Here is a 72,089-nt window from a genome sequence, read left to right on the forward strand (position 1 = left end):
ACCTTTTAAGATTCTTTATCTAGGCAGATCAATATAAAAGGAATGGTTTTGATTTATTTTATACATATTAAAACAAAACTCATAACATACATTCCATAATCTCAAATACAATTACATATTGCCCTAAACGGGTCTTTTAAATAGTACATACCTCCATAGAGGTTTAAAATAAGTGACAAGTCCACGCAGGGACTAATACAAGATAGGTGTCCATGTAAGGACTAAAAGATAAGTTCACGTAGGGACTGAAATACGATAAGTGTCCACGCATGGACTTATTTCAAAATAGAAATTATATTAGTACAACTATTAAGGGCTAGTGGTCACGTTTTTTGCCCTTTAGTAGGTTCGCCAAGCCTTTGAGAAATCCTCGGTGGCTCTTTTTCTCTTCCTCGAACTCTCTCTCCACACGATCTAGTCGATGGAGTATCTCTTCCTGTTCAGGAGGAGAGAATCGTGGTTGTGGCGCTTGTTGCGGAACTGGAGGTCTGGGAGGTATTGGATACCCATGAGCTGAGTAGTCCGGTGGTCCCATGTTTCCATGTGCTCCGTCAGGGTAGCGCGCATTATATCTTGCCGACACCACATATGGGTCGCGCTCATAGCCGTAGTTGTATTGTGCTTGTGACGGTTCGAACGGGTTGTAAGCCGTTGGACCCGTGTAAGCAGGTATGGGTTGGTCATACCCAAATGGTGGCGAATTTTGTGCAGCTGGTGCGGAGTTCGCTTCCTGTATAGGACTTGAAGGTCCTTCTTCTTGTAGTGGCGGATAGTGGCTACTACTAGAATGTCGAGGAGTGCTGAAGTGGATACCCCCTCCTCCTCGTGTAGACATACGAGCATCTGTCCTCCTATGCCACAAAGCGTGAATCCTCAGAGGGATCATGTGGATGTCGCGGTTGTTGTGATGTCTGTTGAGGTGGCGTGTAGTACCACTCATGTCGGTCGAACAACGCTTGGAAACTGTCTGGTCCCTGGTAGGGTGTGCCATGGAAGGATGACCCATCAGAGACTTCTATCGGATGCGTGGGCGTACCACGCGCAGGTTCAGTTGGATCAGTATCTTCATCCATATGGTCCTCGGAGAAATGATCTTGTGGCCCTAGTGGAACAAAACCTGAAGGTTCCTGTATGTAGTCAGCCGGATAAAACTGACCTATGAAGTATGGGGTAGGGTCGTCGTAATTCCGGTGCGATACCGAACGTTGTAGAGGTATGAAGGAAGGTTGTGGGTTGTTGGGATCATTCTCTGAATTTGGCCCACAGGAGTGCCGATAAGATGGCGTCGAGCTGTGTGAGGTGGAATGCCTCGCGGGTTCGTAGAGGTCTCTTCGTCGTTGTGGTTCTTCGCTCCTTGTCATTGAAGGATGTCTTGTACCTGATGGTCCAGCTTCGTTATCGTGATGTGTCACGATATCTCCTCTGCCTCTTCTTCCCCTTCCTCTTCCTCGGAATATAACAGGTGGCATTTTCCTGCTTTATAAAACTTTAAATTCCAATAATAAAAGAAAAAGACAAAATTGGAATAACAATTCGAATTTGTCCTAAGTTCTTGTCTAGACTCAAGTATGTGCAATTGTGTCATTGAGATTAAACACATTAGGATAGTGTTTAATTCACTCAATGCTGGCTCTGATACCAACCTGTCACACCCCGATTTCCACGTATCTCACCGGTGGGCCCGGTGGGGGATTACCGTGACGATGTTGGCAATAATATAGTCAAACCACACAATTATATAATGCACAGCGGAAGCTTAAGATAAATATATAAACTTCAACCTCTGGTTGTAATATCAAATGTATTACAGAAGTTGAATATATCCACAGCGGATCAAAATAATAAATATTGTTCATTCAGATGCAGCATCGAGTTTGCGAGACTATGTACGATGCTTAGGACGCCTATACCAGCCCATTTCGTATAGTACTTGCACTTAATCTTTTTGGGGAAAATACGTCAGTTTACACTGGTAAATACATTCAACTGACACATTTGAAAATGTTTATTAAAATTGATTTGAATGCACAAGGCACAAACTCTTTTATAACTTGGGAAAATTATTAAAATCTTGTGAACGTTTTACATGTTCTTTTATGCGTTCAGTAGCCCGGGTCGTGCCGGGTTAAAGATTTATAGACACACCACATTGCGTAAAACCGTAGTATAAAAACCAACGGCTACGTCTTTTAATTTAATGTCGACAATATATACCGGGTGTACGCCTACACCGGGATGTCGATGGTCGTGGCCATTTCGTAAAATGATGCCAAGGATATCCGGGACAACGGTCATTAAACCCCCCAAAGGCTTTTAAGAAACAAAACTGTTTAAATGAGCCGATCATATTATTTAATAACCACCTAAGCGATGGAAAAATATAATGCTCAATCAAGCGGTATTAACATACCGTAACCCAAGCCCATATAGGGGAAATAAGTTAAAGTATTTACCTTTGCAAGTATATTTCCTTAATTTGGATTAAATCACCGATAGCTTTTACTGGGGCTCCTAATCTGGAACGAAGGTTTTAATTAACCTCTTAGAATCCTAACGAGTCGTTATAATGGCCGTAGCCTAGACTGGTTGGTTCCGATATGTGAATATGGTTTAATCGCGTGAAAAGGCGAAAACCGAGAATGGAATGTGATTCTGCCCCAAACAAGTCCAGAGACTTGTTTTATATGGGTTCAAGGTTCACACTCTGGATTTTGGGGTTCAAAATAATATAATTTGACCCGTATCGGCTAATTTATGAAAACTAGTTTCATAAGCCGAACCGTGCGCGCAATAGGCGAAACGGTTAACCATGAGAGTCCTACGCTTATTTCCTAAGTCAATATACCTTAAAGAGGTTGTGGTATCAATAGGATACCTTCCGTGATGCCCGTAACGAGTTTAAGTTAATATTATGCCCCGTAGGGGCTTTTTGGTCATTTTAAAGACTAAAAAAAAAAACTTTTCGAGTTCTACAGGAAATCTGAGTTTCCCGAACAGCTTATAAAGCTTAAAATACTTTATTTATTATTTGGAACCAGTAGCAACTGGAATCGGGTCAAAAGACCTTGTAGAACTCAAGTTTTGGCCGAAAAGGGCATATTCGGTATTTACCGAACCGTAGCCATAACCGCAGGTTATGAGCGAGGTAAAAATTATTAAAAATCTTTAAAATTCCCAAAATATTATTTTAATACAGTGGGTAAAAGTTTTGGTGACGAAATCTTGGTTTAGATAGGCGTTATGCTAATCGCGCCGTTTATTACAAAAGTTTATTTTAATTGCGCTATTTAGCATAACTCTCATTCTAGACCTCGGATTGACGTGAAACTTTAAGGACATGCTTATAATTTAATAAGCAAGGTTCTGGTCCGTTCACGTGTCCGAAATACTCGTTTTATTTTCAAAATGGAGTTACGGTCAACTTTTAGGCGATTAACGGAAATGCGCAAAAGACTCGGATAACTCATGAACCGATCACAGAGGTTTATACCATCATGTAACCTGGTCCTAAGAGAGTCCTAAGGTATGTCTATACCTCACTAAAACGGGTCAGAACTGAAGTCAAAGCAAAAGTCAAACTTTTGCGACATTCGGCTCCGAACCGGTTCAATATAGCAAATGGTCGATTCAAACGAGCGCAGACAAGTTTATATACTTATTATCATGTTTTATGAATATCAAAACAGGTTCCATAGCATATACATTACAGATTATGTATAAAATGGCAAAACGACTTTCTGTTGACTTTTTAAGTGCGCGTTTGACTCGATTTTTGACATAGTTAGAGTGGTGATCAGAGGGAACCCTTTTAGAGGTTTATTACCCACATAAATACCAACTCAAAACCACTTTTGATTCGTCATAAGACTGAACCATTTGCAAGTTATTGTAATGACAACCGTTAGTTACGATGGTTGTGTTTATAGGCTAAAACTATGGAAATGTATGACCAAAATGGTTATGAACGACTTACAGAAGTTGTTTCTTGCTTATAGAGCAGAGATGGATGCTTGGGAGCTCCTTAGAATGATCAGATGAATGTGTTTTGTGTTGTGTGAATGTTATGAGCATAATGTGGCTATTTATAGTGAAATTTGAGCTCTAGGATCATTACAACACATGCTACACTGAGTATGGATGATGGGCAGGTGCCCCTAAGTGGTATGGGTCGAGTAGGGGGCGCCCATGCCTCATTGATTGAGGTTTTGATCATTCACAAGCTCAAAAGGCAAGTAGTTACAAGCTTTCTGCATCTGGGCGTCCCACGCGGCCCGCATGGGAGTTCCATGCCATTTTAATGCGGGTCGCCTAAGATTTAAATAACAGGCGCGTAAAACAGGAGGCTCGCGGCCCGCCTACACTTAGGCTATTACTTAACGCGGGTCGCGAGAGGCTTGGTTTCCAGAAATTTTAAATCTTTTGAAATGATTACGAAATCCTGGTAATTAATAACGAAATCTTTCGTAATGATTTACCTGACCTTTCGGTTTTGAAGGGGTAACTTTGCGGTTTGGCCCTCGGTTAATTACAACTAAGGACCTCGTGTTATTTACCCGCGTTGTTAAGTCCCTGATTAGTTTATTAATTATTTGGAAAGCCTTAACTTTCACTGTTGACGCTTTTAACCCTTCTCATACGAATTTGAGTATAACTCTCTCGTTTTAAGACGGAACTTCGCGGAATTTATACAGTATATTCTAGTGAGCGTATAATACTGTTACGAAGCCTTGGGAACGTTAAAGGGTCATTCAGAGGTATAATTAAACATGTTGACACAGTTAACCCCTGTAGCTCGTAATCTCTCACTTTCTTCCGCGTTTCGCTTCCGTACGATCTATGATTTATTCGTTTGAAGGTACAAGCATTATTTAGGGTTACTATACAGTATATTTACCCTTGTTGACATTTATAACCCTCGAATTTATATACTTTCAAGGTTTGTCAAAATTAGTCCTTTATTTATTATAGATGCCACGTGCAATCAAATGACACGTGTTAACACATCATTGGACACAAAAATTCGAGGTGTTAAATTTCACAGTCGTAAAACGTTTCGCGTCGATAAATATTCGATTACTTCGATTCCTTTGATTAACAACACTTACTCCACATGATACAATAGAAATAAACATAAAATAGGCTAATCACAGTCAAAGAAGTCAAACTTGACTTTGACTTTGACTTTGACATTGACATTCGAAAACACGGGGTGTTACAGCCTCCCCTTGTTTAGGGAATTTCGTCCAGAAATTAGGCTGAAAGCTGTACAGCACCGTGAATCATCTTAGAGCACTTTCTCTCTCTAGACTTTCACTTGAACAACTGCGGGTACCTCGCCTTCATGTCGCTTTCGAGTTCCCAAGTGAACTCTGCGCCTCGTTTGCCTTCCCATCGGACTTTCACGATAGGGATGCGCGAGCGTCTGAGTTGCTTGGTTTGGCGATCCATGATTTCGACAGGCTTTTCCACGAAGTGCAGCGTTTCGTTGACTTGAAGGTCGTCGAGAGGTACAATCAGATCATGGTCAGCTAGACATTTTCGGAGGTTTGACACATGGAAAGTCGGGTGGACATTACTGAGTTCCTCTGGTAGTTCGAGTCTGTAAGCGACTTTTCCGATCCTTTCCAGAATCTTAAAAGGTCCAACATATCGAGGCGCTAGTTTCCCTTTCTTGCCGAATCTGACCACACCCTTCCAAGGTGACACCTTTAGGAGTACGTAGTCGCCAATGTCAAATTCAAGGGGTTTGCGTCTTCTATCGGCGTAACTTTTCTGTCTATCCCAGGCTTTTGACAAGTTATCTCGAATTTGGAGGATTTTGTCAGTCGTTTCTTGTAGTAACTTGGGACCGGTTAGTTGCGAGTGACCGATCTCGTGCCACACAATAGGCGATCGACATCTTCTTCCATATAAGGCCTCGAATGATGCCATTTGGATGTTGGCATGATAACTGTTGTTGTACGAGAATTCGACTAGCGGCAAGTATTTATTCCAACTACCACCGAAGTCTATGACACACGCACGAAGCATGTCTTCAAGAATACGGATCGTTCTTTCAGTCTGTCCGTCGGTTTGAGGATGGAATGCGGTACTTAGATTAAGCGATGTACCAAGAGCCGCTTGAAACGTTTCCCACAAACGTGAAGTAAACCGAGCATCACGGTCAGAAATGATGTCACGAGGCATACCATGATTACAAATGATCTCGTTGGTGTAGATTCGGGCTAGTCGTTCTACCTTGTAATCTTCCCGTATTGGCAAAAAGTGGGCTGATTTGGTCAGACGATCAACTATAACCCAAATACTGTCGTGACCTGATGGCGTGGGCGGAAGTTTGGTTATGAAATCCATAGCTATACTCTCCCACTTCCATGTAGGGATTGGCGGTTGTTCGAGTAAGCCAGAAGGTCGTTGATGTTCAGCCTTAACTCTTGCATAAGTCAGGCAACTTCCAACATAAAGAGCGATGTCCCGTTTCATGCCCGGCCACCAGCACTTGTAGCGAAGGTCCTGGTACATTTTATCGGCACCGGGATGAATAGAATATCGGGATTTGTGGGCTTCGTCCATTATAATCTTTCGCAAATCGGTTCGCTTGGGTATCCAAATTCGGTCCAGATAATAGAAGATCCCATTCGCTTTGCTTACAAGCTGAGCTCCATCGTGATAGATTCTCTCCTTCTTCAAGGTGCGTTCATTAAAGCAAGCATGTTGGGCTTCGCGGATGAGGGTTTCGAGGTCATGCTGAGCTTGGGTGTTGCGAATACTGAGCAAATAACTCCGTCTGCTGAGCGCGTCGACAACAACATTTGCCTTGCCTGGGTGATAACGAATCTCACAGTCGTAATCGCTAAGAAGTTCTACCCATCGGCGTTGACGCGTGTTGAGTTCCTTCTGATTAAAGATGTGTTGTAAACTCCTATGATCGGTAAAGATCGTACACTTAGTACCGTACAAGTAGTGTCGCCAAATCTTCAATGCAAAAACAACTGCTCCTAGCTCGAGATCATGGGGTGTATAGTTCTTCTCGTGGATTTTGAGCTGGCGAGATGCGTAAGCTATAACCTTGTCCCGCTGCATAAGAACACAACCGAGACCAAGGTTGGAAGCAACACAATAGACAATGAAGTCGTTGTTTCCGTCGGGCAATGTGAGAACAGGAGCATTGCAAAGCATGTGCTTGAGGGTTCGAAAGGCAGACTCTTGTTCAGTTCCCCAAACAAAAGGCTTGTCTTTATGAGTAAGGGCGGTAAGCGGCACAACGATTTTAGAGAATCCTTCGATAAATCGTCGATAATAGCCCGCTAGTCCGAGAAAAGAACGAACTTCAGACGGGTTCTTAGGCGTAATCCAGCTCTTAACAGCTTCAATCTTCGCGGGATCGACATGAATTCCTTGACTATTAACGATGTGACCCAGAAACTGAACCTCCTCCAGCCAGAATTCACACTTGGAGAACTTGGCATAGAGTTGATTTCCCTGGAGTAGCTCGAGAACCAAACGTAGATGTTGCGCGTGTTCGACTTTCGACTTAGAATGTAACGCTTCGCATTTTCGTACCTTCTAATTATAGCTAGTCGTATTGTTCTTTCCCTATTTAGACATTTGTACTCTCGTTATATCCTATTTTGTTTCAATTTGTAATCCGAGACTTGAAATCATAATGAAAACACGTTTGTTTTGATCATATTCATGTTACAATTGCATGCTATGTGTGCACGACTTATCACATTTGAAAACACGTTAAACTATTTCAAACATGTGGAAACAGTGGAAAGATATCCTAATTTCAGCTCTCGAAACAAGTTCTTACCAAGAGATTACCCTAATCCGTACAGAAATCGGGAGTTCGGACGTTAATTCGGTGAATTACCCAGAATTTGGTTAAAGCAAATAATTATAGAATTTATTATTAATATTTTAAATAATTAAACAAATTAATAAAAATAAATAAATTATAAAAAGTGAAAATTTATTTTGTTAAAATAATAAAGTTAACTAAGTTAGTTTAATAAAGAAATCTAAGTAACTAAGTTAGTATTCAAATGTAACATAATTAACTAAGTTAGATGAAAGCCCTAAAATTACACTAACTAGGTTAGTGAAGTCAGTTAAACCAGTTAAGATATGCTATTAAACTTATAGGGACTAATTGTGCATTTATTAGAAACCAATTGCTGGTTTAAAAAAAAAGAGTTAATTACTGTTTTCGACCCTGTGGTTTGTCAAAAATCACTATTTCAGTCCATTAATTTAAAAATTGCGATTTCAGTCCCTGTGGTTTCACTTTCGTAACCATTTCAGTCCACCTCGTAACCATATCAGTCCCTGTACTTAACAGAATAATGGATTGAAATGGTTACGAAAGTGAAACCACAGGGACGAAAACAGTAATTAACTCAAAAAAAAAAAAAAGGTGAACACTTAACAGAATAATGGATTGAAATGGTTACGAAAGTGAAACCACAGGAACTGAAATGGTTATGAAAGTGAAACCACAGGGACTGAAATCGCAAATTTTAAACTAATGGACTGAAATAGTGATTTTTGACAAACCACAGAGACGAAAATAATAATTAACTCAAAAAAAAACAAAAAGGTGAACACGGGACTCGAACCCGGGTTCCTGCTGTTAAAAGGCAACACATCAAACCACTCCTACACAACTAAGCTTTGTTAGTATATCATGATCCTTCGACATATATATCCTATTTTATCGCTGATTTCCTTTGAAACCTTCACTTTGCCGCCAATGATGACAGTGAGAACATGGCTGTTCTTTCCTTTTATAGTTGATTGCCTTCTTTTTTTTTGGATGATTTTCCTGATTGATCGGAGCCCATATTACACGCGTTTCCGTTTTTACGCCAATCACGAACCTGGACTCGTTCATAAAACACGTACAATCAATCACGACTTTTTCCAAATTTACGAGACGAGCGAACCTTATAATAACCGAGACCATCATCATTGCTCGATACCCTCACACACTCTCAAAGTCTCTATCTCTTATATCACATCACCGGAATTCTTTTCTAGACGCCGGAAGTCGGGGACTTCACCGGAGAGAACCTTCGCTAGAGACGAGAATCACGTTCCGCATACCTCGGTGTCGGTATACTTCTTGTTACCTTTCTATCTTCTTTTAAATCCTCTGTTGAAGTCTTATAGTTCTTTTTCGACTTTATTCATTCAAATAAACTAATGAACGAAGAAGATGAAACTTTGATGTACAGTTATCATGTGTTCTTATAAAACCAATAATAGAAATCTTATTCTATCACTAAAGGTAACTTGAAACCAATCAAAATCTTGTTTTATAAACTAACAGTAGGTGGGTTTGTTTAAATGGGTTTATTAGAAAGGAGATGAACTGCTATGGTGATTTAAAAATAATAAAGTTCATATTCAAACACAAAACAATAAGGTAGCCTAGTGGTGTTTGCCCATATTTTCTAGTTTTGGCAACCAATGTATTCTTAAATGTTATTAAAAAGAGTTAATTGCCAAAATCGTCCCTGAGGTTTGGGCACATTTGTCATTTTCGTCCAAAATGACAGTTTGGTATTATTTAGCCCCCCACGTTTGCAACTTTTTGCCATTTTCATCCAAATCCCTAACCAAATTACCCAAATGCCCAACCAGGTTACTTTTTACTCACTTTAGGGTATTTTTGAAATTTGAAAATGATAAGGGGGTAAATTGTAAAGTGGCCGATGCATACATACCTTATATACGAGTATTCAGTTGTTCACAGATCATTCACCTCCCCTACCACCACCACCACCCCCACCCCCATTGCACCACTACCGCCACCACACCACACCATTACCGCCACCATCCCCACCACCGCACCTCCACCGCCCCCACTATACCGCCACCGCCACCCCCACCCCCCACCCCCACCGTACCACCCTGACTAGATCAATGAACTAGGGTTTAATTTTGGTAACTTAGGAGGTCTCCCACCTACACCATGAGTATTCCGGCAACACCAGGTGCAATCGCCGGCCTAGGTCCCTCGTCAATCCTCGAACTTAAGGCCCAATTATACAAGAGCCGATCTGGAATCCAAGCGGCTATGGAGTCACACTCGAGTCAGAACTGGTGGTGGTTGAAGCGATTGAGCGGCGACCGAAAGCTTGTGGTGGCGATTGAGCGGCGGCGGCCGGAATATCGAAGTTCTGTGGGTGAAATCGAAGTTCTGTGGGTGAAGTCGCCATAGTGGGTGAAATCGAAGTTCTGTGGGTTTTTGGAAGCCTACCACCAGCTTTCGGTGTCGTCGGTTGTATTTTTGGGGCTTTTAAAGCACAAGTATAAATATGCGTATATTTAAATTTTTGGGGCTTTTTTATGTCTGTAAATGTAAATGGGTTTTATGAATGAATGTTATAAAAGACTGGATGATGATCGGGTTTGGATGTTGTTTCTGCGTATATATAAATTTGTGGCGATGATCGGTTGCAGCTGTGGCTGCATCTGAGCCTCTTTATTTTGCAAGACGATGATGATGATTATAAATCTGAGTCAGATGTTTATTTTTTCTTTTTTTTTTTTTGTAAATTTGATGATGATGGTTGTTGGGTTTTATAGAAAGATAAACACTGGGTTTTATGAAGAAGGAAATAAGGAATGTTATAAAAGAGTGAGATAAACACAAGTTACCCCCTTATAATTGAGAAATTTCAAAAACACCCCAACCGACGGTATAAAGTAAGTAACTTGGTTAGGGATTTGGATGAAAGTGGCAAAAAGTTGCAAACGTGGGGGGCTAAATAATACCAAACTGTCATTTTAGACGAAAATGGCAAAAGTGCCCAAACCTCAGGGACGATTTTGGCAATTAACTCTATTAAAAATCAATAGCCTCCAAATGGAGCAAACAGAAAGAAACGTTGTTGTTAAATATTGTTTACAAACTAGTGCATGATAGTTCAATTTTATTTCTTTTTCGTTGAAAATTTTGAATCGATAAATGAAACCAACACTTCTAATTTTTTTTTTCTTTTTGTTCTAATTAAACACAATACCTTTAACATTGGTAATAAAAATCAATTGGTGAAATATTTATACCAATCTTTTTATAAAACAAAATATTAGTTTAAAAATTCTGATAAAAAAGTAATTAATTTGTAAACAGTAAATAATAAGTTTTTATTTAACATTAGATAATAACGCGATCATTATGTGACATTTTGTCCCTCGTATTTTAGGAAAAATCTCATTGTTTGAAGTTTTCCTCTTTAGCGTTTACAAGAAATCGCAACGCAATCAATGTGAGTATACTCGTTCCCATTTTCGTTTTAAACACATTTGGGTGCAACATGTATTCCATATTCAAATTACACAACACTTGAGTCTTGTTTTTATCACACTCTATCCACATTTAAACATGAAACGATTTGATGCTTGTAACCCCACATTCTATGCAACTTGAACGATATTTGAATGCAACTTCAACACTCTTTGAGTGCAACTTCATTATATGCAACTTGAACGATATTTGAATGCAACTTCAACACTCTTTGAGTGCAACTTCATTATATGCAACTTGAACGATATTTGAATGCAACTTCAACAATCTTTGAGTGCAACTTCATTTGGATGCAACTTGAACGATATTTGAAAGCAACTTGAACGATGTTGAAAAGTGGTAGCTAGTGTCATCGTCTTCATGTTGGATATTGAGCAACTTCAAAACTTGTTTTATTCTACTATGCTATGTATCAAATTTGTATACTCGCCAACATATTTGTTGATTTTATTTTAATACATGTTGCAGGTTGATAGACAAGATGATGAAGAAGCAAGTTAGGGTGGACTAGAAACTCACCTAGAAAATAAACTATGTTTGAAAGTTGATTTATGTTTTGATCATGTTTGAACAATGTATGACATTTTAGCATTTATGAAATTGAATTTAAATTATATTGTCACAATAGTGTTATGATGCTTTTGAGCGATTTGTTCGTCTCATCCCGATGTTTCCGCCATCGGTTGGGGTGTGACATAGAATAGATCAAGACATCGTCGATGAACACGATGACGAAGCGGTCTAGAAATGGCTTACACACGTGATTCATCAGATCCATGAAAATCGTGGGTGCGTTAGTTAAACCAAAAGGCATAACAACGAATTCATAATGGCCATAACGAGTTCGAAAAGCGGTTTTAGGGATGTCATCCTCTTGAATGCGCAATTGATGATAGCCTGAACGTAGATCGATCTTCAAGAAACACTTAGCACATTGCAACTGGTCAAGCAAGTCATCGATTCGAGGCAGAGGGTAACGGTTCTTGATGATTAACTTATTCAACTCCCGATAGTCGATGCACATCCTGAACGACCTATCCTTCTTTTTAACGAAAAGGACTGGCGCGCCCCAAGGAGAGGTGATCGGGCGAATAAAGCCTTTTTCAAGCAATTCCTGGAGTTGATTCGAGAGTTCCCTCATTTCGGATGGCGCAAGTCGAGAAGGGGCTTTGGCAACAGGGTTAGCTCCAGGAATGAGGTCGACACGAAAGTCGATATCACGGCTTGGCGGTAGTCCAGGAAGATCATCAGGAAACACCTGAGGAAATTCACGAACCACTGGAACGTCTTTGACTTCGGCTTTCCTTTTCTTTTCCTTCTCCGCTAGTACAATGTTGGCCAAGAAAGCTCTATATTCCTTGCGGAGATACTTGCTAGCTTGGATGCATGACATGAGCTTGAGACCTTTCGAAGCTGTTTCGCCGTACACACATAATAGATCACCATTCGCGAGCGAGAATCGAATCATTTTATCAAAGCACACAACTTCAGCATGGTTTTCGCGAAGGAAGTCCATGCCTACTGATGGAGGTTATGAAATCCGAGTGTTAACATGCGTAATTTGTGTGATTTATTGCCGTTTACTTGATTGTACGTTTGGAATATGTTCACTACGAAAGTTTGTGGTGTTGCAGGTCAATCGCGTAATTCGGTGAAATTAAAGTGGTTAGCGATGAAAAGGGAGAAGCACGGATGATAAACATAGCGAAAGGTGTTATTCGAAAGTTGTTTTGGGTGAGAAAATAGCCTGGAGCCATTATTGGAAAGTGGAAATTGTAAAACAAGGGAAGTCAGCAGCTCTTGACCGTAGGTTACTGAATTTCTAACGTAGCATACGGCCAAAATGAGAACAAGAACACAACAGATTTATACCGTAATCTACGGTCTTAACCCGTAGCATACGGTGCATGTAAGTTGGAGCGCACGCATGTGGTTTTGTTGGATGGCATAAGGAAGGCATCACGTGATATTGGGAATTCATAAACAATTTCATCGTCATCCAACATCATGTGGACTAGAGTTTTTAGTTAACAAGATCATCATGACTTAGTGGACTCTTGGAGGATTGTTATTGGGCTGACAACACATGTTAGTTGGATCACTTTCATCATCAACATACCCATCACAATATTATGCTAATAGTGGGCAGCCAACGAAAAGAGTCAATCATGTGCAAAAGGGAGAAGGATTGTTGGGGTCTTGTACATGAAGTCAAAAGGACATCATCATCCAACATTAATTGTTTGGTGGCTACATCACGTGAAGGGGGACTGTGGTTGTAGGGGATCAAGGCAATTAATAAGGTTGCATTTCTTAGTACACATACACATATTGGGCCGACTGGGTGGACTTCACGAATAGAAGTTGGCGGCAGTCTTGAGTGGGTCTTTTGGATTATTTTGATTGGGCCGTACATGGTTACACAAAATACAAAACATAACATCTTGATCATCATCATTAAAAGGCAGCCAACATATGGCACGTGAATAGAGAGGAGGCTTGTTTTAATTAATTCAACGTCATCATAGTGGGCTCGTAGACTTTTGGATCTTTTTGGATTGGGCCTATTAACAAAACACATCAATAATCACGGCAGATTTTGGGGGATTTCTTTTGGGGTGATTGGGCCGAAACTTATAGAAAAGGTGGCACATATTATCACGTGAAGAAGGGGTTTTTGAATGATCGACATATACCTCCATCGAGATCTCACACGAAGAAGAAAGAAGTCAGCCACTTCTCAAGCAGGCGAAGATCATCTCACCGTCATGAACGGCTAGTCTTTTTAGTGGTTTCCTCCGGATGGAGGGTTTTTGTAAGTTAGACAATTTTATGTGTTTGTGACAATCGTATAACTTGGTGATCTAAGCATTCGATGCTTTTCACCTTGATTTGATTTGATTTATTGGTTGTAAAGAATTGCATTTATTTAAACCTTAATTTCTAAGCATTCAGTTACCGAGAGTTCTAGTAATTGGGATATATTTTACATGGGGTTAGGCTTTGTAATTGTAATTGATAATCATTCGATAACCTCCCGTTATGTATTGACCGGAGTACTTAGTCGTTGGTTATCACAATTGATGAATTAGGTTTAAACACTTATGTCTATGTGAGTGTTTCGATTAAACACATAATTGAATCTAGCTATAAAACCTGAAATCTAGAGGAACCATTGTTCTCTCTTATTGATTTAAACTTCACTTTTACTTCGTAATTTTAGATAATCAATCAAACCCACAACAAAGTTTTACTTTTTCAATTTAGTTAATCAATACTTAATATTATTACACTTTCCACAATCCTCCTCTGGTTCGATATCCGACTTACTCTAGCTACTAGTTTATTTCGGTTTTTGCATGTCACTAACGACAGACATCAAAATGGCGCCGTTGCCGGGGAGGCGTGCGCAAAGTGTTTAGTGTTAAGTTTTAGTAAAAATATAAAAAAATAAAAAGAAAATAAAAATCCAAAAATAGTGTCAGTTTTGTTTTGTTCAGGTTTATGCATGGTGCTTGTGTTTTTGTGTTTGTGCAGGATGAAAGATCTTACAATATTATGCGGCTCTTCTAGATGCATTTTGTGTAGGGAACCACTTCACCCGTGTATCGGTTGCCACGAGGCCCGATTTAGACGGGAAAGAGTGAAATTGGCAGAACCACCGATGCCTTGCTATGATAATCCTTCCCCTCCACCATATTTCTATGTCTCTGATACAACGGTGGAGGATGATTATTACTCGGATGGATATGATCGGGACGAGGATGCTTATTATGAGCCAAGGACGGATGGACGATGTTTCTGTTGCGGTCGTAATCATACTTCAGTTTATGATGATGTGTGCGCGGTGTATTTGGAAAATCCAGAGTATTGGAATAAAAAAATGATGGATGCGTACATCTCAACACCGTATCAAGGATACCGACAGTATCATCCCGAGGAATATTCTGAGCCCGAGGGTGTTTATACTTATCAGACTGAGGAGGAGAAAGAGCTTGCTACGTTGGAAGTGACTTTGTCCAAAATCGAGCAGTATTTATTAGCACCCAACCTTTCCGATGAAGATCGAATCAGCTGCCTAGTTTCCAAGTGTCAGAAGTTAAAAATGAAGATAGAAATAGAAGAGCGTCTCTCACCATTACCTGATGATATTAGAGATTATTCTCAGATGGAGGAGGAGGTTGTGGAGGATAATACCACACCAATGAATCCTTTATCTGATGAAGAGTCACTAGTGGATCAGATGGTGTGTGAGGATGAGAAGGCAGAGCAGTCTGATGAGATGAATGTGTGTACCGAACCTCTCCCCATATCAATCATTCAAATTAATAAGTGTGGGGAAGAGGGTTCGAGGAAGAAGAAGAGAAGGGTGAAGCTACATAACATCGGTGTATATCTTGTGAAGTGGATTAGGGAAACCCAGAGGTGCAGTCTGAACATGCCAATTATACTGACAAACCTATGGAGATGGCATGTAAATTTCCGGGCATTTGTTGGAAATGTTTTGGGTAAGTGTGCACTAAGACCACCATAGCGCATATCAGGTACGGTCTGGCTGAAGACCTTTAAACTTAGCGCTCTCAGGAGGCAGCCCGAGGATGTAGAGTTTGTACTTTGTTTAGGTTTCGTTTGGTGTGTTGTGTTTTGACAGGTTCCTACAATTCTATCTTCACGGATGCAATGAATCAAGTGTGGGGATGTTTGGCAACATCCCCGATGAGATCTCAAAGAATCTATGAGGGGCGTATGTTCCGGTTAGATCACAACAATTACACCGCCACGGACACTCACTTGTTTTCTGATCAGGTGCATGTGTTTATCTATCCTGTGTTTTATTTGTTTTTGTATATTTGGTGGTGTGAACGTTTGTGTTGGGAATGGTGTTACGTGTCGCGTCGAGTATGTTATTAGCCGTTCATGGTTTGTGGGTGGTATTTTTCGAGTTTAGATTATAAATTGCACCATACATTGGGGACAATGTATCCCAAGTGTGGGGATGCGGTAACTTGAGAGAGGGTTGGTAAGGTTGTTGATCTCAAATGCTTGAATTGGTTGAAATTGAGAAAAGTTGAAAAATTAAAAAAAAAAAAATTGTGTTTCGAGTATGCTTGAACTACATGAAAACCAACATTTTCAATTGCTAAAGGGTTCCTACTGATATTAAACTAACTTAGATCCCTAGTCATGGTTGTCCCTTTAAGTTTCATGAGAGTATTTCTGACAGGTTTTTATAAAATAGTTAAGAAGAGATGCCTAACTAGGGGTAACATGCTTTAGGAATTACACATGCGACGTGTCGGCAACCCTTATTCCTTTTATTCGGTGAGATATTTGAGCCTAATAGATTTGTTACTTGAATTTCAATAAATGCTCATTTGCTGAGAGTAGGCCATGTGTTGCTTTGTGTTAGAACTTGTGTGGTTTGATACATGCTGAGACTGTGGTTTAGCGTATTCACATAGATGATAAAGGCATTAGGATTCATTCATTGTTTACATGTTAATTGTTTATCCACCCCACATTAGTTAACCATGTTGAGCCTTATACATTTCGTTTGTTACACCTTGTTTGACCTGTTTGATTACCAACCATGAATGACAATTGTGTATTTGTTATGAAAAAAATAGAAATGAAAAAAAAAAAGAAAAGAAAAAAAAATAGAAAAAGAAAAAGAACAAAGAACAAAGATAGAAGTTTTGTGAATATTGTTTATGTCTTGGGTAGAAACCAACCCAAAAGTATGTTATGTTTGCAAATAAAGTTGTCATGGTTTGGTATGTTCATTTGTGTTCGCCAAATAAATATAAAAAAAGCCAAAAATATTTCCTTACCTTTACCCTTAACCCAAAACCCAAAAGTCCTTTTGATATGTGTTACGTTATTTGATTCAGTGGAGGTATGATTGCTATACAAGCTTATGATTGCAAAGTAGCATATTTGGTTTTGAGTGAAATGCATACTAGCACATTACACGCTAGTCTTGATTGAGCCGAGAGGAGTGATCATTGTGAGGGGCGTGTGGCATGTGCGTAGTTTCATAAGCATGTTAGCTTTAGTTAGGCAAGTCTTAAGTTGTTTTAAATGCGTATCATTTATTTGTCAGATTGTCAACCTCAATTGTGTCAGTCTATGGGACGGGTATGACTTGGGACCTTAACTTGCTATTGCGGTAAGGGATGCAATGGTGATTTGTTAATAAGGTGAGTAATGTTTGTAATAGTTGCTTGAGGACAATCAACGTTAAGTGTGGGGATGTGATGGAGGTTATGAAATCCGAGTGTTAACATGCGTAATTTGTGTGATTTATTGCCGTTTACTTGATTGTACGTTTGGAATATGTTCACTACTTGCAGGTCAATCGCGTAATTCGGTGAAATTAAAGTGGTTAGCGATGAAAAGGGAGAAGCACGGATGATAAACATAGCGAAAGGTGTTATTCGAAAGTTGTTTTGGGTGAGAAAATAGCCTGGAGCCATTATTGGAAAGTGGAAATTGTAAAACAAGGGAAGTCAGCAGCTCTTGACCGTAGGTTACTGAATTTCTAACGTAGCATACGGCCAGAATGAGAACAAGAACACAACAGATTTATACCGTAATTTACGGTCTTAACCCGTAGCATACGGTGCATGTAAGTTGGAGCGCACACATGTGGTTTTGTTGGATGGCATAAGGAAGGCATCACGTGATATTGGGAATTCACAAACAATTTCATCGTCATCCAACATCATGTGGACTAGAGTTTTTAGTTAACAAGATCATCATGACTTAGTGGACTCTTGGAGGATTGTTATTGGGCTAACAACACATGTTAGTTGGATCACTTTCATCATCAACATACCCATCACAATATTATGCTAATAGTGGGCAGCCAACGAAAAGAGTCAATCATGTGCACAAGGAGAAGGATTGTTGGGGTCTTGTACATGAAGTCAAAAGGACATCATCATCCAACATTAATTGTTTGGTGGCTACATCACGTGAAGGGGGACTATGGTTGTAGGGGATCAAGGCAATTAATAAGGTTGCATCTCTTAGTACACATACACATATTGGGCCGACTGGGTGGACTTCACGAATAGAAGTTGGCGGCAGTCTTGAGTGGGTCTTTTGGATTATTTTGATTGGGCCGTACATGGTTACACAAAATACAAAACATAACATCTTGATCATCATCATTAAAAGGCAGCCAACATATGGCACGTGAATAGAGAGGAGGTTTTGTTTTAATTAATTCAACGTCATCATAGTGGGCTCGTAGACTTTTGGATCTTTTTGGATTGGGCCTATTAACAAAACACATCAATAATCACGGCAGATTTTGGGGGATTTCTTTTGGGGTGATTGGGCCGAAACTTATAGAAGAGGTGGCACATATTATCACGTGAAGAAGGGGTTTTTGAATGATCGACATATACCTCCATCGAGATCTCACAAGAAGAAGCAAGAAGTCAGCCACTTCTCAAGCAGGCGAAGATCATCTCACCGTCATGAACGGCTAGTCTTTTTAGTGGTTTCCTCCGGATGGAGGGTTTTTGTAAGTTAGACAATTTTATGTGTTTGTGACAATCGTATAACTTGGTGATCTAAGCATTCGACGCTTTTCACCTTGATTTGATTTGATTTATTGGTTGTAAAGAATTGAATTTATTTAAACCTTAATTTCTAAGCATTCAGTTCCCGAGAGTTCTAGTAATTGGGATATATTTGACATGGGGTTAGGGTTTGTAATTGTAATTGATAATCATTCAATAACCTCCCGTTATGTATTGACCGGAGTACTTAGTCGTTGGTTATCACAATTGATGAATTAGGTTTAAACACTTATGTCTATGTGAGTGTTTCGATTAAACACATAATTGAATCTAGCTATAAAACCTGAAATCTAGAGGAACCATTGTTCTCTCTTATTGATTTAAACTTCACTTTTACTTCGTAATTTTAGATAATCAATCAAACCCACAACAAAGTTTTACTTTTTCAATTTAGTTAATCAATACTTAATATTATTACACTTTCAACAATCCTCCTCTGGTTCGATATCCGACTTACTCTAGCTACTAGTTTATTTCGGTTTTTGCATGTCACTAACGACAAACATCACCTACTATCACGTCGAAACTTCCGAGCTGCATTGGAATAAGGACGATTGGAAAGATGTGATTGTTGAGCTCGAGAGCACGGTGTACAGAGTTAACGGCGACAGTTCTTCCAGTAGCGACTTCAACTTCGAATGACGAGGAGAGATAAGAGCGCTTACGACTAAGGAGCTTCTCGAATTCAAACGATACAAAGCAGTTATCGGCTCCAGTATCAAACAAACACGATGCATAAATACCATTCACAAGGAACGTACCATTAACCACGTTGTTGTCAGACTGGGCTTGACGAGCGTTGATGTTGAAGGTTCTAGCACGGGCTGCTTATTGCTGCTGCTGAGGCTGCTGCTGCTGTTGGGGCTCTTGCTTCACCACCCTGTTCAGGCACATGTTTGCAAAGTGGTAAGGGTCTCCATATGCAAAGCAGAATCGAGCATTGACCGCGGACGCTTGAGCTACGTGTTGGCCTTGAGGGGCTGGGAGTAGAGCTTGATGAGCAGTGGCAAGGGCTGTAGTGTTACGGGGACCATAGCGACAATTCGCAGTGAAATGACCGTAGAGGTTGCAATGAGCGCAGAAACAACAGGCAAGTCCCACCGGATGATGATATGAGCATGTCGGGCAGAGCGGGTGGGGACCTGTGTACGCACGCTTTGCTGGCGGCGCTTGAGTAACTGGTGCTGGTCGATTGTGAGACTGCTGCTGAGCCGGTACGGCTTGCAGAGGGGCAGCAGTGGTTGTGACAACACAGTTTTTGTTGCTGGAGCTGCTGTTGTTGTGCTTCTTCTTGCGGCGTGATGACTTGGATGGCTGAGCAGTGGAGTCGGTGGTTGTTGCAGTTGTAGCTTGATGCAAAGACTTGGAGGGCTTATCCCATACACCAGATTTTACTCGCTTGTCATTGATCTCGACGGCAAGCAAGTAAGTCTCCTCAATTGATGTTGTCTTGGCGGCGTGAACAAAGTCGGTACCACAGTCAGGTAGAGCTCGGATGTACTTCTTGATGCCCATGTCTGGCGTCTTGACTTGATCGGGACAGATAATGCTAAGCTGCTTGAAGCGAGCAGTCAAGGCAGCATTGTCTCCGTCCTTCTGCTTGATGTTCCAAAACTCGTCCTCCAGCTTTTGACGTTCATGGGAGGGCAGAATTCGTCCATCATGATGGCCTTCAGCTCTTCCCAAGTCAGCTCATAAGCTGCATCATTCCCGCGTTTGTTTCGTTCGGCCGTCCACCAGTCTAGAGCTTGGGACTGGAAGACGCCGGTCGCATTTAGGGTACGGAGATTCTCAGGACAGCCTCTTTGGCGCAGAGTGACTTCAACCGAATCAAACCATTGAAACATGGCGGTAGGGCCATCTTCTCCAGTGAATTCTTTTGGTCCGCATGCCTTAAACTGTTTGAAGCTGAAAACAGTCTTGTTAGCATCTTTAGGAGCTTCGATCCTCAACTCCTCAGATGATTTGCTGACGTTTTCATAAACATCACTCACGGCTTTGGCCGCTTGCTTGGCGATGATAGCAGCAAGACGAGGGTCTCGCTTTTCTTGACGGGTAAGATGGTGTCGATGTCCAGATGACGACATGGTCTGCAACAGACATCGTCACAGAACTCAACACAACTATTCGAATCTCACCTCACACGTCTACTACTTACTAAAGCTCAGGAACACGATAAGCACGAACCACATAAACACATAGGCACCAAAACCACATAATCACATAATCACAGAAGCACATAAGCACATAGGGCACAGAATCACAGAAACACATAAGCACATAAGCACAGATGCAGTCAGAATACAGAAACCTATCATTCAAAGCTCGCGTGTTGTTCGTATGTAGCGTTCGTGGATAGCATTTCGAGTAGCATAGTATAGTCGTATTGCATGTCGAGTATAGTATAAGCATATATCATAGCATAATAGTGTCTAGGATTGCAGCGATTTGTTACCGTCTTGAGAAAGAATAGCAAGGCGAGTCGTGTGTGTCGATCAAGGTGATAGAAAAAATCGAGGAACTTTCAAAATCTTAAACACATAAACAGATAAATACACATAAAACACACAAAATCAACGAATTATCAGAGTAACAGCTGCAGGCTTAGAATCAGAACACATAAAATCGAGAGATAGATTGTCTGCGACTATTAGGCATCGACTACCCAAAGCGGTTCGACTATTCACAATTGACTTGTCGTCACATTTCGACTTTCGGGATCGTGTTTCTGCCTCGATTCTTGGGCATTCAACACGCATTCTCTAGGTCATACTCGTGAGTTTAGGTCGTTGGAGTCCGTCGAGGCTTTGGTGAGATAAAATAAAAATCAGAACAAGTTGTCAAGGTTAGGGTTTCACCCCTAGCTTAGCAATTTCTTCCTTATTTTAGCAAAGTTGAGGAGATTATTCATTAAAATATGGATTTCACTCCTGATTTGGTATAATTCTCCTCGTTCGTTATTGAAAGTAATGAGGAAATCATTGATAAATTGATAAAATCAGCATTGAGCCAACAATTTAGTCTAGAGTTTGTGGTTTCACACCTAATCCGACTAAATCGCTTGACTTTATTTGGAAATTCGAGTGCAGTGATAGCGAGAAATAGCTGGGTATAGCACATAAGCTCGGTCTGTTGGTTCCTAACTATAGTCTAGGTCTCTAAGACAGCGACCCGGACTAGGTTGTGTCTAGCCTAATTCCCTATAGTTATGGCTCTGATACCAATCTGTCACACCCCAACCGATGGCGGAATCATCGGGGCATGGCACTGAGCGAAACAGATTGTCCAGAAGTTTCCACAACAACTATCATTACCATTCAGTTTAAATAATACGTCCCATACCGTATCCCAAACAGTAAAACAAATTATTACAAAATACAACTAGTCAAATACTCTGTTCCGACAACTCAGATTCAAATAAAATAAATATTGTTTATTTGCTTCTAAAGACCCCTAGCTTGACCACTACAGACAACTATTTGTTGGGGGGCTCTAGAGCTTTATTCTAGCCTCGCTTCCCTAGCAAGTAAACACCTTAAACACCTGTCACATACGTTAAAATAAGGTCAATACATATAATGTAAATGTGAGCATACAAGTTTGATAATAGCATATAGAGTTCGAAATAGTTTACGCATAACCAGCACGTACACAGAGGAAAACGAAGCATGTTAATTATCGACATGGATCCATCGATACCAATGACTGCGGGTTGACTGCCCGAGGCAGTTCGCAATACATGATTACCACCGTAATCCATGTAGTAATGGTCCTTAACAACCCCCCGTGTGAACGGGTGCTGAGTCCAAACTATAGTACTACGTCGTTAAGGCAGGTAGACAGCATTCCACGTGTAAACATAACAATAAGCATTCATTTAGTCACGTAATACATGCAGAACTGTTAGCGTTTAAATAATTGAGTAGTGTGTTCGATTGTGATTTTAGATAAGTAACGTATGTAACACCCAAAAGTGCTAAAGTAAAAAGGGTTCGAGTATTCTCACAACGATTGATGGATTGAAGGGAGCGCTTGAGAGTAGGGTTAGCCTGAATAGTTCGATAGCATAACGACGAGTAACGCGTAAAATGGAAACAAGTGTCAAGGGGTCGAACAGCCTGGTCGATCGGACGGTAAGTTCGATTGAATGGGTTGTTCGTTCGGTTTGACAGTCCGTTCGAACAGTCTGTTCGGTCGGCCGGCAGGCTCGATCTGTTGGACCGTTCGAGTGGATTGTTTCTTCCTCTGAGTAGGATGTGTTTGTGTATGATGGCTTGTCCTTTTGAAGTTTTCGTTGTAGTATTTGAGAACACTGAAGTGTCCTTACCTTTCAGGTCGATCGATCGAACGGCCTGTTCGATCGGCCGGCTTAACCGATCGGTTAGGTACTTCAGAAATGGTCCTCAGTGGGATGTCACCTGATCGGACGGCATGTTCGATCGGGTGGCACTCCAATACATCGAACGAGTTGAAAATCGATTAAGTGTTGAAGCATAATATCTCATGCTCCGAAGAGTAATGTTATCAAATAGTCGCTCGATCGAACATTACTTTGTTCAATACTATATTTCATGAATTTGTCAAAGTGTAGGACCATGTGCTAGCCGATCGGCTGGCCTGGTCGATCGGCTGACATGTCCGATTGGTTGGGCTGTTCGTTCGAACAGCCTGTTCGATCGGTCAGCATCCTGACCTGGTCGGCCTGTTCGTCTAACACTTGGCTGTTCTGTTTGTTTGACGTCATATCGAGATATTTTGACAACGAGCTGAACCATGGAACCTTCGTTCTTACTTGTTTCCCCTGCTCGGACAAGAATCACCCAAGTCCGGCAGGTGAACGGTTCGGAACGGTAGTTTAACGTTTAACCCGAAATTGGTGAACCTCGTAGATAGAATCCGAATCTTGAACCATGCAACCATTAAAATGGTTAGTGAGTTGGCTTAAGCTCCGTTTCTACCGGTTTGAAGGCATTGAGTGTAAAAGAGTTGAAAGAAAGTTGGAAAATCCTTCCTTCAATCCTCCACACCATGTAAATGTTCAGATCTGTGATGGATCTTAGTTTGTTTCTGTGGAAATCGGTTAGATCCAAGTGATTCTTGCTGGATTGGAGCCAAAACATGAAGTTCTTGAAGAATACCATGATAACATCATCCTAGAATACCTAGATCTTGATGATTTCACGGTTAGAAATCAAGATTTGAAAGATAGAAAGGTGAAGAAGTGTGCATGGATCAAGAAAGTAAAAGATTTAGGATGAAATCTTACCGGGATTGAGAGAAATCTGAGAAATAGTGAAGAGCACGAGCTGGTCGGTCAGAGAGTTTCCAAAAGTGGAAAGAATGACAATGACAGGGCTATTTATAGGCTTCCAAAAGGGAAAGGGCTGGCCGATCGGCCAGGCATCCCGATCGGACAGCCTGCTCGATCGGACAGTCCGTCCGATCGGCTGGGCTGTTCGATCGGCTGGGAGCCTGATCGATCAACAGCCTGTTTCGAGCGTTCGGGGCGACAATTTCTGATATTTCGATTTCGATTGAAGACGATACGAATACGATTGAGTCCCTATTCAAATTACTTTTAGTCCCAACTACTATATTTACATACAAGCATCTACATTCCACACTATCTTTTCGTCACCATTCATCATAATTTGATTTAGATTGAGTTTGATTGAGTTTCGAGTTTCGATTCGATTGATCACCACACATAACATAAAGTAAACGCGCTCAGGTAACACATAAGGCACACACACACACGTATAATAACACCAAAGTCGCATAATTCGAGTTTCGAGTTCGATTGATGATTCGATTAGCTTGATTATTGATTGATTAACTTTATCGCATTGTTACTTCCTACTATTCACAGTCGTAAACGTTTCGCGTCGATAAATATTCGATTACTTCGATTTCTTTGATTAACAACACTTACTCCACATAATACAATTGAAATAAAGATAAAATAGGCTAATCACGGTCAAAGAAGTCAAACTTGACTTTGACTTTGACATTCGAAAACACGGGGTGTTACATCTGATATGTTAAAAAATTCATTTTTGGGCTGAAATGGTTAAACTGTCTAAACCACAGGGGTCAAAATAGTAATTTACTCTATAAGAAGTAAAACCAAATTATAATTTGTTTGTTTTGTTTCAAAGTAAAAATTTAACAAGAGTATAAGATGGGTGTTTTTCGGTTTGAATTTCAGGTTTCTCATTATTGTAGTGGTTTTTTGTTATCGTAGTTGATTGAACGTTCAAAGAGTTGTACAAATAAAAAAGGGCAAAATCCTAATGTAATTTGGTCCCTCGTTTTTTACTAGACTGAGGGGCTGTTTGGCAACCCTCTTAATGATTCATTAAGAGGCAACCCTCTTATTCGGACAGAGGCTGTATGTTTGGTTGGCAAAATACCAACCTCTTAATGGTACCATTCAGTGCTTAATCATTCAGTGATAGGAACTTGCTGAAAGAAAAAAAAAAGACTCCGCATACCCCTTTCCTTCTTCTCTTCTCTGTATCACAACTAGGGTTCACAAGTTCCTTCTTCTCCTCTCATCAAGACCACCTCACCTCAGCCCCCATCCTTCTCGCCGCCCTCCTTCTCCGCCCGTCCGTCTCTCCTCCTCCCTTCCTCCGCCTCTCCTCCTCCCTCCGCTGCCTACATCTCTCTCCTCGATCCAAGTCCCGCTCGGTTCGCCTCCTTCTCCTCCGCCGGTCCGCCTCCTTCTCCTCCTCCCTCCGTCCGCCTCCTCCTCCTCCTCACATCCTCCGCCGGTCACCGCCTCCTCCCTCCGTCCAAAATACAGGTTCGTTTTTTTTTCTATTAAACTGATTTTTAATTTAAAGTACTCATTATTATGATGTGGTTAAACTCATTTGTAGTTTGATTTGGTTTTTTTAATTAAACTGATTTTTTTTATTAAAGTGATTTTTAATTTAAACTGATTTTTAGTTTGATTTGGTTTTTTGGTATGGATATGTTTATTTTTCTGTTTTTTTATTAGTTTGATTTGGTTTTTTTTATTGATTGATGTTATATGTAGAATGGTTATGTTGTATGTTGCAAATTCATAGTTGATTATTATTAGTTGTTACATTAGAAATATTGGCTAATTGGTATGATTGTGAATGGTTCTGTTGTATGTTTGATTGTGGTTCTGTTGTATGTTTGATTGTGGTTCTGTTGTATGTTGAAAAAAGATATAAGTTTTCTTTGTGAATGGTTATGTTGTATGTTGAAAAAAGATACATGTTTTCGCTATGTGAATGGTTATTGGTATGATTGAGGTGGTTTAAATCCATAATTTTTAGGAAGCAATATCCAAACAAATGGCAAAAAGGATTAGGATTAATTGGAAGCAAGAAGGTGTTGAAAAAACCTTTCTTGAAGCATGTGTTCATGAAATAACCGTTAATGGTCGTGAAGGAAGCAGTCTTAAACAAGCGTCATGGAAAACTGTAGCTGAAAATTTGAAAACACAACATAATTTCATAGTGGAACAACGTCAAATGAAGAATCACTATGATTTTCTAAAAGGAAAATTTGCAGCTTGGTTAAAGCTTAAAAACAAAACCGGGAATGTCTATGATCCAGTTACAAACAGCTTTAACTTGTCAGAAGAAGAGTGGCAAATTGAGATGAAGGTATCTGTTTTATACTAATAATTAGTAGTGGTATATTCCATTAATTTTATAGTATTTTAAAATATTTCTTCACACAGTCTAACAAGTATGTAGAAGCTTTGAGAAGTGCGCCACTTGCTTTCCCCAAGCTTTGTTGTCAATTGTTTGAGGGGTCTACTTCAAATGGGTTTGATAGTTGGGGGCCAAGTTCTACGCTTCCTCATCCTTCCGAGGAAGTGAATGAGCACAATTTGGTTGGTATGGATGTCGAATGCACTCAAGTGGATTCCCCAGGTAAAGGTGTTAGTGAGGAGTCAAGTATTCGGTCCCAAAAAAAAAGAAAAAGGAGAGAAACGAAAACATAAGGCAACATTAGAGTCACAGCTTATAGAAGTTGGTGAAGATATTAGCAAGTTGGCAAAGATGATGATTGAGAAACACACACTTTCTGATGATATGGATGCATGTTTGGAGAAGTTGGAGACATTGGGTTGGGATGAGTCGGATGCGAAATACGAAACAGCGCTTTTGCTTTTTGGTGAGAGTGCCGATCTTAGGAAACTGTGGGTACGTCTTAAGCCGCAGAATTGTGAGAAATGGGTTAAGAATGCGGGAGCGAAGTATGGATTGTTTAACTAATATTGTGCTTTGATTGTTTTTTTTTTTTTTTTTTTTTTTTTTTTTTTTTTTTTTTTGGTTAGATGTTATGTTTTGGATGTTATGTTTTGGATGTTAGGATGTTATGTTTTGGATGTTATATTTTGGATGTTATGTTATGGATGTTAGTTCAAGACATAGAGTGGGGTTCACAAGGTATTGACTATATGACTTCTTTACGTAACCAGATTGCTAATCAGTTGCTTCCAAATGATTCAAATTAAAATTGTATGCAGAGTTGTGTTATTTGTATTTGGATTTCGTATGTTGTGTTAGTTTGTATTTGGATTTTCGTATGTTTCCATGGAATTTAGAGGATTGATGTGTAATTTGGATTTTCTATGGCGTTTTGTATTTTTCTTTTACAATTTTTCATCAATCTGTACACTATTCAGAACTCTTGCCAAACAGATACATTTCATTCAGCACATAATAGTTCAGAGGGGTAATATAGTCATTCTGCACAGTCATTCAGAGATACAACCAAACAACTCTTACTTGTTCAGCACTTACTGGTTCAGAGCCTCTTACCCATTCAGACCTCTTACTGGTTCAGCACTTACTGGTTCAGCACTTGCCAAACAGCCCCTGAGCTTTCTAGAACCGAAAACCGATTACCTAATTAGTTTTTGGTTTAAAAGCAAATATATAATCCGTTTCGGCTCCAAATGGCTTCGGTTTAATTAGATTATCTTTTTGATTAATTTGATAACATACATCAAGTGTTTAATTAGTTCCAAAATATATACATCGAAATCTTTCTATTTGTAGGTCCACTCCGAAATCAGTTCCAAAATCTATGAAGAAGGATTCGAGGTTAATGAAGAAATCGTTCCAATGGTGACTTTGACGAGGAAATTAGTTCCAAAATCATTACAAAATCACTTATAGGTTATAGGTGGATGACCAAACGAGGGTCAGATCAAATTAGTCACGACCAATAAATCAATCATGACGACAATCAGTTGATCATGAGAATAAGGTTAAAGTTTGGACGACTCAAAGTCAAAAGTAAGGAAGTTATTTTAAAGCATAATTTTTTCGCCCTGGGTTTTTAACAAATCAAATTCTTTGTTTCACAAATTTACCAATCAAACACCTTGATAATACCCAAAATCCGAATTCAACATCATAAGAAACTCACACGATTTAATGGAAGGTTAAGCGTATAAATAAAGAGTTATAAACCAAAGTAGTGTAGGTTTAAATCTTTATAAGTACTTTGTTCTCTTGTATTTAAGCATATAAAGTTTGTTGTTTTAAAAAAAAAAACCAAAATCAAAATTTCTACGTTTCAAGCAAAAAAAAAAAAAAAAAAAAAGCCAACTTTCCATGGTCTAAACAACTTATTTAGAAGGTAGGGGGTATTCCTTTCATCTACCTTACTCCCCTTTAATCCTGCATTGCTAACACTAGTAAATTTCTTGTAGCACTTCTTTCATCTACCATAGAAACAAGGGACCCGCAACTACACACATTGCTTTCATAACCTTTCTTCGGGTAGATGCACCCACTCATGTTACTAACCCGTCCAACTTACATTACAGGGTGGCGACGGAGTACCCGCTTAGGGTTGCTACACCCCTTACCAGTAGGGGTGTGTATGGTTCGGTTAGGTTATTAGCATTATCTGTAACCGTAACAGTAACCAAAGTCATAAGTTAATCGATTCATTTTATTCGGTTAATTTATCGGTTTCGATTCGGTTAATTTCCTTTGATAACCAAACCAAACATTGACTAAAATTTTTGTTTAGAAATACATGTAATGGAGGTAAAAAAAATACATGAATTGGATATATAAATAAATAAAATAGAGGTTTAAGCACATGAAATAGTAGTATAAAACATGAAATGGAGGTATAAAAGCTAAAATATATGAAGATTTAAATGATTCGGTTCGATTAACCGATGATACAAAAATATCCGATATCCAATTTTCGATTAACTCGGTTTCGATTAATTTCGATTCAGTTTTGATTAACAGTTCGGTATTGCTCACCCCTACACCCTTAGGTAGCGTTTGGTATGCAGGAATAGGAGGTGGAATGGAATAGACCATTGAGAGGGAATGAAGAAAAGAGTGTTTCGTTGGTTGATGAAATGGAATCGTCCATTCCAAAATGCATTCTATTCCCTCAAAATCATTTCATCCCTCCCCTATTTTTTTTCCATTCAATTCTCTCTTCACCCTTCATTAACAACACCACAACCCACTACCATTGCCACCACCCACCACCACTGTCGTCCGCCGCTGTCACCCACCACTGCCATCACCCGCCACCGTCGTTGCCGCCACCCACCTCCATCCCTGCCACCGCGGTCGCCGCCATTAACCATCGTCGTTGTCACCTCCGATCACCACTACCACCCACCTTCGATCACCGCCGCTGCCACCTCCGATCACCGCCGCTGTCGCCACCCACCTCCGATATCGCTATCAACCACCACCACCCACCGCCACCACCGTCGCCGCCGCCGCTACAACTGCCACCTATCATCACCCACCATCGCCGCCCATCATTGACCACCGCCGTCCGATTTTATTACTTCGTTTTTTCTCGCATACCAAACAACAAAAAGTAATAGTTCATTCCATTCTCATATGGTAACCAAACAAAACATGCAATGGTAATGATGAATTCTATTACCTTATCCATCCCATTATATCGTTTCAACATGTTTCAAATCGGGCAAATCGACAAATTTCTTGTGTTTGGATGGTTTATCAACACCCCAACTAGTTTAGGTTAAAAGGTAAATAGCCTCTCCGGCTACTAACCGCCGTCTGGTCTCCACCACCAGCTATCTCTTCTATCTCCTGAATCTCACAAGCTGCTTCCAGTTGGTGATTACAGGTGCCTCTCTTTCTCCATATTCGTATCATCACTCAATTAGGGCTTCCTTCGTTCCATACAATCTTCTTGTTGAATTTCTTTTTTTATTTAATCTCTTTATAATCATCATCACAGCAAAATCACACATCTTATTATATAGTTGTTCATTTTATTTCTATAAACCCTATCGAGTAATTTTAGGGTTTTAACATTTCATTTATTAGTTATTTTTGTTTAACTGTTTGTAGTAAATATTTACATGATAAACTGTTTGTTAGTTTGGGGTAATACTATTGAAAATCATATGTATGTTTAACATATGTATATTTTACTTTCATAGTGATATTTGCAGCAGCTATCTTTGCTGTGGGTATGTATGGCTAAGATTACTGAGAAAATAACACAACTTGGGTGGTTTTATGGATCTTCTTTGACAGCAACCTTTACAAGGAAGCCCCTTCTTGTTCCTGCGCGTAAAACCACCGTCAAATTAAACAACCCGTTATTTCCCTTTCCCAGAACTCAGGTCCTGTACCGGTGTTGCAGAGCAATGTCAAAGACAAACAGAACTTTGTCGTCAAGTCGACCCGTTTTGGTGAAGGAAAACATTGATCTAACTGATAAAGAAAAACAGATATTTGATCGGCTGCGTGCAGTTCTTCGTCATTTCAGTCTTGAAACCAAGCTTCGAGTTGCGGGTGGGTGGGTTCGTGACAAGCTTCTAGGGAAAGAGTGTTATGATATCGATATCGCGCTTGATAATATGTTGGGAAGAGAGTTTTGTGAAAAGGTGAATGAGTATTTGGTAGCTTCGGGTGAAGAAACGCAAGGAGTTGGTGTTATTCAAAGCAATCCGGACCAGTCTAAGCATTTGGAAACCGCAAGGATGCGTCTTTTCGACGTCTGGATCGATTTCGTGAACCTGAGATCTGAAGATTACTGTGAAAACAGTAGAATTCCGACGATGCAGTTTGGCACTGCGGAACAGGATGCTTACCGAAGGGATTTGACGATTAACAGCTTGTTTTATAATATCAATACATGCTCGGTTGAAGATTTGACAGGGAGAGGGTTGGAAGATTTGAAATGTGGAAAAATCGTGACGCCTTTACCGCCAAAAGAGACGTTTTTGGATGACCCGTTGAGAGTTCTTAGAGCTATTCGTTTTAGTGCTAGGTTCGAGTTTGAAATGGTGGAAGAGTTAAAGGTTGCAGCTGCGGACAACGATGTGAAATCTGCCATTTCTGATAAAATAAGCAGGGAACGTATCGGTCACGAGATTGATCTTATGGTAAGTGGGAACCAACCGGTTAAAGCAATGACTTACGTATCTGAGTTGGGGTTACTTAGGGTTGTCTTCACACCACCCGAAAATTGTGACCCGTCGATCTCAAAAGAACACGATAAAGCTTGCGTTGGATATATGGATTTAGCATGGAGACACATGCATGGGGTTGGATGTAGCTTCAGTGACGAACAAAGGAGACTGTATTTGTACGCATCGTTGCTTCTTCCGCTTAGGAAAACCGTTTACCTTGATAACAAAAAGAAAACAGTACCCGTAGCGAACTACATCTTTAGAAACTCCCTCAAGTTGAAAGCTAGCGATGCCGATGATGTCATGAGGCTGCACAGTGCGGCCGAGAAGCTCTTGTCTTTGATACCATTCGTGTTATCTGGCGACAACATGCAAACCGGTGAAATCACTTGGGAAACGGAGGTTATAGACGTTGACGTGTCGTTGAAGTTAAGGATCTTGTTGGGTTTGCTTCTTAGGGAAATTAAAGATTTATGGAGGGCTGCGTTGATGCTTTCGACTCTTGTATACAACAATGATTCTTCCGTTGAGGGGGATTTAGAGAAAAGAAGACAAGTGTTTACGGAGGTTGAGCGAGAAATTTTGAAATTAGGTTTGGATAAAGTGTGGGAAATTAAACCTTTGATTAATGGGAAGGATATAATAAGGCTTTTGGAGCTTGGAAAAGGGGGTCCGGTTGTTAGCGAATGGCAACGGAAACTGTTACAATGGCAGCTTGCTTATCCGTCTGGATCCGTCGAGGAATGCATTGATTGGATGACAAGGCAAGCACGATTGAAACATAATGTAGATTCTTAGTTACAGGCTTATTTAGGACTCGAATTCCACCGCTTAAGTGCATAGTCATAGACCATTTTACTGGTATTGCTTATTTTTGAACCTTTTTTATTGAGGCTTTTTTTTTCAAAGTTTTGAATGGAATTGAAAATATGTTGCAATGATTTGTGCAAAGTTTGCAGTTATGATATTTGTTAGCAGATCAAACCTGTAGGTGTCATCTCTGATTTATATACCATATCTTAATATCAAAGGTCGGTGTTCACCCCTACACTTTCAAGTTTTTTCACTTTACACCCTCAAACTTTTTACATGGTCACACCCTCAACTTTTTACAACAAAGAGTATTAATCTTTTATCTTTAAGTAAGTTGCACATTTTTTAAAATTGACAACTTTAACTCTCGAACATTTTCTACATAATTTGACAGCTCCTTTTGTTTAAATTACTTTTACGACTTCACAACACAACGTGCGGCACATTATTATACTTTATGTTCTATCTATCGCGAACTATGTTAATGTATAAATTACTTTTACGACTTTACACCGCAACGTCCAAAATATACTCTTTTTTTTTTTTTTTTTATCTCTGTCTAATAACATTAATGTCACGAACATAACGTGTATAACAAAGTGAAAGATGTGTAATGTGATGTGTGCGTACTACACTTTAATGTCATCATCATGACGCGTGAAACTAAGTCATAAACGCAACGTTACCACCACAACGCGCGGCATTCGTCCAAATTCAAGTTAAATATATTATTTACAAGATAACAAGGCCGCCTCCCCAATGTGACATCCTGATTTCTTCTACTTGCCTAACCAAAAAACCTGCAAACGGGTCATATTCCTGATCTCAACCCAATGCTTGACTTTTAACTGTGTAAAATGGGGATGGGTATAGGTATACGTACTCGAATTTTAACTTACTATATAACATACAATAACCAAGCCTCAATGAAGGTGCATGTAATCTTCAAATATATATCTATTTTAAATAAAATACCAACAATATAAAGAAAAAATACAATCCGTAAGTGACCAGGAGACTTGTAAGATTTATACGCGAAGCAGATGCCGTCAGTTGCACATTTCCTGAAAAACCTCTTGTAGGATTCGTCGGTGAAGTGGAATTACGGACCTCATTGTTTCTGCAAGTTCCAGATGGTGCCCTGGCCTGCAAAAACCGCAGACGTGAAGTATTCAATAACAAAAGAAGTTATTAGAGCATTGTGTGGTGGATAAACTGAAGACAAACCTGACAGGCAGTGACTGAAACACACCCGCATAACGTTTGGCCATTCATTCTATCCAAAGCATCGAAAACACCTCCTCCGTCACTTCTCTACAAAACTCAGAGTTAGCAGCTTATGCTAGAATAACAATTTACCCTTTTACCCTTGTATTACGAAGTCTGAATACCATGTAAAAATTGACGGCTAAGAAGTTGGGCATGGTATTCCCGGCTGCCTTGTAGCAGGTGGCAACCATATCCGTCAATGGAGCTGAATTCTCTTTGCAAGCTTCGGCTTGTACAGGTATTGTTGGGAAGTAGTTTTGAAGGAAAAGAGATGCGGCTTTTGAAGCAAGTGGCTTTGATTCTTTTCTATTCGAACACGAGCCTTGTTTGACTCCAGGATCCCCGGCTGAAAAGCGGTTATATTTAAGTTTCATGATTGAAAAAGACAAATAATATATACACGAGTAAAGTGCCTTTTTCGTCCCTGAGGTTTGGCCGGTTTTGCGACTTTCGTCTGAAGGTTTGTTTTTCCGCATCTGGATCCAAAAGGTTTGAAATCTTGCCATTTTCATCCGACCCGTTAACCCCGTCTATTTTTCTCTGTAAAATAAGGGGTATTTTTGTCTTTTTATACACTTTATTATATATAAATAAACAAACAAACAAATAGGTAAAAGGACGAAAATACCCCTGACTTAACGTTAAAAAATGGATAGAGTTAACGGGTCGGACGAAAATGGCAAGATTTCAAATCTTTTGAATCCAGATGCGGAAAAACAAACCTTTGGACGAAACTTGCAAAACCAGCCAAACCTCAGGGACGAAAATGGCATTTTACTCTATATACATATACACTCTTGCATCCCATAAGAAAGTGTCATCTACACAGACTAACAGGCAAGTTATACTTGGCAACTTACGTTCATTTTCCACCATGTATCTCCATTGATACGCAATACCTTCGGTAGCTTCCTTTGAAGAATCAGAAGTGAAAACCAATAACCTATGATTATCTCGAGCCATATCGGTCACAGTTGGCCAATCCTCACCCTTTTTAGGCATCTTGGAAACCGGAAACCAATACTTGTCCAAACCAGCATCGGTGAATAATTTAGTCAACCCTTTAGGTGTATGCACATAGTCCTCGATTATAATCGTCACAATCTCAGTTGGATTGGAACTCAAGAATGCTTCCACTTCCCTCAATGTGTTAATTGCAGGTTGCTAAGCAAAACATACAAGTATTAACTATTAAGCACATTATTAAGTGAATGTTTTTGACATGCAGTTTTGACTTTCGAGGTCAAACATACTTTTACATAATCGTAACCAAGTTTCCCAAATGTCGCCCCTTAAAATCACCCGACTTTCGTTAGGTGTTTTAATCCTGTGTAATTTTTTTTTTATAAATGTTGGAAATTTCTAAAATTAAGTGAGACAAATGAAACTGAAACGCATATGAATCTTAATTACCATTTAGCGATTATTCTAAAATATGCGTTTCATTTGCCTCACTTAATTTTGAAAAATTTAAGTTGAGTGACTTTAGCGGGAAAAAAAGGACTTTTGAGTGAACACTTGGGAAACTTATTCCCCTACGATTATACCGAACAAACGAATACTTACGAAGGCGGTGATGTTGTAACACTGGCCACGAAACGAATGACAGAGCCAGATATCATTCTCAAAGTCATACATATCCAACATTAATCCTCTAACTCCATTCTAACACCAACCAAAACAGATAGATTCAAACCCATTAATCAAAACAGTCAAACATTAATTGTAGAAAAACACAAAACACATAAACACACCCTTAATTGGTTGGTGACAGAGTCTTCTTGATTATAAAATGTGATCCTTTGAGGACCAGTCAAGAGGGGAGCATCCACAATTGAAAAGGCATTATGGGTCACAAGCCACGTGTACTTATTAAATGGCAACCCATTAATCTACTCACCATAAAACATATAAAGTTAGAAACTTTTGATCAAGAAACAGAGCATATGTGAATGTTTTAACAAGAAACACTTACAATGGCAGTAGGGATATTAGTTTGACCTCTAATGCAGAAAGGTTGACTTTTTCCCAATTGGGGGCAGTTTCCACAATACAAACCAGCTGCACAATCAGTGGCTAAAGAGCATGGTTCCAACATCTGTTCAAAACTAGGTAGCAGTCAATAAGTCAAACATGGATATTATAAAAGCAAAAAAGGAAGCATTAACCACCTGGCAATTGCCATTGGAGCAAGCAGAGGTTGTGAGGAAGAATGAGATGAAGAAGAGAAGAAGAAGAAGACATGATTGCTTCATGTTATGCAAAATCTAAAAACTTTTGCAGAACAGAGAGAAAAAGAAAAAGCAAAAGATGACTTTGTTTAAGGAATTGGAATTTATTTACTATTTACATACAGAAGGAGTGTGTGTGGCGTGGAGGGTAGGAAATGGAAATGGAAGGATGAATAATGGGAATGGTGGAGTGTTTGTCAACATTATTAAATGCATGTTTGTATGTTTGTCTTGTAAATAGGTAGCTACCAACCATTTATATTTTTACAGGTGAGGGAGAGGATACATTATTAAATCATCACTAAATTATAGATCTAATATAAATTTTCATCATATTTGAATAAAACTAGTGGGATTTCTCGGCGTCATGAGGCAGGAATTCGCTATCAGTCGATATCGATTTAATTTGTTACAGTATTGGTATTCAGTATAGTTTAGATTATACGTGGTGTTATAATTAAAAAGTGAATAATGTCATGTTACATTATTGTCACGTAGACAGTGGGACTTTAAATAAGTCACCGTTCACAAAATGGTTATGATTTAACTAAAAAGATAAATAAAAGAAAAAAAAGGTAAAGAAAAGAAATTTGGTGATTTGTTGAAAGAATTACAGGGCCCATCTCTCTTCTCTCTAATGTCCATTATGGGGGTGGCGCTCCCTAGTCGCCCCACACTTTGACGCCCTCCTTTAACTAGCACGTTTTGGTGTTAACCCCTCATGTGGGTGAGGTGACATGAGGCGCCACCACATAATAACTAGTCTTATGACTCATAAGAACAACTTTTTGTATTATATAAAGCCTATGAGATATAATCCAGAAGACCGGAAGGACACTATGAGTATTGATACCAAACACAACAACATAGTCATATTTGTCGCAGGTGATCTCCTCTACTGGCCCAAATACGTTTACGAAAACACCCTTGAGATTGTAGATTTCTTATATTATTACTTAGTTTCTCTCTTTTAAACAATTAAAATGAGATTTGTTTTACGTGTGACACCTTATTATAACCATTAATGTAGTTGTAATGTAATTGTCAGAGTTTACGTGCATATAACCATTAATTTCGACATTTAATTCCAATTGAGTTTTACATGTTTCACTTAAACTTTAGGCTTTTAGCTTAGGGACCACCTTTGCAAAACTAACACCTTAGACTGGAGGGTATGGAGAGCCTCATTCTCAAGGGAATGGGTCGTCACGTCACCGCCACGTAAGCGGGGCTTGAAGGGGATGGACCTAGGGGGTGGGGGATGAACCCCTTTATATATATATGTATGTATGTATAGCTATGTGTATGTGAGGAGAGAGGAAAATGGCCCGTCAAACCCGGCTTGTGGAGGACGGAGACGACACGCCGGGCCTATGGAGGGCGGTGTTCCGGGGTGGCGCCGAGCCTCGCCGTGCCCCATATCCTCTAGTCTTATAAAAAATAATAAAGTTTTACCTTATTATGTGAGACTAACTTTGACAATTGATCGCAAGATTGGGATGTAGAAATTAGAGTCAAATTATTCCACAAAGGCTTCTAATTGTAAGAAGGATTTATAGAGTGACAAGTATCCAATAACCTAAAACTAAACCCACTACATCATCACCAAAAACCTAAACACCCACCCCACCCAAAAACCTAACCCCCCCACCCCACCCAAAAACCTAAACCCCCCTCCCCCCCCCCCCACCCAAAAAAAAAAAAAAAAACCTAAAAAAATCTAAAAAAAAACTAAACACCGGGGGGGGGGTAGGTTTTTGGTGGTGGTGGATGTTTAAGGGTTTTTTTTTTAGTGGGGTTTTTTTGTGTAGTGGGTTTTTTTAGGTTATTGGACATTTGTCACTCTATAAATCATTCTTACACTTCTTACAATTAGGATCCTTTGTATTTGATCCTAATCCGTAGAAATAGATCTAGAACCTAACCGATAACAAAAAAAAAAAGGAAAATTGAAACAACACAACAAATATAATTTTACTTGTGAATGGTTAACAAATTATTATTATACATTATACATATTAATACAAAGTTGCAATGAACAGTGTTTGTAGATTTTTAGTATTAATTCATTTTAAGTTTTAATTTATTGATCATCATCTCTTTAATTGATTTCATATATTTTTTTTCAAATACTAGGGAGAAAGCTCGTGCGATGCACGGCATGCATAATAGCTATTGTTTGTTCGTGGTAAGACGTCTGACATGGCCGGTGCGTAACATGTAAGACAATACACCTACAAAGGGGTGTGCTTAAACTTTATTAAACCATGGACCATAAGTTGTTTCTTTGGCAAAACTTGTCGGCTAAAAAGAAGTGAAAAAAGATGTCTTCCAAGAAAAAGAAAACATGAAACAGAAAAAGGAAAAACGCATAAACTCTCGCACGCCTTCATATCTTATTGGATAACACATAGACCAAACTTTAGCTAACGCATGCCACCGTCATCCCCAATCCCATCACCAGCCAACTGACTGCAGTGAAATAACGAAAAGAAAACTATTAAAAATGGTATACTATGTTTACGCATATATGCATTGAAAAGTAGTATGGGTTTTCATTACTAACACTAAGTGCAGACGGTATACCTTTCATGTGGGTCACTGTCAACTGTTTCTTCTGAATCCGAATCTGCATAAGCAGGCCTGCGAAGGAAAAGCACGAAACATTTATGTAGACGGTTATCTAAAAATAAATATGCACAATTACATTGTTTATTGAAATCAATCAATTATAGTTGAAAGTTTTTTTGTTGCCTTTCCATTTATAACGACACCAAGTTTATTTTTTTCAAAAGCCAACTTCTCCCCTTATATGTCTTTACATATTCGAAGTGATACGTTACCAAGTTTTTTTATTCCTATTTTTTTTAATGTAGAACAATGCACTTTTATATTTACGAACTCAAGTTTCCGACTGTTGTAGCCTCCTAATTTTAAAATAGAGTAAACATATATCAGGTATGTAAATAACATTTCAGATCGAGTAGAAAGGTAAATAGCACATCTTTAGTTAAAATGGTTTATTAAACAGGGCACGAATAAAGTGCAAGCCGATATATACCTTACGATCGCTTCAACGCGCTTAACTGGTGTCGGTATGGGTAGCACCCCCTTGTCTTTAGCGGGGATCGATGGAGGTGTGGAAGAACCAAAGGGCTTACAACCATCCCATCTAGCAGGACATTCTTGCAGTTGAAGGATTCAAAATGGCCATGATCATAATACGTACACGAATCAAGCTGGAGGGTCTGAGTGCTGCCCACAAGAGAGTGCAAACAATTCGGCAGTGTTGAAATGCTTCCATCAACATTCCTTACCATCACCGGAGTGAACTTATCCTGTATGTCAGTGGAATAAAGGTTGTAGACGCGTGACAGGCCAAACTCTGCTGTGAGTATACTATGAGCAGTGGTCTTTGTCAAGCGTTGGGCGGTGTTATCAAAGCAGACAACGACAGCTTCGGCTGTTGAGTCAAACACCTCGAGTTCTAGCCTGAAACTGTGCAAGGTTTGCAATTTATTTTCAGTTATAAGCCTGCACGAGAATGGCTACAAATTAATACAACTAAACATTTTTAGAAACAAACCTCCCTCTCGGAAAGACAACGGGGTTTTCGCACCCATCACACCACATATCGTTGTCTTCACGCCCCACACCTTTCATGTAATTCCTACCGCCACATGTCAGCCTGAACCACTCTTGGCTATTGCGTATGCGTTTGACTTCAACACGACAGGTGAATTCAGCACTCTGCATATATTACCAGCATAACTATAAACTTTAACCATTTGATTCAAAAATGATAACCAATATTGTGCTTATCCAAAATGACATATCCTAAGTGTATATTACATTCTAATGCAAACCTGATTTGACCTTAACCAAAATGACCAACGTTTACATATGCTTGGTTCGCCACGAACTACGTACACTCTTTATCTACCCAATATTTAAATTACATTTTATGTTTTCAATAAATATTTATAAACGTGAATTCGGTATTAAAAAAAACATTACTTTTTTCCGGTATTAAAAATGTGAATTCGGTATTAAAAAATATTTATAAATATTTATAACTGTTAAAAAATATTTATAAATATCTATAAATGTGAATTCCATATTAAAAAATAGATTTCGGTATTAAAAAAACATTAATTTTTTTCAACCGCAATATAGTCCTCCTATGTGATGTGGATACAACCAACAATCGTGTGGGGTCAGTTTGGTCGTCACAAACTATACGAATTTGGATTTGGTTATTGCCTGTCAAACTCGTAAACTGACTGTTAGGTTTTAACATACGAATGTAAGTCCAAATAGATGTTTGATTTAATGTATTAAAAAATAAGCTTGTGCCTTCATATAACAATCAACTCATACATGCATATGAAAATTGTATGATCATATGTAATAACAATCAACCTGTCACGAAGTCATTTCTTGATTTATAATAATACCATAAAAGGATGAATGTATATATATACTGAACATATGGTTCTTTTTGAGTCTTAACTAATAAAAAACATCCATATTTATTTAGTGGTAATCTTGCTGTCTAACCCAAAATGTATGATAGAAAATCTAGCACCAAGATCCCACTAAATGCGTTTTTGGTTATTGGGTTACCTTTGTAAATAATCCTTCAAGTATTCTTTTAACATAATTAAATTAATTAACTTAAGATCAAAATAAAAATAATATAAACTCATTTGGGTAATCATATTATAATTATCCATAATTAAATATATAGCATATATAGTTAAGTTAATATTAAATTTAAAAGTATATATTTCTTTAACATTGTAATTTTATAAAAGAGACGGTCGAGATAACAAATTACGGAGGCTAGAATCGTGTCATGCGTCCTCCATAATATTATGTGTAGAGATAGAGATATATTGTCCTTTACTCTTCGATTTCAATAAAGATACATAATCTAAAATGAATATTCTATATATACAATGTAGTTTGTAGGGGGCATACCATGTGATGCTTGTTTCTTCTACCGTGGGTCAAAATGTCTTCTAGTGTGGTCCATTTTTCTGAATACCCAGCAACAGAATCGTTCCTTGCCATGGCCACACGTGTAGACAGAGCGGTTATAGGTTGTTGGAGAGAAGGCGGGTATGGGCTACAATATGGACAAAGATTTATAAAGCCATTTAGATGGTCTTTTGGAATGGACAACATTAATTAACACAAAGTTAAATGATGATTTTTATGGGAAAATGATAAGTCACTTACTTTTATTAGAGTGAAACCGAGAAGTTAGGGGTTTGCATACAAAGAGGCATAACAATTATAGCCACATTAATATAATAAAGTAGAATTAAAAACATCATTAAAGCTGTATTTATGAAGGTAAATATGTAGTTAGGGTCTGGAATCAATGTCCTTTAATTGATGTATGGTTAGAATATAATTTAATGTCATGTTAAATTAGAAACCATACATACTGTAAGGAACATGTATAACAATATATCACTAAGTAACATTAACTATTGAGTATTTTTAAAATATGGTTAAGAACACATAGTAAATTAGGTGCCATATACAATTATTATGACTGTCTCTTATGTTATAATTATTAACAGTATTATTATTGTTATTATTGTTATTAGATATCATGGATAAGTCAAAAGGCATAATGTAAACCTATGTACTATTTGAGTAAATATTTATCAATGATTTATATGATAGTAAGATGGTGTAACCTAAGCGAAGCCCCTCTATCATGATACTTAAGATGCTTAGATGGTTATGAATAATTCACAAGACAATATATATGATAATATAACCTTTATGTAGACGCATTCTCTCATGTTATTCCTTTTTACTTAAAAATTTTGCAATTATAAAACATTATGATGCATTTTTAAATAAAAAATATTAGAGTATTATAAAGGTTATGTTCGTACAAAAATCAGGGGGGGTTGCTTCTTGTCATACAATAACAAAAAAATAATTTTGACCATTTTGCCCTTACTACTTTCTCATGTTGTAAGACCCAAACGTGCAAAAAAACTAATAGAACTGGGATACAAAGCAACTCCACTTTTGGTCAACTCCAACTTGGCCCATTTGTAAGTTATTTATTTGGATATACTCAATTTGAGATAAAATATAAATTAAAATCAACCTATGATAATCAAAAGAAAATAAATTCACCTGCGAAGTGTATATCTTTGTTGGTGAAATATTCCTAAAACAGAATCTGAGGTCTGACTGCTCGGCATCAGCCTTAATTGTAGATGTAAGCAGGTTGACCGTGTGGCGTGCCACATCATGAACACCGCCATGATAATAGGAAGATAGCACCTACTAAGCAATCCCCCGGACCCGGTTCAGGGCGATCCTGTGTTGCCGGCGAGTGAACCAAAGGTCACGCCTGTGTCATGCCGTCTTGTATAACGTGTTTACCTGTAACATAGGTGCGGCATAACGGTTACGTTATAGGCCTAATAGGCATACTAATTAATATAATGGGGTGAACATCAAAAAGTTGCATGGCCACAATGCGGTCGGTGGGACAATGCATATGAAAGTTGGGGATGACCTTTTAATTTTTTCTGGCTGGACATTTCAGTTGTCGCTTTAGGAGTTTCTGTAACAACACTTCGGTTGATGATTTTAGCGGTACAATATTACAACAATAAAATTGGATATGTCTAATACAATATTCTATTAAACCAGTCTTTTTGTGTTTTACAACGAAATAGGTATATCTAATAATTATTTGCTGTGGGACATCAAGTAGAAATATCAAGTATTCACAATATAAGTTTTAATAGATAAGATTTTTATTATGATTTCACTGAAAGAAGAAATATCAAGTATTCATAATATTAACAACTCGTGTTGCTGTTCAACCCGTATAAATTCATGTATATATAAAATATGGTTCCCACTGTACCAATCATCATCACTAATACTATCAATATTTTTTGGAAAAGCAATTTTATTAAAGGCTAAGCACCTTGCTTAGCCAAAAATTAAGCAAAAAGGAAAGAAAAGTGAAAAGGACAACCCCATAGACACAAGAGGGCAACCATACAATGCATAGAAAATTTTGAAAAGCTGAAACTTTCCAATTTATCCCATGCCGGATCCGGTACCTTTGCTCGAGCCTGTAAATGATCATTAAACGATCAGCCAACTCCCTCACCTTAGAGCACATTCCAATTTCTCCCATGCCGGATCCGGTACCTTTGCTCGAGCCTTTAAATGATTATTAAACGATCAGCCAACTCCCTCACCATAAAGCAAATCACACATTAACTTTCCTTCTCATCCCGCCATAAAAACAATTAACTTTCTTTGGAATCTACCCTAACCAAGGCAAAACTTATGTTTCTGGAATGACCGCCACAATCAAATAAGTAACCACTTTCATCATCTTGTTCTTCTCATTCAGAAATCTTGGAATGATTAAAACCTGCTTCGTTCCCTCATTAATTTGTATATATAAGTTGAACAATGGTTAAAACTTTCTTAAATTCATTAACAGTTTTCATAGCAAACAAATTGGTGTATTACCTTTAACGTGATCGAAATCAGGGTGGGAGTTCAACGGTGGCGGCGGTTAGAACTCCAAAGGGCGCCGTAGTACAGGGAGAGTTATGGTGATTGCGTTGTTGGTGCTCGGTTGGGATGTAACTCAGAACAGAACGCAAGGAAGGCGTTGGCGTCATGGTGCGTCACGCTAGCAAAGGTGTGCGGCAGCGACCATTGTGCTCCTAATCAGAATCGAGCTTGTGTGTGAAACCGGTGACATCCATCTCTTTTATAACATCAAAATGATTCAGTTACCAACAATTATTAATTAATTCAAGTCATTGATTATAGGATTAATACATGGCAGTTACAAAAATGGAGTCTTCGATTTTTTTCTTCGTCAGGAAGTTGAAGGTTTTTTTTTTTTTTTTTTTGATGGTGCAAGTAACCAAAGTTATAATAATTCAGATGTATTCATTCAATTATTTTAATGTTTCATTTAATTAAAGTCATTGATTATAGGATTAATACATGCCAGTTACAAAAATGGAGTCTTCGATTTTTTTCTTCGTAAGGAAGAAGGTTTTTTTTTTGGTTTAATGGTGCAAGTAACCAAAGTTATAATAATTTAGATGCTATTCATTCAATAACTTGAAAGACACAAATGTATTTAAGAGACTCATAATGAAGGTTGTAAAAAAGTTGATATAACTAAATTTTTAAGTATATATAGATAAACAAACAATTTATTATTCTTTTAATAGTAATTGATAATTCTTAGATATTTGTTTTTTTAATCTTTTAATAGCAGTATGGGTATTTAGCACTCAATATGATTTTCTAGTGATAACGTAAGTTCGTTAACCTTTCAAATAAAAAAAAATCAAAATATGTATCTATGTTTATTTATTTTTTTAGCATGTCAAGTTATTTTCCCGCTCATTATGAAGATACGTTACCGCGGGAATTGGATTGGTATCGGTTTGTTACAGTACCGGAACGATTCATGCACTAGGTATAGAAATCAATATGTGTTTTATATCGACCAAAAACGATAAACCGAACACGGTTACCCACACCGATGTTGTTCGAAAGGTATCGATCAGTCTAGATTGTCACGGTACTGATATTGATATTCATTTATCGTCACAAATAGAGTTGTATTAATGAAAGATTTTTGAAACCAAAAACCATAAAAATGAATATAGGTATCAGTACTGATGTTGTTTTGTACGATACGTTAGCAATACGATGTCAGTTTATTGAAAGAAAAACAACAAAAATAAATATCGGTACCGAATTGATGTTCTTTTGGTTTCAGTTCGGTTCACTATGGTAGCGGCACGATATTTGTTATTAAACAAGAAAACATAAAAATCAATACATACCAGTACGGTTGTTCTGTTCGGTACGGTATGGTAGTGATACAATCTTGGTTTATTAAAAGTAAAAGCAATAAAACAAATACAAGTACCGATACAAATGTTCTTTAGTCGGTTTTGGTTCGGTTTGTTACAATAGCGGCACAATAGCCATTTTCATTAAAGTTTATATGGCATTGTTGAAAAAAATAAACATAGAACGCAAAACAACCAAACTGATACCAACTAAACAACATCGGTAGCAGTATCGATATTCGTTTTTATTGTTTTCGATCGATGTAAGGTTTTCTCTTTTGATTACTATAGCGAATGTCGATAACGTAACAAACCGAATAAATACCGACCGAATGCTCGCCGCGAAGTGCGGAGAAAAATCACTAGTTATATATATATATTAATACAAACCTTTCATGAATAGTAATCTGTATATTTTTAATACTATTAGCATGAGTTCTTTGAGTTCATTTGGACTCCTCAAATATGAGGATATACTAAAATGTAAAACGGTAGTTGTAAATTGGGTTACTCTAATCTATATTTTTTAATAGCACGGCCCTGAGGGTGGACGGTGAGAACCACCGTTTAGGGCCCGATATTTCAAATGACACGTTATTTAAAAAAATCCGATATGTATATGTAAAAAAATTATATTACTATGGTATAACCATACAAACGCCAGCATAGGCCCACTTACAAAACTATTTTTATGGTTTAGATTAGTTATTAGTCCATTGGCATTAGGTTTAAACCTTTAGTGAGCCCAATACCTAAATTTGTTAAGGCCTAAGGGCACATTTTTTCAAGCTCAAACATGTACACAAATTCTTAGGACCGGCCTTGTTTATTAGTATTAACTTAGGTTTTTTTTAAGTTTTTCATTTGGACCTCTCAAGTTTGAGAGGAATGATGGTGTACTGAAATGTAAAAAAATATGTACCGTGGTAAAATGGGGCCGGCACATTCTTATAACTTTTAAAGTAGAAAGTCGGTGAGCATTTAATTAATGTCCCTTTCTTTTTGTGACTTTTACACAAATAGCTTCTTATGTTTTTTCATGACTTTTACATTAATGTCGCTACTTTTAGAAGCTTTTACAAAAATGGACCATTTTTTTCACTGATCATACAAATCCTTAACTTTTGAAAATTGTAGTTTTAACCCCTACGCTATCACTCTATTTTACAACCCGATAAACTTATGAAATTTGCAATTTTTACCAACGTTATTATTGGAACCACTATTCATTTTTATGGTTTTCAAACATTGTAAAACACGTGTCAACATCATTTTGGTTATATCATTACTTTTATTTTTTGGTTGTATCTTTTAGTTACTATACCAAGTGCTGAAACCAAACCAATCTTGCCGTAAATCAAACCGATACTAACCGTAGACCCGTCGCAACGCATGAGGAATATTACTAGTATAATTTTTCTTGTGAATGGTTTAGAAAAAAAAATTGGTGGATTTACAGCATCTCGTCTAGTCCTTTTTCTACTATTAAGCTTTTCTATATAAAAAAATAGGACAAGTGTTCTTCAAGTTCAACCAGGATTGGACCATGGCTAGGTAGTAGTAACAAGATGAAAGGCCTTTTGGGAAACTGGTGTTACATATTAGACTACTACATTATTAGACCCGTGTACTACACGTGTTTAAGGATATAAATTTATAAAGTATTTAATTTTATATTCTCTTAAAAAATTCACATACGTGAATTTTTTACCATAGATGACGCAACAGTTGGTAATGTGTAAAAACTGATTCTTTTAGAAACCAACCAACTTTACATTGAAATTGTCATTTACTTTTATTTATCTTCATGGCAAAACATATGGCGAGAGGAAACTATCTTCTTTTTAATTTAAACAGAATCCTTCTGTTTGGCGGTATTAAACGAAATCTAAGGATAAACGTTTAAGTGGCAGTATTACTTCCGGATAATATGAGTGCCTCAATAACCTGATCACCCAGTGAAAGGACCTGTAGTTGAGTTCCATTACATAAACCATTGTTTTGTTCAATATTTCTTGAAAACGTCACTGGAACACTGACCTTTGGTAATTATCAATGGTTTTGCAAGCCTAAAAATATAACTCCATTTAGGACATCCGGCCAGTGTAGACTTGCATCAAAATTATTATGAAGATACTTTGTCCTTAAACCCGTTTATTACATGGGTCTAATAACATTAAAAGTGTTTTCAAAGCATGGAAGAAAACCGGTTTTCAAATATCGGATTAACCTATTCTTTACCATTTTTATTATTATAATATAAAATAATAATTTATTTAATAGATGTTTTAAATATATAGTAAAAAAATCCTTTCAAAGAATAAGAAGGTATTGTCACATTGATATTATTTATTATAAGTAGAAATATTATTAATAATTAACTATATATTTTAGATAACTTAAAAGTAAATAATCATTATCTAAGTAAACAATAAAATATTTATTAGTATTAAGTTGTTAAGAATTTTTTGTTTGTTTTGTCTTAATTAATTAATTAATTAATAATAGTAAATTGAAGGAAAAAATAACATGTGGCATTAAGTAGGCTTTTGTTTTAATATAAGAATGCCATGTGGCATTAAGTATACTTTTTTATTAGTATTAGATTAGATGTGTAGTCATAAAGTTTCTTTAGGTGTGTTATGTTACAAGTGACGAAACGCGTAAGAAAGGCACTTTATATCATAAGAGGGTGTAGTAGTAAGGGGGTTATATAACCCCTTCAATTTATACATACATATGTATGTATATATATGTGTGTGAGTGGAGTAGGTTGGGCAACAGCGTGTTGATTTTCGCGTGGATTCAAAATTCAGACCCCATAGCTGTAACACCTCGAATTTTTGTGTCCAATAATGTGTTAACACGTGTCATTTGATAACACGTGGCATCTATAATAAATAAAGGACTAATTTTGACAAACCTTGAAAGTATATAAATTCGAGGGTTATAAATGTCAACAAGGGTAAATATACTGTATAGTAACCCTAAATAATGCTTGAACCTTCAAAAGGATAAATCATAGATCGTACGGAAGCGAAACACGAAAGAAAGTGAGAGGTTACAAGCTACAGGGGTTAACTGTGTCAACATGTTTAAAATATACCTCTGAGTGACCCTTTAACGTTCCCAAGGCTTTGTAACGGTGTTATACACTCACTAGAATATAATATATAAATTTCGCGAAGTTTCGTTATGAAACGGGAAAGTTACGATCGAATTCGTAGGAGAAGGGTTAAAAGCGTCAATAATATAAATTAAGGCCTCTGAATAATAAATAAATTAACCAGGGGCTTAACAATACGGGTAAATAACGCAAGGTCCCTAATCGTAATTAATCGAGGGCCTTATCGCAAAGTTACCTCTTCAAACCCGAAAGGTCAGGTAATTAATTACAAAGATTTTTAATCATGACATAAAGATTTGAAAAAGATTTAATTTTAACCCCTTACGGACCGTAAAGGGTATGCCTTACGGACCGTAAGGGAGGGGAATGATTGCTGAGATCCGCCTATGGCTTACGGACCGCAAGGCCGAAGCCATACGGTCCGTAAGCAGCGCCCAGCGACAGAAATGTGGCTGTTGGCTGTTTTAAGCGGCCAGACACGAATTTATGGGTTCTTCAGAGGTATGGTTGCCCCCTACTCGACCCATAAGCCTCTAGGACACATGCCATTCATCCCATATCAGTTATAGAGTGTTGTGTAATGATCTAAGAGCTTGGCCTTGGCTATAAATACCATGCTCATGCCCACAACTTTCATCACAACTCAAACACCTCTATCTGATCATTCCAAAAGCTTTCAAGTATTCTTCTCTGCTCTATAACCAAGTCTTAACTTCTGTAAGTTACTTAGATCCTTTGTAGTTTCATTTATGCTTAGTAAATCACTAAGAAACAAACCGTCGTAAATACGGTTTGACTATTGAATAAATCCGTGATGGTTCTGTCTTATGACGAATCAAAGGTAGTCATGAGTTGGTATTAGTGTGGGTAATAAACCTCTAAAAGGGTTCCCTCTGATCGCCACTCTAACTATGTCAAATGTCGAGTCAAACGTGCGGTTAAAAAGTCAACAGAAAGCTATTTTTGCGATTTATGTATAATCCGTAATGTGTATGCTATGAAACCTGTTTAGACACTCATAAAACATGATATTAAGTATATAAACTTGTTTGCGCTCGTTTGAATCGACCATTTGCTATATTGAACCGGTTCGGAGCCGAATGTCGCAAAAGTTTGACTTTTGCTTTGACTTCAGTTCTGACCCGTTTTAGTGAGGTATAGACATGCCTTAGGACTCTCTTAGGACCAGGTTACATGATGGTATAAACCTCTGTGATCGGTTCATGAGTTATCCGAGTCTTTTGCGCATTTCCGTTAATCGCCTAAAAGTTGACCGTAACGCCGTTTTGAAAATAAAACGAATAATTCGGACACATGAATGGACCAGAACCTTGCTTATTAAATTATAAGCATGTCCTTAAAGTTTCACGTCAATCCGAGGTCTAGAATGAGAGTTATGCTAAATAGCGCAATTAAAGTAAACTTTTGTAATAAACGGCGCAATTAGCATAACGCCTATCTAAACCAAGATTTCGTCACCAAAAACTTTTACCCAATGTATTAAAACAATATTTTGGGAATTTTAAAGATTTTTAATAATTTTTACCTCGCTCATAACCTGCGGTTATGGCTACGGTTCGGTAAATACCGAATATGCCCTTTTCGGCCAAAACTTGAGTTCTACAAGGTCTTTTGACCCAATTCCAATTGCTACTGATTTTAAATAATAAATAAAGTATTTTAGACTTTATAAACTGTTCGGGAAACTCAGACTTCCTGTAGAACTCGAAAAGCTCTTTAAAAGTCTTTAAAATGACCGGAAACCCCCTACGGGGCATAATATTAACTTGAACTCGTTACAGGCATCACGGAAGGTATCCTACTGATACCACAACCTCTTTAAGGCACATTGACTTAGGAAATAAGCGTAAGACTCTCATGGTTTACCGTTTCGCCTATTGCGCACACGGTTCGGCTTATGAAACTAGTTTTCATAAATTAGCCGATACGGGTCAAATTATATTATTTGAACCCCAAAATCCAGAGTGTGAACCTTGAACCCATATAAAACAAGTCTCTGAACTTGTTTGGGGCAGAATCACATTCCATTCTCGGTTTTTCGCCTTTTCGCGCGATTAAACCGTATTCACATATCGGAACCAACCGGTCTAGGCTACGGCCATTATAAAGACTCGTTAGGATTCTAAGAGGTTAATTAAAACCTTCGTTCCAGATTAGGAGCCCAGTAAAAGCTATCGGTGATTTAATCAAATTAAGGAAATATACTTGCAAAGGTAAATACTTTAATTATTTCCCCTATATGGGCTTGGGTTACGGTATATTAATACCGCTTGATTGAGCATTATATTTTCCATCGCTTAGGTGGTTAATTAAATAATATGATCGGCTCATTTAAATAGTTTTGTTTCTTAAAAGCCTTTGGGGGGTTTAATGACCGTTGTCCCGGATATCCTTGGCATCATTTTACGAAATGGCCACGACCATCGACATCCCGGTGTAGGCGTACACCCGGTATATATTGTCGACATTAAATTAAAAGACGTAGCCGTTGGTTTTTATACTACGGTTTTACGCAATGTGGTGTGTCTATAAATCTTTAACCCGGCACGACCCGGGCTACTGAACGCATAAAAGAACATGTAAAACGTTCACAAGATTTTAATAATTTTCCCAAGTTATAAAAGAGTTTGTGCCTTGTGCATTCAAATCAATTTTAATAAACATTTTCAAATGTGTCAGTTGAATGTATTTACCAGTGTAAACTGACGTATTTTTCCCCCAAAAGATTAAGTGCAGGTACTATACGAAATTGGCTGGTATTAGCTTCCTAAGCATCACGAATAGTCTCGCAAACTCGATGCCGTATCTGAATGAACAATATTTTATTATTTTTGATCCGCTGTGGATACATTCGACTTCTGTAATACATTTGATATTACAACCAGAGGTTGAAGTATATATTTATCTTTAAGCTTCCGTTGTGCACTTATATAATTGTGTGGTTTGACTATATTGTTGCCAACATCGTCACGGTAATCCCCCACCGGGCCCACCGGTGATACACGTGGAAATCGGGGTGTGACAGGTTGGTATCAGAGCCAACATTGAGTGAACTAAACACTATCCTATTGTGTTTAATCTCAATGACACAATTGCACATACTTGAGTCTAGACAAGAACTTAGGAAAAATTCAAATTGTGATTCCAATTTTGTCTTTTCCTTTTTATTATTGGTATTTAAAGTTTTATAAAGCAGGAAAAATGCCACCTGTTATATTCCGAGGAAGAGGAAGGGGAAGAAGAGGCAGAGGAGATATCGTGACGCATCACGATCACGAAGCTGGAACGTCAAGTACAAGACCTCCTTCAATGACAAGGAGCGAAGAACCACAACGACGAAGAGATCTTTACGAACCTGCGAGGCATTCCACCTCACACAGCTCAACACCATCATACCGGCACTCCTTTGGGCCAAACTCAGAGAATGATCCCAACAACCCACAACCTTCCTTCATACCTCTACAACATTCGGTATCGCACCGAAATTACGACGATCCTACTCCATACTTCATAGGTCAGTTTAATCCAGCTGACTACATACAGGAACCTTCAGGCTTTGTTCCATTAGGGCCACAAGATCACTTCTCCGAAGACCATATGGATGAAGATACTGATCCAACTGAACCTGCTCGTGGTACGCCCACGCATCCGATAGAAGTCTCTGATGGGTCATCCTTCCATGGCACACCCTATCAGGGACCAGACAGTTTCCAAGCGTTGTTCGACCGACATGAGTGGTACTACACGCCACCTCAACAGACATCACAACAACCGCGACATCCGCAAGATCCCTCTGAGGATTCAAGCTTTGTGGTAGTTACGCCACCACCTCCGCCACCGGCGCAACCAGTAATGCCTGATCCGCCAAGGCGTAGGAGGACAAATGCTCGTATGTCCACACGAGGAGGAGGGGGTATCCACTTCAGCACCCCTCGACACTCTAGTAGTAGCCACTATCCGCCACTACAAGAAGAAGGACCTTCGAGTCCTATACAGGAGGCGAACTCCGCACCAGCTGCAGCAAATTCGCCACCATTTGGGTATGACCAACCCATACCTGCTTACACGGGTCCAACGACTTACAACCCGTTCGAACCGTCACAAGCACAATACAACTACAATTATGAGCGACCCGTATGTGGTGTCGGCTAGATATAATGCGCGCTACCCCGACGGAGCTCATGGGAACATGGGACCACCGGACTACTCAGCCCATGGGTATCCAATACCTCCCAGACCCCCAGTTCCGCAACAAGCGCCACAACCACGTTTTTCTCCTCCTGAACAGGAAGAGATACTTCATCGACTAGATCGTGTGGAAAGAGAGTTCGAGGAAGAGAAAAAGAGCCACCGAGGATTTCTCAAAGGCTTAGCGAACCTATTAAAGGGCAAAAAGAAGAAACGTGACCACTAACCCTTAATAGTTGTACTAATGTAATTTCTACTTTGAAATAAGTCCCTGCGTGGACATTTATCGTATTTCAGTCCCTACGTGGACTTATCTTTTAGTCCTTGCATGGACACCTATCTTATATTAGTCCCTGCGTGGACTCGTCACTCATTTTAAAACCTCTATGGAGGTATGTACTAGTTAAAAGACCCGTTTAGGGCAATATGTAATTGTATTAGAGATTATGGAATGTATGTTATGAGTTTTGTTTTAATATGTATGAAATAAATCAAAACCATTCCCTTTATATTGATCTGCCTAAATAAGGAATCTTACAAGTGAAACCTAGCCTGGTGTCTTTTAAGATCTGGCCAAGATGGTAGGACTTAGTTAAAAGATTCAGATTCCCTGTGAACCTCTGCAAGCACGTTGACATTCATGGCAAATGTGATTCGTTAAAATCACGCACGTCATTCTTATACAATAATCCTTTAGGGATTTCAAAACCCAACTAAATGATTTATAAAATCATGGGTTAAATCACCAATGAAGGTGATCAATTATGTTAAAACATCCATTAGTGATGTAGTGCCTACGGGCCGACTTTTTTTAAAACATCCATTAGTGATGTAGTGCCTACGGGCCAACCTTATTAAAACATCCATTAGTGGTGTAGTGCCTATGGGCCGTAATAATTGTCTTATAAAGGCAAAAGACAGTGGTGGTCTATGACTCCCTGCCAGAAAGGGGTAAGAGAACTACGGTTCAAACCTCTATGCCTTTGATTCTCTGAAATCTCGGCTAAAATTATAAAACATCCTCGTGATTAGGCTTTATGCCACCAATATTATTGTTATAGCTAAAATAGGATGTATTCAAATCCTAAGATTTAATGAGTAATAAGTTAACCAAATATGGTCTCTATTACCATGGTTGACAAATTGTCATAAAAAGACAATTATATAATAATCTCCTGAATGAAATTTTGTTATCTTCTGTAGCAGATTCAAGTTACATGGCGGATCCCAATGGAGAGAATAGCCATACAAATGAAGATGACTACGACAATGCGCCAGTGCATCTGACAGGCGCACAGCTAAAGGCTCTGATTGACAATGCTGTTCAGGCAGCTCTTGATCGTCAATATACTGAGTCCCAAGGCAGAACCGTATCAAAACCACCCTCTAAACCAAAGACACACTCCAAACCACCCTCTCAACCCAAGAAAGATGACGACAAACACTCGTCCACTGAGAACAGTGTTCATCGCGATAAGGAATATACTGATGCATCCAATGCTAAGGGTTGCACCTACAAATACTTTGTATCTTGTAAGCCCCGGGAATTTACAGGGGAGAAAGGTGCTGTTGATTGTATCACTTGGCTAGATGAGATGGACACTATTGTGGACATCAGCGGGTGTGCAGAGAGGGATGTGGTGAAGTATGTGTCCCAGTCATTTAAGGGCGAGGCCCTGGCATGGTGGAGAGCGTTGGTGCAGGCATCAGGTAAGTCTGCTTTATACAAGATGACATGGGAGGAATTTATTGCTCTCATTAAGGAAAACTACTGCCCTCAGCATGAGGTTGAGAAGATCGAGGCTGACTTTGTGTCACTGGTGATGACGAACCTGGACTGCCAGGCTTATTTGACGAGCTTCAATACGATGTCTTGCCTGGTTCCGTACCTTGTGACACCAGAGTCTAGAAGGATCGCCCGTTTCATTGGGGGCTTGGAGCCTGCGATAAAGGCGAGTGTAAAGGCCTCCCGGCCGACGACCTTCAGGTCAGTTACTGACCTCTCCTTGTCTCTCACTTTAGACGCGGTCCGTCTGAGGACTCTAAGGAGCAAGGAGGCTGAGAAGAGGAAATGTGAGGATGATACCTCACGAAGGTCAGGGAAGAAGCACCGTGGAAACGGTGAAGGCAAAAGAGGGTCGGAAGCGAAGAAAGATGGGCAAGCTGGTGAAAGGCCCAACTGCAAAATCTGCAAGAAACCCCACTCTGGGAAGTGCAGGTTTGCATCGAATTCACAGTCACAACCAAAGACTCCTTCCTGTGGACTGTGCAAGTCCAAGGATCATAAGACTGTGGAATGCAAGAAGATCAAGGATGCAACCTGCTATGGTTGCAACGAAAAGGGGCATATAAAGAGTAACTGCCCTAAGAACGCCAGGAAGGCGGAGGAGACAAAGAAGACTAATGCTAGAGTCTTCCGCATGGATGCAAAGGAAGCAGTACAGAACGACAATGTGCTTACAGGTACTTTTCTCGTAAATAATATATTTGCAAGAGTACTTTTCGATTCTGGCGCTGATAAGTCCTTTGTAGACCAAAAGTTTTGTAGACTATTGAACATGCCGATCAAAACCCTAGGTATGAAATACGAGGTAGAGTTAGCAGACGGCACGATAGAAACCGTCTCCACTGTTCTAGAAGGATGTGAAATGTCCATTAAGAACCATTCTTTTCCTCTATCTCTACTTCCTTTCAAACTAGCGGGTTTCGACATAGTCCTAGGCATGGACTGGTTATCCCGTAATCAGGCCCAAATCATTTGCGGCAAGAGGCATATAGTGCTAAAGACTCCGAGTGGTGAATCGCTTACCATTCGAGGAGATACGCAGTACGGGTTACCCGAGGACGTATCTATGCTCAAGGCTTCAAGGTGTTTGAACAGAGGCTGCGTAATTTACATGGCTCAGGTGATAATAGAAGAACCTAAGCCGAAGATCGAGGATCTTCCTGTCATTTCTGAATACCCCGAAGTTTTTCCTGAAGAACTACCTGGTTTGCCACCAGATAGACAAGTGGAGTTCAGAATAGACATCATTCCTGGAGCAGCTCCGATAGCAAGAGCACCTTACAGGCTAGCTCCAACGGAAATGAAAGAACTGAGGACCCAGTTGGATGAACTGCTGGCGAAAGGTTTTATCAGACCAAGTTCATCTCCCTAGGGAGCACCAGTCCTATTTGTAAAGAAGAAGGACGGATCGATGCGGTTGTGCATCGACTATCGAGAGCTAAATAAAGTTACCATAAAGAATAGATATCCTTTGCCGAGGATCGATGATCTATTCGATCAGCTGCAAGGAGCAAGCTATTTCTCGAAGATCGACTTGAGGTCGGGCTATCATCAGCTAAGGGTCAGAGATGAGGATGTACATAAGACAGCATTTAGGACTCGCTATGGTCATTACGAGTTCCTAGTGATGCCTTTTGGGCTCACAAATGCACCGGCTGCGTTCATGGATCTCATGAATCGCGTCTGCAAGCCGTATTTGGACAAATTTGTCATAGTCTTCATCGACGATATCCTTATATATTCCAAGAACCAAGCTGACCACGAGGAGCACCTCCGTTGCATTCTCGAATTACTACAGCGTGAGAAACTCTACACCAAATTCTCGAAATGTGAATTCTGGCTACGAGAGGTTCAGTTTTTAGGTCACGTTGTGAGTGAGCGTGGTATCCAAGTGGATCCCGCTAAGGTAGAGGCGGTCATGAACTGGCAAGAGCCAAAGACGCCTACCGAAATCCGTAGTTTCCTGGGGTTAGCAGGGTACTACAGGAGGTTTATTGAGAATTTTTCGAGGATTGCTGCGCCCTTGACCTCCCTGACCAAGAAGAAAGAAAAGTTTATTTGGGGCCCAAAGCAGCAAGAGTCCTTCGAAATACTGAAGCAAAAGCTAAGCAACGCACCTGTGCTGACATTACCGGAAGGTACAGATGAATTCGTAGTTTACTGCGATGCATCACACACGGGCATGGGGTGTGTGCTTATGCAGAAGGGCAAGGTGATTGCCTATGCTTCAAGGCAATTAAAGGTGCACGAAAAGAATTACACCACCCATGATTTGGAGTTGGGTGCCGTTGTATTTGCACTAAAATTGTGGAGGCATTACCTTTATGGTATTAAATTTGTGATTTATTCTGATCACAAAAGCCTCCAGCACCTGTTCAACCAGAAGGAGTTGAACATGAGGCAGCGCCGTTGGATGGAAACCTTGAATGACTATGACTGTGAGATCAGGTACCATCCCGGCAAGGCGAATGTAGTCGCTGATGCCTTGAGCAGGAAAGAAAGGGTAAAACCTATACGAATCAATGCCAAGAGCATTGAGGTCAAGAACAATTTAATTGAAAGGATTTTAGCTGCACAGCGAGAAGCTGTGTTGGAAGCTAATTATCCTAATGAAAAGTTAGGAGTAACTGAGGAGCAATTGACTCTTAGCAAGGATGGAATCCTTAGATTAAACGGACGAATATGGGTTCCGATTTATGGAGGACTACGAGATGTTATCCTCCAGGAAGCCCATAGTTCCAAATATTCAGTCCATCCTGGTGCAGACAAGATGTATCAAGATTTAAAGGCGAACTATTGGTGGATAGGCTTGAAAAAGTCTGTGGCCGCCCATGTAGCAAAGTGCTTGATTTGTGCTCAAGTCAAAGCCGAGCACCAAAAGCCGTCCGGCTTGCTACAACAGCCTGAACTTCCCGAGTGGAAGTGGGAATGCGTAACTATGGACTTCATAACCAAGTTACCCAAAACCAGGAAAGGAAACGATACAATATGGGTCATAGTCGATAGGCTGACTAAATCAGCTCATTTTCTACCCATCAAGGAGACGTATAGCTCCGATATGTTAGCCCAACTTTATGTTGATAAGATTGTAGCCTTACACGGCATACCTGTGACTATTATCTCTGACAGGGATACCAGGTACACGTCTCACTTCTGGAAGAGTTTCCAGCAATCTTTGGGCACGCGTTTAAACTTTAGTACGGCTTACCATCCACAGACGGACGGTCAAAGTGAGCGTACTATCCAAACGCTAGAAGACATGCTTCGTGCATGTGCAATCGATTTAGGCGGTAACTGGGATAAGAATTTACCCCTGATCGAATTCTCCTACAATAATAGCTACCACACCAGCATAAAGGCTGCGCCTTTTGAGGCATTATACGGTAGGAAATGTAGATCGCCTGTTTGTTGGGCGGAAGTAGGAGAGGTCCAATTATCAGGACCAGAGATTGTTTTCCAGACAACGGACAAGATTGTCCAGATCCGGGAACGTCTCAAGGCTGCCCGCGATAGGCAGAAAAGCTACGCTGATCCAAAACGTAAGGATCTTCACTTCGAAGTAGGTGAAAAAGTGTTGCTTAAGGTATCACCCTGGAAGGGGGTGATGCGTTTCGGCAAGAAAGGCAAACTGAGTCTGAGATACATAGGACCTTTTGAGGTCATTGAACGGGTCGGGTCAGTTGCCTATAAGTTGAACTTGCTTGAAGAGCTCAATGGAATTCACAACGTGTTCCACATCTGCAATCTCAAAAAGTGCTTCGCCGATGAATCATTGGTGATTCCACATACAGATGTGCATATAGATGAGAGCTTAAAGTTTGTAGAAAAACCTTTGTCGATTGAAGATCGACAGGTAAAGAAGCTTCGAAGAAAGCACGTACCGATTGTAAAAGTCAAATGGGATGCTCGTAGAGGTCCCGAATATACGTAGGAAGTCGAAGACACAATGAAAGAAAAATACCCCTATTTATTTGAGTAAATCTCGGGTCGAGATTTATTTTAAGGGGGTGAGGATGTAACACCTCGAATTTTTGTGTCCAATAATGTGTTAACACGTGTCATTTGATAACACGTGGCATCTATAATAAATAAAGGACTAATTTTGACAAACCTTGAAAGTATATAAATTCGAGGGTTATAAATGTCAACAAGGGTAAATATACTGTATAGTAACCCTAAATAATGCTTGAACCTTCAAACGGATAAATCATAGATCGTACGGAAGCGAAACACGAAAGAAAGTGAGAGGTTACAAGCTACAGGGGTTAACTGTGTCAACATGTTTAAAATATACCTCTGAGTGACCCTTTAACGTTCCCAAGGCTTTGTAACGGTGTTATACACTCACTAGAATATAATATATAAATTTCGCGAAGTTTCGTTATGAAACGGGAAAGTTACGATCGAATTCGTAGGAGAAGGGTTAAAAGCGTCAATAATATAAATTAAGGCCTCTGAATAATAAATAAATTAACCAGGGGCTTAACAATACGGGTAAATAACGCAAGGTCCCTAATCGTAATTAATCGAGGGCCTTATCGCAAAGTTACCTCTTCAAACCCGAAAGGTCAGGTAATTAATTACAAAGATTTTTAATCATGACATAAAGATTTGAAAAAGATTTAATTTTAACCCCTTACGGACCGTAAAGGGTATGCCTTACGGACCGTAAGGGAGGGGAATGATTGCTGAGATCCGCCTATGGCTTACGGACCGCAAGGCCGAAGCCATACGGTCCGTAAGCAGCGCCCAGCGACAGAAATGTGGCTGTTGGCTGTTTTAAGCGGCCAGACACGAATTTATGGGTTCTTCAGAGGTATGGTTGCCCCCTACTCGACCCATAAGCCTCTAGGACACATGCCATTCATCCCATATCAGTTATAGAGTGTTGTGTAATGATCTAAGAGCTTGGCCTTGGCTATAAATACCATGCTCATGCCCACAACTTTCATCACAACTCAAACACCTCTATCTGATCATTCCAAAAGCTTTCAAGTATTCTTCTCTGCTCTATAACCAAGTCTTAACTTCTGTAAGTTACTTAGATCCTTTGTAGTTTCATTTATGCTTAGTAAATCACTAAGAAACAAACCGTCGTAAATACGGTTTGACTATTGAATAAATCCGTGATGGTTCTGTCTTATGACGAATCAAAGGTAGTCATGAGTTGGTATTAGTGTGGGTAATAAACCTCTAAAAGGGTTCCCTCTGATCGCCACTCTAACTATGTCAAATGTCGAGTCAAACGTGCGGTTAAAAAGTCAACAGAAAGCTATTTTTGCGATTTATGTATAATCCGTAATGTGTATGCTATGAAACCTGTTTAGACACTCATAAAACATGATATTAAGTATATAAACTTGTTTGCGCTCGTTTGAATCGACCATTTGCTATATTGAACCGGTTCGGAGCCGAATGTCGCAAAAGTTTGACTTTTGCTTTGACTTCAGTTCTGACCCGTTTTAGTGAGGTATAGACATGCCTTAGGACTCTCTTAGGACCAGGTTACATGATGGTATAAACCTCTGTGATCGGTTCATGAGTTATCCGAGTCTTTTGCGCATTTCCGTTAATCGCCTAAAAGTTGACCGTAACGCCGTTTTGAAAATAAAACGAATAATTCGGACACGTGAACGGACCAGAACCTTGCTTATTAAATTATAAGCATGTCCTTAAAGTTTCACGTCAATCCGAGGTCTAGAATGAGAGTTATGCTAAATAGCGCAATTAAAGTAAACTTTTGTAATAAACGGCGCAATTAGCATAACGCCTATCTAAACCAAGATTTCGTCACCAAAAACTTTTACCCACTGTATTAAAACAATATTTTGGGAATTTTAAAGATTTTTAATAATTTTTACCTCGCTCATAACCTGCGGTTATGGCTACGGTTCGGTAAATACCGAATATGCCCTTTTCGGCCAAAACTTGAGTTCTACAAGGTCTTTTGACCCAATTCCAATTGCTACTGATTTTAAATAATAAATAAAGTATTTTAGACTTTATAAACTGTTCGGGAAACTCAGACTTCCTGTAGAACTCGAAAAGCTCTTTAAAAGTCTTTAAAATGACCGGAAACCCCCTACGGGGCATAATATTAACTTGAACTCGTTACGGGCATCACGGAAGGTATCCTACTGATACCACAACCTCTTTAAGGCACATTGACTTAGGAAATAAGCGTAAGACTCTCATGGTTTACCGTTTCGCCTATTGCGCACACGGTTCGGCTTATGAAACTAGTTTTCATAAATTAGCCGATACGGGTCAAATTATATTATTTGAACCCCAAAATCCAGAGTGTGAACCTTGAACCCATATAAAACAAGTCTCTGAACTTGTTTGGGGCAGAATCACATTCCATTCTTGGTTTTCGCCTTTTCGCGCGATTAAACCGTATTCACATATCGGAACCAACCGGTCTAGGCTACGGCCATTATAAAGACTCGTTAGGATTCTAAGAGGTTAATTAAAACCTTCGTTCCAGATTAGGAGCCCAGTAAAAGCTATCGGTGATTTAATCAAATTAAGGAAATATACTTGCAAAGGTAAATACTTTAACTTATTTCCCCTATATGGGCTTGGGTTACGGTATATTAATACCGCTTGATTGAGCATTATATTTTCCATCGCTTAGGTGGTTAATTAAATAATATGATCGGCTCATTTAAACAGTTTTGTTTCTTAAAAGCCTTTGGGGGGTTTAATGACCGTTGTCCCGGATATCCTTGGCATCATTTTACGAAATGGCCACGACCATCGACATCCCGGTGTAAGCGTACACCCGGTATATATTGTCGACATTAAATTAAAAGACGTAGCCGTTGGTTTTTATACTACGGTTTTACGCAATGTGGTGTGTCTATAAATCTTTAACCCGGCACGACCCGGGCTACTGAACGCATAAAAGAACATGTAAAACGTTCACAAGATTTTAATAATTTTCCCAAGTTATAAAAGAGTTTGTGCCTTGTGCATTCAAATCAATTTTAATAAACATTTTCAAATGTGTCAGTTGAATGTATTTACCAGTGTAAACTGACGTATTTTTCCCCCAAAAGATTAAGTGCAGGTACTATACGAAATTGGCTGGTATTAGCTTCCTAAGCATCACGAATAGTCTCGCAAACTCGATGCTGTATCTGAATGAACAATATTTTATTATTTTTGATCCGCTGTGGATACATTCGACTTCTGTAATACATTTGATATTACAACCAGAGGTTGAAGTATATATTTATCTTTAAGCTTCCGCTGTGCACTTATATAATTGTGTGGTTTGACTATATTGTTGCCAACATCGTCACGGTAATCCCCCACCGGGCCCACCGGTGATACACGTGGAAATCGGGGTGTGACAATAGCGCCGGTCGTAGTGGTGTGCAGCGGCGCTATGGGGCGCTATGTTGCCTTTCCCTGCTACGTGGCGCCCCACTACGTTCGGCCTTACAAAGTCCCAACATACCAAATCGTGTTATAGGTAGCTAGGTATTCGGTAGCGAATCCACTTCATTTGTCTCTCACGGGGATCAATACTAGATAGGGTTATCGAATTTTGTTTGCCGTATAGAGACGAGTTAATGAAATATTTTAGCTTTTTGAGTGCAAATATAGAAATTTTGATCTGATTTTGTTTGTATGGCTTTTTTATGGTAGTTTCAGCTTCAATTTCGGTTTTCTGAAAAACATAGTAGTTTCAGCTTCAATTTCGGTTTTCTTAAAAAAACATAGCTTCTGGCGACTATCAATCTTTGACTAAGAAGAAAGTATTATTGGTATAAGTTTAACTAATTATTGACTACTAGCTTAATATATAGGGCATGTTTGGCTAAGCTTATTTATGTCCAAGAGGACTTTTGAGAAAAGGAATTTTAGGAAAAGGACTTTTTAAAAAGGAGTTTTTAAAATAAGTGTTTGGATTAGCTTATGGGGTGGAAAAAGCCAATAAGTCAATAAGTTGTTTTTTAAAAAGTGTTTGGCTTAGCTTATTGATGTAAAATGACTAAAAGGGGCATTCTTTCATAAGGGATGTTAAAATATAAGAGGTATATTGGTAATTTGTTGTTTGAAAAGCTATAAGCTGATCAAGAAGTCACAATCTCTTAACTTTTCAAAAACTCCTTTTCCTTCATATCAAAAAGTCATTTTAAAAATCACTTTTCCATTTGCCAAACACTAAAAACTGCTTATTGGCTTTTTGATAAGTCAATAAGCCAATAAGTTGGTTGGAAAAATTTAGCCAAACATGCCCATAATTAATTGATAACCCAACTAGTTGTATCCAGACTTTATGCTATAGGTCTAGGGCTCAAAACCTGCCCCAACTAGTTTTACATATATAACGAGCGCTAGTATTGTAACGAACAAAACCGAAATGGCGAAAGCAACCAAGTTCCTGCTGCATAGCTGGTCGAATTTATTCCGGTCAAACGCGTAGTTGTATTCAATTATATAGTTCTTTTTTGGTATGGTACGCGATAGCGATTGCCGATACCATACTAATGTCCTAACGAACAAAACCAATTCCGATCGTACAACATCAATACCTGTATCACTATTATCGGAACCATTACCATATATTCGTGTTTATGGTTTTCAGTTGATGTAAAAGACACGTCGATATCTTTTTTGGCATACCACAAGTATGGTTGAGTTTTGTTTTTTTTTTTTTTTTCCAAAAAGGTATTGGTGGAAAAATATATTTATCAAAATGGGTGATTTGAAACATATTTATCAAAATGGGTGTATTTCTTATTTCAAACTAATGTGTTATAATTCTTCTCTTTTTTATTCAATCAACCTATTATCCCTTTTATGGTTGTTTTTCTTCAATCAACTTATTATATACATTTTTAAACTAACTTATTATTCTTTATCTTATAATTAAACCATGTTTAAAGGACATCAGATTGTCGAACTCGATTTTTTTTAATGCATTATATACATTTTTAAACTAACCTTATTATTATTTATCTTATAATTAAACCATGTTTAAAGGACCTCAGATTGTCGAACTCGATTTATTTTTAATGCAAGTGCCTCTCAGCTATTGTTTTAATTTAATTATTTGGAGGTAATATATCATTTACGAGTTTGTGATTATCAAGTTAATATCCATATATATTGTATCCTAAAGTTATTTTAATTTTATCAATAGTACGTTTACTCGGTTGCATGGATATGTTGGTTCATGATATTTCACTCGCGTAATAAATCAACTCGATGCTTATTTTATTTCTGAAATTATTAACTTATTTTTTTAATAGCCACAAATAATATTTTTTTCTCATTTAGTTAATGAACTAACATGAATACATGTCTCGCTGGTTCATACCTTTCAAAAAAAATGTCTCGCTGGTTCATTTATGTTAGTAAACGTACGTTTACGTTCGTTCATTTGAATTCCTATAAGTTGGTTCATTTACCCCTGTTTATATTCGTTCGTTTATGTATTCATTTGAATCTTTTAGTTCCATTATAATGTCTAGTTTTATAAATTAAAATATTTATTAAAATAAAATAATTTATTGAGTTAAATGCTTGGTTAGTCCCTGTGGTTTTCAAAAGTTTCAGACTTGGTCCTAGTGGTTTACTAATTACACATTTGGTCCCAAAAGTTGTCAAAAATGCACTCGGTTGGTCCCTAGCCCTAACATCAGTTAAATATCTCAGTTAAATCCATGTTAAATGACCCAAATACCCTTGTTTATTAACAAAACCCACTGCATCCACCTCTCTCTCTCTTTCTCTCTCTGGAAGGTTTTTCATCACCATCCTCATAAATCAGAGAAATCACCATCATCATCTTCAGAGAAATCAAAGAAATCACCATCATCATCTTCATTACAAACCCACACCCCATCTCTGTCTCTCGTTCTGGGAAACTATACGATCTCTCGTTCAATCTTGAAATAACCTTCTTCTCCGGTGACAATTCAAATACTCCGCCACCGGATTTCACAACCGACGCCAAAAGTTCACCGGAAATTCCATGATTAACAAGCTCAAAATCGAGTTTCGGGAGGTTCTGGATCTTCGAATTTTGTCGAGGAAATACGCGATTTGGCAACACGAGATCCGACACACGGAGTGATCGGTGGAGAAACTCCGTGAGGATTTCATCGCTACCGAAGATCTACAGCCAGAGGAAACAGTATCGAATGATCGAATCACACCGGAACCGAATTACAGGTGTTTGTTTGTTAGAGGGTTTTGGATTAGAATTTAATGAATTTGAGTGATAATTTTATAGAAAAATGGTGGAATTTGGGTTGAAGCAGTAATGATGAGATTGTCTAGAACATATCCCACATTGAGACCCAGATGATGATGAAAAATGGTTGGTGATGAAGATGATGATGGTGATGAAGATGATATGCGATGGGTTTTTTAATTTTTTAATTCTTAGTTTTAGGTTTTTAATTGTTCAAGCGTAGTATAGTCATTTCATACATAGTTAACTGAGAAATTTAACTGATGTTAGGGTTGGGGACCAACCGAATGCATTTTTGACAACTTTTGGGACCAAGCGTGTAATTAGTAAACCACTAGGACCAAGTCTGAAATTTTTGAAAACCACAGGGACCAACCAAGCATTTAACTCTAATTTATTTTACATAACTGTATAGAAGGGAATGAAAGGAAAAATATTAAAGAAATAAAAATAAATAACAAAATTATAGTAAGTTAATAAAAAGGTAAAAAAAGAGTACAATAAGCTGCTGTGTGAAGAAAAAAAGTAGAAACCTAATAATAGGTTGATTGAAGAAATAAAAGAAAAAAAAAATACAATACATTAGTTAAAAACAAAGAAATAAGGTAAAATACTCATTTTGATAAATAGTTAGAAAAACATACTTTGGTAAATATTCTTTCACCGTCACCATTCTAGGAAAAAACTCAAAGAAAACATCCATTTCAGTAAATACTTTTTAAATACCCATTTTGGTAAATATTTTTTCCACCATCACCCTTTTAGAAAAAAACTCAAGTATGGTTGTAAATATTTCGACTAGTTTCCGATTAATCACTAATCGGAGGTTCACCGATTAATGCTCAATTAATTGTTAGGCGGTCAATGGCGGTTCTATTTTGGCCAGACGCCGGCCAAATTTCAACCACACATTATAAATTCTTTTCGATCACTTAAAAAAGAGTCAACGAGGGGTTAAAACATGTCTACTTTGGAAACTTAGGCATTGTTCATGGCTGAATTGCATTTGAGCACTAAGAGGAATTGCATTTGAGCACTAAGAGGCTTAGATCGATTCAAATTGATTCTAAAATCGAAACTGTTTAGAGATCCCGATTGGTTTTGGGGATTTTTGGGGTGGTGGTGATGGTGGTTTGAGATGATGAAGGGTGGTGGGGGTGGCGGCGGCGACGGTGGAGGGTGATGGTGGTGGTGGTGATGGAGGTTGCTGAATTTTTGTTTTATTTATTTTTAAATAATATTAAATATATGGGGTAAAAAGACTAAAATACCCTTGGGTTACCATACTTATCCAAAAAAATTAACCGGGTTAGGCTCAAAGGATATACAGTGCAAGATTTTGAAACATAAAGTATATAACTCGTTAACTTTTACGTCAAAAAACACCGCCTGAAAAATGATATATAAATAAATGACAAAACTTATAATTTATCTTAAAAAATAAATAAAATTTGAAGGGAGTTTTTAAGTTATTATTAGGGTCCTAATAATTCCACATGGTATCATATTATTCTAACATGGTTGATACGGGCCGTATAATGTTAGAATAAGATTATAGTGTGGTCGTATATATATTATACGACGATGTTATACGGTTCGTATATAGTTATACGGCCCGTATACAATGAATTTCGTTTATTTTATTGTTTTATTACTATTTGACGCGACGTATTATTCCTCGATTCACGTGCGAGTAGACGTAAGATTCTCTGATTCGATGTTATATTCCTCGATTCTCGTGCGAGTTATGTGATTAGACATTAGATTCCTCGATATTCGTGCGAGTTATTGATTCGACGTTAGATTCCTCGATCCGCGTGTTAATCATTTGAAACGATGTAATATTCCGTAAAATTCTCTATATAAACGACACTAATTTCATTCATTTTCATTCAACTTCTATTCGTTTCTTCTATTTTTATCTGTATTCAAATTATTTACGCTATAATGTCGGGTTGGCGTGACTTTTTTAGTGTGTTTGATAACGAGGCGAATCAGGGGAGTTATGATAACAATCAAGATAACAAAGCGGGCGTGTTTGATCGGAATGCTCCGTTCGATCCCATTCTTGCGTCTGATGCAGGTCAGGATACTTGGGGTTTGGATGCCTTTCAGCCTAATTATGTTGGTTATTATCCATTGCAACACCCGGTTAATTTTAAAGCCCCTCCTGTTAGTGTTGGACCGCCGACTGATAGTTCTCATTCTCCTCCCATAAGTGGTGGACCGCCCGGGGGTCCAAATGTTGACCAGGAACCTAGTGAGTTTCAAAACAAGCAGGTATAACATTTAATTATACGTTTATTTGTTGTACGTTAACTATTTTAGTGTTTTTACGTTTGATCTTGTTTTTATTAAAATCTTAGATTAGGGGTGCTAAACGGGTCGTGTTCGCGGGTTGGTGGGTTCAACCCGACATGAACCTGAAAATTTTACACAAACCCGAACCCGAAAATCGTATCATACATAAGAACCCGAATACGACCCGAAGTTTCATGGGTTAACCCGAACACGACCCGTTCAACCCGAAATTTTTTATTTTTTTCTGAAATTAATATATTAAAATTAAAATTTACTTAAAAAACTCAAATATATATATCAAAATATTATATTGAAATTATAGAATCTATGTTAATTTCTCTTTTTAAGTTATAATCATGGCATAAAAATACAAAAATACACACCCCATTTAATTTATGACATAAAATATATTGTAAAAAAATATAATATAGTATAAATGTGTAACGGGTCAACCCGCCAACCCGACCATGTTGACCCGAACCCGGCCCGTTAACCTAAACGGGTTCGCGGGTTCAACCTGAAACTGACCCGAACCCGTTTATAATGAAACTAAACCGATTGGTTCGACCCGAACCTGATCATATTCATTTGAGTTAATCATTAATTGACACATATAAGTGTTTTCGTTAGAAATTCGCTAGCATGGATGAATTGGTAGAGTGGTGTAGAGACGTCGGACGCGAAAATGGCTACGCCATCGTCACCAAACGCACCATCTACGATAAACCCCCAAGCAGTCAGCCGTTAAAAATTTGGCTTATGTGCGCTTGTGCCGACGAGCACAAATCAACAGCCACGGTCAGACCCAGCGGGACCAAGAAAACTGGTTGCAAGTTCCAACTGATCGGGACATACAGAAAGAGGTTAGGTTATTGGGATCTAAGGGTTGAGGAAGCTAAACATAACCACGAACCATTTCTGTATCCAGAGGGTCATCCGTCCCTAATGAGGCTGACTCCATCGGAAGAGAGGACGGTGGAGCAACTGACGCATCAGAACATAAAACCGTGAGACATTCTTGCTGCCATTAAAGAACAGAACCCCCATAATGTCTCAACAAGAAACACCATATACAACGCTCGGGCCAAATTGGGTCGATTGGAACAAGTCGGCGAGACTCCAATGCAGATACTTTTCGACCGGTTGGAGAAGGTTGGGTTTGTTTTTTACCATAGAACATCTGAAAACGGCGAACGGGTCGATGATGTTTTCTTCATCCACCCGAAGTCGAACATGTTGTGGCGCGCCTTCCCGCACGTGTTGCTTATAGACTCCACCTACAAGACGAATTGGTACAAAATGTCGCTAGTCCAGATTATCGGTGTTACATCCACGTTGATGTCGTTTTGCATTGCTCATGCGTTCGTAAGCAACGAGAAATAGGAAAACTTCACATGGGTTCTACAGAGGTTGAAACACTCATTCGACAGTGTTATGGAACCCCGTGTAATAGTAACGGATAGAGATCGCGCCCTAATGAACGCATGTGTATAACAACCCTGACATATAACCGACACCCTCGAATTATTTCCGACACCCTAATATATTTTAAAATATCCCAATATGTCCATAAAAACACGTCATACGTGAAAACGGGCCCCGGATACCTTATATATTAATAAAAATAATTAAAAACTGAATTTTGGGTTTTAGGCGGGCCGCGTAAGCCACCCTTAACACTTACGCGGGCCGCGAGAACTTAAAACTAGGCGAAACCCCAGGCCGACACGTGGCCCAACACCCGGCAGACCTACTCGATGACCCAGCTAAGCTATCGCGTTGACCAGGTTTGACATGGGCCGCGTAGCCCGTTGTTGACACTTACGCGGGCTGCGTAAAAGTCGAAATGAGGCCCTATATAAGAAAGGCATCGGCCTTCAGTTCCGATCGTTCAAAACTTTCTTTCTTTCTCTCAAAATTAAATAGTGGGCATTATACTCGGGTCTAATACCCCCCTAAATAACGAAGTTCTGCTCTGTTGTAAGTATCATAACCCCTGGATACGTATTAGATACTCTGCCCGATTAATCTAGGGTTCCGTAACGGCTGTCGTGGTTCTGCCCGACGTAGTCGTTGGAATGCCGTCTCGGGGAGGGTATTACTAATGTTAAAAAAGGTTATGATACTAACACGCGTGCATTTGTGTAATTTATATATTATTCCCAGGAATTCCTTACTGATAATCCTAAGACAGCAATGTGAGTAATCCACTTTTTGTTAACTGTTTTTACAAAACCTTACATGATTAATTATATATTAAACAGTTATTGAGTATTTGTAAGAATACAATTATCATGAGTATGTTGGGGTTTTGTATACAAAATTTGTTACCACCTGGTCAAGGAGTAACATTTCCACAAGTTGAGTATGACAGTACCATGGATGTTAATTGTTATAACTTGGAAACAAATGTAATTGCGAGATCGCCCTCAATACTGTAAAATGGTTTTTATTTAAACTTGATTAAACTGGGATTCACTTACCAGTATTTCCCACTGACAAAAATGTTTTTAAAACGCGTTTTAGGTAACAAAATGTGAAAGCCAAATAGAAGCCAGCTGGACAGCACTGAAGGCTTGGAAAAGTGGCAATAAAGTTACCTAAGAATAAAATAGATGTTTTTATTCAATAAAATAGGGTGTATCCCTATGAAAATGTGTGTACTGAAAACTTGGGTTTTACCCATGTGTTTAATATTTTGGAAATGTGGTATTTTACTCTGATAAAATATTTTCTAACTATGGTCCTGATGAAAATTCCGCTGCTAAATTAGACAAATAACAGGATACCACCGAAACTGGCTCGCGGCCGCCCGTTCCCGGGGATTTGGGATCGGGGGTTGCGACAGAAGGTGGTATCAGAGCTAAGCCACTGATTTAGCCACAGAAGTGTTTTGCTGACGCCAAAATTCAAAGTGTTAGGAAATAAATAACGGGAATACATGCATAATTGTATTTTCTTGTTATGTGTTATCTGACTATTTGTTAGTTTACAGTATGAGCGACCAAGGACCATCTGACGCGTATCGTCAATTGTCTGGTTCGCCTAGGAGCGAAGGTGCCTCTTCTCAGCCTGCCCTCTCGGGGTACTCTGCTGATACAGAAGAAGGAATATTCGTATTTAAGGCTCAATCTGAAGAGCCATTTCCTCAGAAAAAGAGGGGATGGTTCAGTAGGGGAGCACACGAGCGTAGAAAGCGTATGAAAAAGTTACAAGAGCAGAGAGCACTAGCCGCAGCTAAAAGAGAAACTGATGCATATGCCCAGGATATGCTTAATAGGGGAATAGCCAATATCCATATCTTAGCAACCACTGCAACTGACCCTAACCTGGAGCAAATGCTAGCACCCTAACCACAACCACCAATTCCTGATCAACCGATGGAGATAGAAAACCTTGAAAACCAAGTAGAAATGCATGATTTCAATCCGGAGGAGATACCTAGGGTACCTGCACCAAATCCCTTAGACCCAAATTACGACCCATGGTGGGATGACGTTAGGGACTATGTGCAACACTACCCGATACACGAAGACATGCCAATGCAAAATCTAGGAGCCTATCCATGGTTAGATCCTCAAGATCCCTATTACAATAACGATGCATACATTAGGGAGATTTTAGAGAATCCTTACCCATACCAGGCCCCTCTACCCCCATACCAGGAACCCGCACCCCAGATTCCGAACCCAGTCCTAGAACTTGCACCCCCAATGAGTGCAGAAAACGTACAAGAACTTAGGATATTCGGTGAGGAAATTTTAGAAAGCAGTGAGAGAATGAGACAGGTGGGAGAGCGTCTCGTATGGAAATACGACGAACGCAATATGGATTTCTAGATGAATCCATATCCATGAATGGGATGGTGAAAATGGTAGTAATAATATAATATAATATTATATAGTATGTGTGTTTGAAAAAAAAAACTACGGATGCCTATTACTAAGTAGTGTAGCTTTAAATTTCAGTCGGTATTGTAATTTTAATTTCGGTACTGGTGTGTAATAGATGCATATTATATGAATAGAGTAAAGTCGCAATGATCGACGCTTTTGACCAAAAGTGCATGTTATGTGATTGGCAATATTCAAATATTATTGGTGATATTAATATGTGGTAAATGTTTAAAATTTAGATGGACAACGAAGTGAATCAGGAAAACCAGAATGATAATATCCAGAACGACAACAACTCGAATAATGATAATCTGACTAATGAGAATCCGAACTACAATAACAATGGAAACCATGTGGATAATAGTGCCATCCAACACATAGTGGCACAAGGAATCATAGATGCGATGCCGTTTATTATCCAAACTGTTAAGGAAGCGGATAATAAAAGTAAGCATAGCAGTAAGCGACCAATTGACCCGGAACACAGCGTAAACAATGGACCCGTACTTCAAGTGCCCATTCCCAAAAGAAGAAGAACCATGCCATATGGTTGTTCTTATAAAGAATTCTGGTCCTGCAAACCAATAGAATTCTCGGCAATGAAGGACCCATTGCAGCTCTACGCTAGATTGAGAAGATTGAGGCTGTTCTAAAAATAAGCAAGTGTGCTGAAGAAGATAAGATAATGTTTGCTTCTAATCTATTTAAGAATTCAGCCCTACAATGGTGGAACACTATCCTCCAGTCAAGGGGAAGTGACAAGGTATATAACATGGAATGGGAGGAGTTTAAAAATATGGTAGAAAGGAAATTTTGCCCTCCCAATGAAAAGGAGCAGATAGCAAATAAGTTTCTGAACCTTATAATGACCGGGGTAGATAGTAAGGGTTATACTACTACATTCTTTGAATATGCTAGAATAGTACCAACCCTTGCATCACCTGAGCCAGTGTTAATCTCCCGTTATATCTGGGGATTAATTGGAGAGATTAGGCATGTAGTCAAGGCAGCTAGACCTCAAACCATGGAAGAAGCTGTAGAACTAGCCAATACCTTGACAGATGAATTAATTCGTACTAGAGAAGAAGACCAGAGGAGAAACCTATCTCAAAGGCTTACTCAAGAATTCCGTTTTGGGAATTCCAACCGTAGGAATGTAGGTTCTACCTCTGCACCATACTGCAAAACCTACAGAAAGAAGCATTCAGGAAGATGCTCCACTCACTGCAATTTCTGCAAGGCACCAGGACACAAGGAAGAAGATTGCAAGAGGAAATCCAGTAATGGACTGTGCTTCAACTGTGGAGAAAAAAGCCACATCAAGCCAAATTGTCCGAAATTGGCTCCAGTTGCAAACAACAAGAACACTAAAAATGCTAGAGCATTTGTTCTAACTGCAGCTGAAGCCAAGATGATCCCGGACGTCATAGCTGGTACATTTTTAGTTAATGATATTTTTGCTAAAGTATTATTTGACTCTGGTGCAAACCAAAGTTTTATCAATACTTCATTTTGCAAACTTCTAAATCAATCATTAACTAAACTACCACAAGAATGTCTAGTAGAGACAGTAAATTGAGAAACCATTAAAATTTCTGAAATATTGCAGGGAGCAAGAATAGAAATTTTTAACCAAAAATTTATTGCAAACCATTACCCAATGAATTTGACAGGATTTGATGTTGTATTAGGAATGGATTGGTTAATAGCCAATAAAGCCAGTATTTTATGTGATCAAAAGTCAATTCAAGTAAATTCACCCAGGGGTTAAAAGATCATAATTAAAGGAGATAAACCATCTAGATCCACTAAATTCATCTCTGTGATGAAAACTGCAATTTATATAAGAAAAGGATCTATAGTGTATTTGATTTCTATAATCCCTAACACTAAAGGAAAAGTATTAAAAGACATTCCAGTAGTGTCCCAGTTTTCAGATGTATTTCCAGAAGAATTGCCAGGACTGCCGCCAGATAGGGAAGTTGAATTCAGAATCCACCTGCTACCAGGA

At 38.8% G+C, this 72,089-nt stretch overlaps 3 protein-coding genes and 1 long non-coding RNA gene across 7 annotated transcripts; 2 read left to right on the forward strand and 2 right to left on the reverse strand.

Annotated features, from left to right (window-relative positions):
• Positions 1-26,124: 26,124 nt before the first annotated feature.
• Positions 26,125-27,200, forward strand: LOC110910403 (L10-interacting MYB domain-containing protein-like). The gene is made up of 2 exons (XM_022155061.2): positions 26,125-26,552; positions 26,630-27,200. The coding sequence occupies exons 1-2, from the start codon at positions 26,238-26,240 to the stop codon at positions 26,894-26,896; spliced, it is 582 nt and encodes a 193-aa protein (XP_022010753.1). The 5' UTR covers positions 26,125-26,237; the 3' UTR covers positions 26,897-27,200.
• Positions 27,201-29,869: 2,669 nt separating this feature from the next.
• On the forward strand, positions 29,870-32,309 carry LOC110912532 (tRNA nucleotidyltransferase cca2). 4 transcript variants are annotated; one of them, XM_022157266.2, is made up of 2 exons: positions 29,870-30,045; positions 30,365-32,309. In XM_022157266.2, the coding sequence occupies exon 2, from the start codon at positions 30,401-30,403 to the stop codon at positions 32,138-32,140; it is 1,740 nt and encodes a 579-aa protein (XP_022012958.1). In that variant the 5' UTR covers positions 29,870-30,045; positions 30,365-30,400; the 3' UTR covers positions 32,141-32,309. The 4 variants fall into 4 exon arrangements, with proteins under 4 accessions (XP_022012958.1, XP_022012959.1, XP_022012960.1 ...); XM_022157267.2 differs by having other exon boundaries at positions 30,377-32,309; XM_022157268.2 differs by having other exon boundaries at positions 30,380-32,309.
• Positions 32,310-33,035: 726 nt separating this feature from the next.
• On the reverse strand, positions 33,036-35,830 carry LOC110912533 (PI-PLC X domain-containing protein At5g67130). The gene is made up of 8 exons (XM_022157271.2): positions 35,596-35,830; positions 35,400-35,522; positions 35,179-35,316; positions 34,991-35,089; positions 34,285-34,588; positions 33,547-33,770; positions 33,383-33,469; positions 33,036-33,301 (listed from the first exon to the last, which is right to left on the reverse strand). Exons 1-8 carry the CDS (start codon positions 35,677-35,679, stop codon positions 33,113-33,115), a joined length of 1,248 nt encoding a protein of 415 aa, XP_022012963.1. The 5' UTR covers positions 35,680-35,830; the 3' UTR covers positions 33,036-33,112.
• Positions 35,831-38,048: 2,218 nt separating this feature from the next.
• Positions 38,049-38,819, reverse strand: LOC110910404. The gene is made up of 3 exons (XR_002576130.2): positions 38,717-38,819; positions 38,242-38,298; positions 38,049-38,127 (listed from the first exon to the last, which is right to left on the reverse strand). It is a non-coding gene; the product is annotated as an uncharacterized LOC110910404 (long non-coding RNA).
• Between the last annotated feature and the right edge of the window lie 33,270 nt (positions 38,820-72,089).

This window comes from Helianthus annuus, chromosome 15 (assembly GCF_002127325.2).
Source record: "Helianthus annuus cultivar XRQ/B chromosome 15, HanXRQr2.0-SUNRISE, whole genome shotgun sequence".
Lineage (NCBI taxonomy): Eukaryota > Viridiplantae > Streptophyta > Magnoliopsida > Asterales > Asteraceae > Helianthus > Helianthus annuus.

Coding starts and splice junctions, on each gene's coding strand:
- LOC110912533 (XM_022157271.2), bottom strand. CDS start 35,679: ATGAAGCAATCATGTCTTCTTCTTCTTCTCTTCTTCATCTCATTCTTC. Junction 35,523..35,595: donor GCTCCAATGGCAATTGCCAG/GTGGTTAATGCT, acceptor AGTTTTGAACAG/ATGTTGGAACCATGCTCTTT. Junction 34,589..34,990: donor GTTACAACATCACCGCCTTC/GTAAGTATTCGT, acceptor TGTTTTGCTTAG/CAACCTGCAATTAACACATT.
- LOC110910403 (XM_022155061.2), top strand. CDS start 26,238: ATGGCAAAAAGGATTAGGATTAATTGGAAGCAAGAAGGTGTTGAAAAA. Junction 26,553..26,629: donor AGTGGCAAATTGAGATGAAG/GTATCTGTTTTA, acceptor TTCTTCACACAG/TCTAACAAGTATGTAGAAGC.
- LOC110912532 (XM_022157266.2), top strand. CDS start 30,401: ATGGCTAAGATTACTGAGAAAATAACACAACTTGGGTGGTTTTATGGA.